We start from the raw sequence: 59,590 nt of genomic DNA, 5'->3' as shown, positions 1-59,590 counted from the left end.
AAATTTCAGATCCAGACCCATTTTAATGTACTAGCCTCGGACCCGACTCGTATACCAGATGGGTCTTGTACTTAAGATTCCAGAACCAGATTCGATGGGTCGGGGTCGGGTCCAGATCTATCCGGAAAGAAAATGTCTAACATGTATAATTCATTTTTTTTTATCCATGTTAGCAAAAAGGCCTAACATGATCTCAAAATATTTAGCAAAAAGCACTTATATGCAACTTGTGATAAATACATTTCTGGTCAAACAAGTTTGCCTCTACCAAATCCTAATTTCTTAGATGTTTCATCAAGGATACGGGTAATTTGGTTAATTTGGTAAAAGAATACTTTTGTTAATTTAGTAAAAGAATATATTTAGAAATATTTATATTTTATAATTATTAATGTATGGTTTGGGTCCGAGTCCGATAAGGGTCGGAATCCTATATTTCGTATTCGACCCATTTTTTTTAGAGTAAACGGGTACTAGTCCAGATCCGAGTACTGGAATTATTTCTCAACCCATACCCGGAAAAATTTACCAAAATCGGGCCGAATTCGGTTTTGACAACCCTAGTCCAGAGTCCTTGGCACAAATTCTGTGAATCAAAAATGTAAATTATCCTAAGATGCGTGCAAGTTAGATAGAAAGCATATTATATAGCAATGACAATGAAAGGGTAAATAGATAATATTAGTAGTCAATATTAACTACTACAGATCTCCATTTTGCAAACCTAGCTGTAATTTCAAAATGTTGGACTTCGGTTCTGTAACTAGTTTTCTTGTGGAAAACCTGTTTTGGAATCTTAACAAGAAGTCAGAAAAAAGACCAAATTGTCTCATTTTCTTCATGAATTCTATATATCTTTTATTATGGTCAATACTACCTTGTTACACTTGAAAGAGAGTTCTATGTATCAAGAGACTGAAGTATCAAGAGACTCTTCAGATCAATGGAAAATTAACATGCTTCCAACTCTAAATAAGCTAGAAACTGAAGCAAATCCTAAGCTAACCTAAAAATCATCAAAATGGTATAAACTCCAATCTAGCAACAAATTGCTAAAAGCTCTTATTACATCATCTGAGAAATCCCTAAAAAGAAACCCCTACTTATGATTTCCTTATACCATTCGAGTATAGGAAACTCCTAATTATTGGAAATGACCAACAAATAAATCAACCAAGTCATGATTCTCACGAATGACGTGTTTCTTTCACTTCTTAGTGTTGTTGTCACCAACTCCAAGTGTGTTCTTCACACCATCAATAGCTCCCTGAGCCATGCTCTTCACTTGCTCGCCAGTCTGAAATAAAAAAGAAGTAACAATAATAAGAAGAAGATAACAAATAATTGAGTGTCAAGAAAAAGAATTTTAACCCCGAATTCTTCTTGGACAAAAACTGTAAAAGTTGAAAACCTGCTGAAGGAATCCGGCACTCTGATCTGCAGCCTGGGCAGATCGGTCACTGGCTGCATTTGCTGCATCCTTGCATGAATCAACCAACTGCTCTGTCTTGGCCTGCGTATAAAAACTTGTTAGTAATAATCTTGGGATGGAGAGTCCTACTAACGAGTCTTCAAGAATTCGTCCCAAATCAAGAATTCTCGTTTTCTTATACTTGATGTTTGATAAGATATCTCGACAATAGAAACATATATCAGCTGTATATGACGATCTTAAATTAATGCAATAGCCGTCTTATACATGTAATTGAGAGGATAGAAAACTCATCTAGCATCTTATATATCATCAGCAAGACAAATTCTTTTTCCAACAGAGGAAGAATAGTATAGCAGTTTTATGCCATGAACAAAAAGTAGAATAATACTACAATGTCTATGAATAGCCAATCATTACAAACAGGACAAGGCCATGAAATTTGCTGCAACAACGAGAAAAGAATGATAATTGCTAACACTTAAATGGAAGAGGTTCAATCACCTGAGTTCTGCCATGGGTTTCGCCTGCATTAAACTGTGTGCTCGACATTTTTCTTAAAGATGAAATGAAGTGACTAAATTGTTTGATATCTTTGTAAATAAAACCGAAAGTCTGCATTTTTGCTTGAATTAAGCTCTTGAATTTATAGTAGAACATGATTGCCTTTTGATGTATGAGGTAATGGCTCGTAGGAATAGCAGGTTGTTAGGTGTTGCATATTATGCTGCATTTGACCTGGACAATAGGCTTGTTTCATGTGGCTGTGGAACTTGAAAAATTTTCTTTTTTCGCCTTCTTTTTTCATCAATGAAGGGGTTTTCACTTTTCAAGAATTTTGCTGTTAGAAGGCAATAGAATTTAGCTTGAGATTTGGTAGCAAGAAGGTAGAGTTTAGTGGCATATTATTGGATGGTGGCGGTATAAGTGGCAAACAAACACATTTAACTAAATTTACCCATACTCACCCATGAATAAATGGGTATGCGTATCTTAAATTTTTGTATATGAGTATAAATGAGTTATCCAATAATACCCATTTAATAAATGGGTATTATTGGGTAACCCATTAAACCTAATTAACGCATTTAAAATTGTCTTCCCCCAAACTTCTTTTCTTTCTCCACCCATTTTTTTCAAAATTTTCATTTTATCATGATGTTAATTACTTTTGTTTAATTATTATTTATTTTGATTTTATCTTATCATTTTATTTTCTTTTAGTTTGTTAATTTGTTTATTTTTCAGCATTACCAATTTATGATAAGTTTTAGTCTCTTTTCCTACCTTTCGAAAATGAAATTTTAAATTTATACACGAAAAAAATGCTAGGGTTTCAAAATTTTGGATTTAGTTTTTATGTTAATTTTTATAGTACTTAATTCAAATTTTTATATTCTTATTGTTCAATTATTAAATAGTATGTAATTTTGTGACATTGAGTACGGATGCGAAAAAAATTAGTAATTAGGCTTATTGAGCATTATAAATAAATATTTAAAACTAATGATGGGTGCAAAGGGTAGTATAAATTGATAACTTAGTTTGCAAAAATGAATTAAAATGCGTTTATAAAAAGTTAAAATAAATGGCTTATAAATGGATAATTGGGTTACCCAATTCATTTTGGACTTACTCATTTATACCCATCTAATTAAATGGGTATAAATGGGTTGCCTTACTTATATCTATTACCCATTTTAACTAAGCCAAACCCGTCCAAGTCACTCATTTGACACCTCTAGTGGCAGGAAAGTTAGGAGAAGCAGCGGGAGATGTGACAGCCTCATCTCACCCTAGGGCGAACCCTGGAGTATCAGCGGATTGCCTACCCAACTCTCGCCGGGGTTCAGTCGATCAAAGAACTAACAATTCAAAATAACTGGTGAAATAACTTCAAATCAAAGCGTACAAACCCTAATGGCATATAAACGTCAAGCCAACTTTCCAAACTTAAAATGGCAAGCTAAAAGTCACACTTACCACTCAATACTACAATTACATAACATAAGTCAAACTTATGAATTCAAGCTTACAAAAAGTCAAAAGTAAAGTCATCTTAACAAAAAGGGTTACAAGTTCAAGCAAAATAAAGCTAAGAAAGCGCTCGACCGTTAGTCCATCCCTGATCTGTTAAGGAAAACGAAGGGAGTGGGGTGAGCTAAAACTCAGTGAGGTTCCAAGTAAAACCAGTAAACACATAACCAAATAAAGGCATAAAATAACCAAATAAACACCGCATAGTACAATGACCAATTTAATCACAGTTCAATTCAAGGATACGGGTGGCTTCCAAAAGCCAAAACCCCTTGAGCTTGATCATACCAGGGTCCGTTGACTCTCCGTCAACGTTTGTATTTAAAGAATATACGGTCCATAGAACACCACTTTCCACAATCCCCGTCTACCAATCAACCCCCTACCGAGCCCGCATGCCACAAACAGTATTTTAGTAATACTCGAGTATACCGATTTCCAGTGTTCAGTAAACAATCCCCAAGGTTTGCCGGCTTTCTCGACCAAGCCCTTGCTGGCTCGATACGTCCGACTCACCAATGGGGTTGGGTACCCAAACAGTAGCAGTGGTTGATGGGATATCACCCAAACAACTCAAACACAGTCATACATAGAGATATCACATCTCATAATAACAGTATACAGAGTTTCAGTGGAAAACAAGGGAGATCGAGTGCGATAAAGTACACACTCGCCTCCATTTTATCAAAACAGTATTTAGCTCCAACAGTTATCAGTCAAGTATTTCAAATATTCAGATATTTCACATAACAGGTAGCAGGTAGTGAAACACTCACCTGTCAAGCCAAGCAGTAGTTAAACGTCAAGTGTCTCGGTTACGACCACCTTCGTTTCCCACTGCTAGGGCAACGAGTGAAAACCGTTAACAATTAGATTCATTTCTCACTCAATCGTAGGCTCATTAAGAGACCAAGTGAGTGGTTAAAGTCACACAATTCATCATGTAAATTTGGCCCAAAATGCAGTAAAAGTTCATGAGAAAACAAGTTCAATAAGTACATGAAAGTTGGGCAAAAGAAAAGTTTCATTCTAGGTTAAATCGTTCTTCGCGCGTAAAACAGTCGCGCCCGCGCAGTCTTGGTAAAACGGCTATATCTCACTGTATGAAGGTCGGAATTAGGTACCGTCAGCGGCGTTGGAAACTAGACTTGAAGAGCTTTCCAACGGTACCAACTACACACTCTATTTCATCTCCTTTAAGTACCAATAGCTCGGACAAATTGGCTATTTTTCCAACCCTCGATCAGTCCTAACCGCAAGCAAAACTACATTGGTTCTTGGTGTTATCTTCATTTGTTTTAGTCCAAATGCAACCAAATCAGTCCTCAAATGTTCATATACAGGGGGTCACATCACCTAGGACCATTGGAGTTCAAAATATAACACATCAACATGAAATAAATAACCATAGCAGCCTAGCCTTCAAGAAAACCAAACCAGTCCACTATATAGACCAAACCACTACTTTCCTTACTCAAATTTCATTCCAATTCACACATGAGTTTAACCATTCTTTAGCCAAGTTTCTTACGCATGATTAAGGTGTAAATAAACCACAAAAATCAAGATGAAACCCCTTCTTCTCATGCCGGTCAGCCAAGAGGATGAAAACAGTCCACAATTTTCTTTATTCATCTAACCTTCATCCTCAAATGATTTTCACTTAAACTGCATATCAAGTGTTAAATCTAACTCAAAAGTTAAAACATGTAAATACATCATAAACAACCATGAACAAAGGTTAGGCATTTCATCAAACACTTGGTAGGCATACTAGCAAGCTTAACTACTACTTGTTTAATTCAAGGAATTAACTCCAAATCTCAACCAAAACAACTTGTATTTCACCATGAAAACTTAAAGTAGATGATATAACATCAAAACCCCCAAATTTAAAGGTCATTTACCTCTCTTACAAGTTGCTTAGGTCACCAAACAATCCACCAAGAACCAAGATGGAAGCTTCAAGCTTGGATCAACCACTAGGAATGAAGGGAAGTTTCTCAACCCACTCAAGATCTTACTCTTTTGATTTTTGCTCTTGATTTACCAAGGTTAGAAAGTAAGGAAAATGGAGTTTCTCTCTCCCTCTCTAAGCTTCATGAATTTCGGCCAAGCTATGGGAAAGAAAGCTTCAAGATGGTTTAAATTATCTACTAACTCTTGGTCAAACAAGATCCATTGCTAGGGTTTTGCCACTTGTCCCCATACTTGTCCAATCCTCCCTTAATCTTTGACTAATGATATACTGACTTTTCCAAATGTACCAATAATTCTTTAATACCTCTAATCCTACATGTAAAGTCTCTACCACTAATATAAGGACACTTGGTAGAATATAAGTGGTAGAAAAATATAACTATCTCAAGAAAATTGTTTTAATTGAAATAAGAGGAATAAAATGTAATGTATGGAAATTGTTATAACACATAAGGAATATAAATGTAAGGGCATATAATAAATGGTCTAGATCTTAGAATAAAGCATGTAGTTAAGGAAAATTTTGGTTTTTAAAATGAGAGTTCTCACAGGAGACAGCCATCGCGCCAATCGATTGACGGTCATTCTAGATTTCTTATTTGGTTTTCTAATTTTTTTTATTTTTTGGTTTTGGACTTGAGAATTTTGGTTTAAATGTCTTTCATTAATTTTAACATTTCATAAGAGGTAGTTAAGATTTTTTTTTTGGTGGTTTATAAATACAACTAAGAAACATAACGATAGGTGCGTTTTTTGTTGGAAAACTTGAAAGTGACAATTATTGGATCGGAGATGAATTATGATGTCAAGAATGCGTTAGTCCAGTGGTTAAAATTGAGATTCCGTGAATCAGAAATGTTGGTTAAATTGCACCTCTCCCCAGTTGAAAGATGTTAAAAACAAAAGAGATGTATTATGAAATTTTCTATTGAGAGTTGTTTTTAGAATATTGGCATAAGATTATAAAGATCAGCATTGGGCCGGATCCTAGCAAGAATTCTAGGAGATTTTTGTGAAACATGTATTTAATTTTAATCGAGTGTTTTTTTTTGTAATAAAGTATTTAATCCAGTTAGGAGTCTATAAATGTTAAGTATATACAATGAAGAGAGATACATGGGACCTTATGGAATCGTCATAGGGGTGGGCATGAGTTGAATACCTACCCCGTGCACTATTTGACTGACCCACCCCACATCTTGCGAATCAGTAATTTTCTGAGTCTTATCTGCCCCGTATATCAACGAGTATCCAATTACATAGAATCGGGTCAACGGATACCCATCTCAACCCGCTTATCATTTAATTTTTTTTTAAAAAAATGATCTATACTAATTTAATTTTATATTTTACACATTCATTTAAGATTTAATAAAGATTTTTTCACAAAAAAATTATCCCACCAAGAAACGAACATGCGAAGAGAATACAAGAAAAAGGAAAAAAATTAAAAGAATTAAAAATCAATAAAAATTTGAAATAAGTAGTACCCTTTTTTTAGATACATATTTCATATTAACTAAACTCTTTTCTAAAAAATATAAGATCATGATGTCTACAAATGAATCTTATAAACAAACTATAATCTCCCATATTTGTAACACAATTTGCTTAATAAAATTGCTTATTTAGGTCTAAAAATATTATTTTATAGTACGTGTATAAAAATTAAAAATAAATAAATAATATATATATATATATGCAGCATAAGTCAAGTATTCGTGGATTTTCAATTATGTGATCCTAACCTGTCTGGAATCTAATCGGGTACTTGACCCTCTTTTAACGCGATCAAATAATACGAATCAAAAAATCCTAATTTTCAAATCGAATTGGATTGGATATGGAAAGTTTTCGAGTTAACAAATATTTTTGCCCACCCCTATCTTGTGGCCCGTGGGTATGATACTTCTTATGCTTTTTTTTTTTAATGCAATATTTCTTATATTTAGTTTGCAAATAAGCTCAATGGAGAAAATTTTGAGCCTAAAGTCGAAGTGTCCCTGCTTGGGTACAGGTATGGGATTCAAAATCCCTTGCCTACAATTTCCATCTAGGACTTCTAAAACATTTTCGAAGATAGTTTAGTTCTTTTTTGAATTTTCAATAACTTAGTTAGGTCCATTCCCATTCCCCAATATAGGACCAATTATAAAACATTGTATTTTAAAAAAAGAAAAAAGTGTCCCAACCAAACACATGATCAAGGTAGTATCGAATTTCTGTCCTAGCAAGTACATCGGGTAGTTCAACGAGAATGGATTTGGAAATTATTTCCCGAAATCTTCAGTCCCGAGTAGGCCTATCAACGAGTAGAGTTCGGATCAAAATTGAAAATTTCGGATCTAGACCCGTTTTAATGTACTAGCCTCGGACCCAACTCGTATACTAGACGGGTCTTGTGCTTAAGATTCCAGAACCAGATTCGACGGGTCTCGGGTCGAGTCCCCATCTATCTGGAAAGAAAATGTCCAACACGTATCATCCATTTTCTTTTATTCATGTTAGCAAAACGGCCTAACATGATTAGAGGTGGCAATCGGGTCCAAATCGGGTTGGTGGGTCGGGTTGAGACCCAGGTATAACAGAAAATCCGCTGGTCCGAACCTGACCCGCCAACCCGAAACGGGTCAGGATAATTGACTCAAACCCAAAAATTTCGGGTTGGTGGGTCGACTCGAATGACTTGAAACTTAATTTTAATTTATTAATTTACCAATGTAATTTCTAATAAAACTAATTTCGCACAAGACTAATTACATAATCAAGTAATAAAAATTTAAATAAATAATCCCAAACCAAATCTAAAATAAATTAAAACACCGTAAAAGTGTTTTATTCCAAACCAAATATAAATAAATTAAAATAGTATAAAAGTAAAAAAATAATATAATACATTATTTGTCCAAATATAATAATTTCAACTTCACACAAGTTAAATAAATTCATTTAGGATTAAGCGATTAATGCCTTTGGAAAAAAAAGAATAACATAGTTTAATTAAATAAAATAATTTTATGTTCATTAAATTATTTTTAATTCGTAAACGGGTTATCGGGTCACCCACGGGTTGAATCGAATTCGACCCGTTTTCTTTTCGGGTTCATCGGGTTCGACCCGAACCCGCGAAATCTCAACCCAAACCCATTAATTTCGTATTAGATTCGTATCGTGTTTTCAGTTGCCACCCCTAAACATGATCTAAAATATTTGACAAAAAGCACTTATATTCAACTTGTGATAAACACATTTCTGGTCAAGCAAGTTTGCCTTTACCAAATCCTAATTTCTTAGATGTTTCATCAAGGATACGGGTAATTTGGTTAATTTGGTAAAAGAATACTTTTGTTAATTTAGTAAAAGAATATATTTAGAAATATTTATATTTTATAATTATTAATGTATTGTTTGGATCCGAGTCGGATACGGGTTGGAATCCTATATTTTGTATTCAACCCGCTTTTTTTTAGAGTAAACGAGTACTGGTTTAGATCTGGGTACCGGAATTATTTGTCAACCCATACCCAGAAAAATTTACCAGAACCGGGCCAAATTCGGTTTTGACAGCCCTAGTCCCGAGTGCTTGACACAAATTCTGTGAATAAAAAAGGTGAATTAATCTAAGATGCGTGCAAGTTAGATAGAAAGCATATTATATAGCAATGACAATGAAAGGGTAAATAGATAATATTAGTAGTCAATATTAACTACTACAGATCTCCATTTTGCAAACCTAGCTGTAATTTCAAAATGTTGGACTTCGGTTCTGTAACTAGTTTTCTTGTGGAAAACCTGTTTTGGAATCTTACCAAGAAGTCAGAAAAAAGACCAAATTGTCTCATTTTCTTCATGAATTCTATATATCTTTTATTATGGTCAATACTACCTTGTTACACTTGAAAGAGAGTTCTATGTATCAAGAGACTGAAGTATCAAGAGACTCTTCAGATCAATGGAAAATTAACATGCTTCCAACTCTAAATAAGCTAGAAACTGAAGCAAATCCTAAGCTAACCTAAAAATCATCAAAATGGTATAAACTCCACACTAGCAACAAATTGCTAAAAGCTCTTATTACATCATCTGAGAAATCCCTAAAAAGAAACCCCTACTTATGATTTCCTTATACCATTCGAGTATAGGAAACTCCTAATTATTGGAAATGACCAACAAATAAATCAACCAAGTCATGATTCTCACGAATGACGTGTTTCTTTCACTTCTTAGTGTTGTTGTCACCAACTCCAAGTGTGTTCTTCACACCATCAATAGCTCCCTGAGCCATGCCCTTCACTTGCTCGCTAGTCTAAAATAAAAAAGAAGTAACAATAATAAGAAGAAGATAACAAATAATTGAGTGTCAAGAAAAAGAATTTTAACCCCAAATTCTTCTTGGACAAAACTGTAAAAGTTGAAAACCTGCTGAAGGAATCCGGCACTCTGATCTGCAGCCTGGGCAGATCGGTCACGAGCTGCATTTGCTGCATCCTTGCATGAATCAACCAACTGCTCTGTCTTGGCCTGCGTATAAAAACTTGTTAGTAATAATCTTGGGATGGAGAGTCCTACTAACGAGTCTTCAAGAATTCGTCCCAAATCAAGAATTCTCGTTTTCTTATACTTGATGATTGATAAGCTATCTCGAAAATAGAAACATATATCAGCTGTATATGATGATCTTAAATTAATGCAATAGCCGTCTTATACATGTAATTGAGAGGATAGAAAACTCATCTAGCATCTTATATATCATCAGCAAGACAAATTCTTTTTCCAACAGAGGAAGAATAGTACAGCAGTTTTATGCCATGAACAAAAAGTAGAATAATACTACAATGTCTATGGATAGCCAATCATTACAAACAGGACAAGGCCATGAAATTTGCTGCAACAACGAGAAAAGAATGATAATTGCTAACACTTAAATGGAAGAGGTTCAATCACCTGAGTTCTGCCATGGGTTTCGCCTGCATTAAACTGTGTGCTCGACATTTTTCTTAAAGATGAAATGAAGTGACTAAATCGTTTGATATCTTTGTAAATAAAACCGCAAGTTCTGCATTTTTGCTTGAATTAAGCTCTTGAATTTATAGTAGAACATGATTGCCTTTTGATGTATGAGGTAATGGCACGTAGGAATAGCAGGTTGTTAGGTTTTGCGTATTATGCTGCATTTGACCTGGACAATAGGCTTGTTTCACGTGGATGTGGAACTTGCAGAATTTTCTTTTTCCGCCTTCTTTTTTCTCAATCAAGGGGTTTTCACTTTTCAAGAATTTTGCTGTTAGAAGGCAATAGAATTTAACTTGAGATTTGGTAGCAAGAAAGTGGAGTTTAGTGGCATATTACTGGATGGTAGCAGGTATAGGTGGCAAACAAATCCATTTAATTAAATTTACCCATACTCATCCATGAATAAATGGGTATGGATATCTTAAATTTTTGCATATGGATATAAATGGGTTACCCAATGATACCCATTTATTAAATGGTATTTTTGGATAACCCATTAAACCCAATTAACCCATTTAAAATTGTCTTTTCCCAAGCTTCCTTTCTTTCCCCACCTTTTTTTTTTCAAATTTTTCATTTTATCTTGATGTTAACTACTTTTGTTTCATTATTATTATTATTTGTTGTTTTTATCTGATCATTTTATTTTCTTTTAGTTTGTTAACTTGTTTATTTTTCAGCATTGCCAATTTATGACAAGTTTTAGCACTCTTTTCCTACATTTTGAAAATGAAATTTTAAATTTACACATGAAAGAAATGCTAGGGTTTCAAAATTTTGGATTAAATTTTTATGTTAACTTTTATAGTACTTAATTCAAATTTTTCTATTCTTATTGTTCAACTATTAAATAGTATGTAATTTTGTGACATAGAGTGCGGATGTAAAAAAAATTAGTAATTAGGCTTGTTGAGTATTATAAATAAATATTTAAAACTAATGATAGATGCAAATGGTGGTATAAATTGATAACTTAGTTTGCGAAAATGAATTTGAATGAGTTTATAAAAAGTTAAAATAAATGGCTTATAAATGGGTAATTGGGTTACCCAATTCATTTTTGGACTTACTCATTTATACCCATCTAATTAAATGGGTTTTAATGGGTTGACTCACTTATACCTATTACCCATTTTAACGAACCCAAACCCGCCCAAGTCACCCATTTTGATACCTCTAGTGGCAGGGAAGTTAGGAGAAGCCGCGGGAGACAGCCGTCATGCCAATTGATTGACGGTTATTCTAGATTTCTTATTTGGTTTTCTAATTTTTTTATTTTTTATTTTTTGGTCTTGAGAATTTTGGTTCAAATGTCTTTCATTAATTTTAACATTACATAAGAGGAAAGTTAAGTTTTTTTTTTTTTTTGTGGTGTATAAATACAACTAAGAAACATAACTATAGGTGCATTTTTTGTTGGAAAACTTGAAAGTGACAATTATTGATGCGGAGATGAATTATGATGTCGAGAATGCGTTAGTCTAGAGGTTAAAATTGAGATTCCATGAATCAGAAATGTTCGTTAAATTTCTCCTCTCCCCAATTGAAAGATGTTAAAAACAAAAGAGATATATTATGAAATTTTCTATTGGGAGTTGTTTTTAGAAAATTGGCATAAGATTATAAAGATCAGCAGTGGGTCGGATCCTAGCAAGAATTCCAAGACATTTTTGTGAAACAAGTATTTAATTTTAATCTAGTGTTTTTTTTTTGTAACAAAGTATTTAATCCAACTAAGAGTCTATAAATGTTAAGTATATGCAATGAAGAGAGATATATGGGATCTTATGGGGTCGTCATAGGGGTGGTATGAGTCGAATACCTACCTCATGCACCATTTGACTGACCCGCCCCACATCTTACGGATCAGCCATTTTCTGAGTCTTATTTGCCTCGCATATCTGCGAGTATCTGATTACATAGGATCGGATTAACGGATACTCATCTCAACCTGCTTATCATTTAATTTTTTTTAAAAAATGATCTATACTAATTTAATTTTATATTTTATATATTCATTTAAGATTTAATAAAGATTTCTTCTCAAAAAAATTATCCCACCAAGAAACAAACATGCAAAGAGAATACAAGAAAAAGGAAAAAAATTAAAAGAATTCAAAATCAATAAAAATTTGAAATAAGTAGCCCTTTTTTTTAGATATATATTGCACATTAACTAAACTCTTTTCTAAAAAATATAAGATTATGACGTCTACAAATGAATCTTATAAACAAACTATAATCTCCTATATTTGTAACACAATTTGCTCAATAAAATTGCTTATTTAGCTCTAAAAATATTATTTTATAATATGTGTAGGTATAAAAATTAAAAATAAATAAATAAATATATATATGTGTGTGTGTGTGTGTGTGTGTGTGTGTGTGCGGGGTAAGTCAAGTATTTGAGAATTTTCAATTATGTGATCCTGACCTGCCTGGAATCTAATCGGGTACTTGACCCTATTTTAACGCGATCAAATAATACGAATCGGAATATTTTTGCCCACCCCTGTCTTTTGGCCCGTGGGTACAATATTTCTTATGCTTTTTTTTAATGCAATATTTCTTATATTTAGTTTGCAAATAAGCTCAATGGAGAAAATTTTGAGCCTAAAGTCGAAGTGTCCCTGCTTGGGTATAGGTATGGGATTCAAAACCCCTTGCCTACATTTTCCATCTAGGACTTCTAAAACATTTTCGGAGATAGTTTAGTTCTTTTTCGAATTTTCAATAACTTAGTTATGTTCATTCCCATTCCCCAATATAGGACCAATTATAAACTATTGTATTTTAAAAAAAGAAAAAAGTGTCCCAACCAAACACATGATCAAGGCAGTATTGGATTTCTATCCTAGCAAGTACATCGGGTAGTTCAACGAGAATGGATTTGGGAATTATTTCCTAAAATCTTCAGTCCCGAGTAGGCTTGTCAACGGGTCGTGTTTGGATTGAAATTGAAAATTTCGGATCTGGACCCGTTTTAATGTACTAGCCTTGAACCTGACTCGTATACTCGACGGGTCTTGTGCTTAAGATTTTAGAACCAGATTCGACGGGTCTCGGGTCGGATTCGGGTCTATTTGGAAAGAAATTGTCCAACATGTATCATTCATTTTCTTTTATCCATGTTAGCAAAAAGGCCTAACATGATTTCAAAATATTTAGCAAAAAGCACTTATATGCAACTTGTGATGAATACATTTCTGGTCAAACAAGTTTGCCTCTTCCAAATCCTAATTTCTTAGATGTTTCATCTAGGATACGGATAATTCGGTTAATTTGGTAAAAGAATACTTTTGTTAATTTATTAAAAGAATATATTTAGAAATATTTATATTTTATAATTATTAATGTATTTTTTTGGGTTCGAATCGGAATCCTATATTTCATATTCGACCCGCTTTTTTTTAGAGTAAACGGGTTCTGGTTCAGATCCGAGTACCGGAATTATTTCTCAACCCACATCGGAAAAATTTTACTAGATCTGGGCCGAGTTCGGTTTTGACAGCCCTAGTCCCGAATCCTTGACACAAATTCTGTAAATCAAAAAGGTGAATTAATCTAAGATGCGTGCAAGTAGATAGAAAGCATATTATATAGCAATGACAATAAAAGGCTAAATAGATAATATTAGTAGTCAATATTAACTACTACAAATCTCCATTTTGGAAACCTAGCTGTAATTTCAAAACGTTGGACTTCGGTTCTGTAACTAGTTTTCTTGTGGAAAACCTGTTTTGGAATCTTAACAAGAAGTCAGAAAAAAGATGAAATTGTCTCATTTTCTTCATGAATTCTATATATCTTTTATTATGGTCAATACTACCTTGTTACACTTGAAAGAGAGTTCTATGTATCAAGTGACTCTTCAGATCAATGGAAAATTAACATGCTTCCAACTCTAAATAAGCTAGAAACTGAAGCAAATCCTAAGCTAACCTAAAAATCATCAAAATGGTATAAACTCCACACTAGCAACAGATTGCTAAAAGCTCTTATTACATCATCTGAGAAATCCCTAAAAAGAAATCCCTACTTATGATTTCCGTATACCATTCGAGTATAGGAAACTCCTAATTATAGGAAATGACCAACAAATAAATCAACCAAGTCATGATTCTCACGAATGACGTGTTTCTTTCACTTCTTAGTGTTGTTGTCACCAACTCCAAGTGTGTTCTTCACACCATCAATAGCACCCTGAGCCATGCTCTTCACTTGCTCGCCAGTCTGAAATAAAAAAGAAGTAACAATAATAAGAAGAAGATAACAAATAATTGAGTGTCAAGAAAAAGAATTTTAATCCTGAATTCTTCTTGGACAAAACTGTAAAAGTTGAAAACCTGTTGAAGGAATCCGGCACTCTGATCTGCAGCCTGGGCAGATTGGTCACGGGCTGCATTTGCTGCATCCTTGCATGAATCAACCAACTGCTCTGTCTTGGCCTGCGTATAAAAACTTGTTAGTAATAATCTTGGGATGGAGGGTCCTACTAATGAGTCTTCAAGAATTCGTCCCAAATCAAGAATTCTCATTTTCTTATACTTGATGATTGATATGATATGTTGAAAATAGAAACATATATCAGCTATATATGGTGATCTGGCTATATATGCTGATTTGGCTATATATCAACTGCAATGTCTATGGACAGCCAAATCATTACAAACAGGACTAGGCCATGAAATTTGCTGCAACAGCATGAAAAGAATGGTAATTGCTAACACTTAAATAGAAGAGGTTTAATCACCTGAGTTTTGCCGTGGGTCTCGCCTGCATTAAACTGAGTGCTCGACATTTTTCTTAAAGATGAAATGAAGTGACTAAATAGTTTGATATCTTTGTAACTAAAACTGAAAGTTCTGCATTTTTGCTTGAATTAATGTCTTGAATTTATAGTAGAACATGATTGCCTTTTGAGCTATAAGGTAATGGCACGTAGGAATAGCAGGTTGTTTTTTTTTTTTTTTTTTTTTTTTTGTCAACACAGGGGTGTCCGGGTCAAGACCCGAAGGCGGCCCGACTAATCCCCTGCGCCTGAAGTACCCCGCCCCCCAAGAGCACCCAGGCGGTATGTGAGGCCAGACTCGAACCTGTGCCACCCCGAAGATTACCCCCGAGGCTCACCAGCCGAGCTGACCCCGAGGGGCTCGAATAGCAGGTTGTTAGGTGTTGCATATTATGCTGCATTTGACCTGGACAATGGGCTTGTTTCATGTGGCTGTGGAACTTGAACAAGTTTTGTGAAACTGCCATCCCAGTGTTTTTTTTGGTTAATTACTTGGTCAATTCAGGTTATTAGTGAAGTGAAGCTGTGGAAGCCAACGTAACAACGGAAGTTGAGCTGCTAATTAGGAGGAACACACACACACGCCAATATGCAATAAATAGAATAATTTTAGGATCCATTTAGGTGTATCCTCTAATAAATTGATTGATTAACAAAAAGAAAAGGTTGATTAATGTCATTTATTTTTTGCAAGACTAGCAAGAGATATGTTTAACTAGGTTATCGCTTGTTTAAATAGGCCCAAAAAGTATTTATTTGGATGGAAGATTATTTGAAAAATTATTTAAAGTAGTACTATAACATTTTTTATGATGTGATCTATGTAAAGTGGAAAGATACTAACAAATATTAAAAAAAAAAAGTGATTGAAAAATATATTTGTAATGCATTTTTTTTTTTTTTTGCAAAAAGAATGTGTATTCATATTCAAACAAATCCACCTGACATAACCATGAATCATGACAATAGGCCCAAAAGGCTAATCTTTAATACAAGCCAAAAATGGTGATGATTGACAAAAAAAAATACAGACCGAAAAATTGAAAAAAAAAACCAGTGATCATGATAATAGGCCCAAAAAGAAAACAAGAAATAACCTTTTAACCACGAGGATATATGTTGGGAAAATGCTCAACCTTTAACATTTACACCCTTTTTTTTCCTTGATTAATTACGCTTATGACTAGACTGGAATGTTAATAAATAAGAATATTGTTTCGACCCCCCTTTTTTTTTCTTTTCCTACTAGACTGCAATGTTAATAGATAAGAATGGTTCCACTGATTCTCTTTGTTCTCTACGCTATCTACATGAAAAATCACAATCTCATAGTTTTGTCGAAATCTTGCAAGTGCTCTACCTTCATTTACCAAATAGAATTGCTATTAATGGTTGTTGAGTCAAGTAACAAAGAGCTTAGTAGTCTTTAATCAAGGTCTCGATTTTGAGTCTTGTGAATGGAAAAAATAACATTGTCAAAATCTTCTCAAAAGGAGTCCGATAGTATTAGATTTTGAATTAGTCAAAATCTAAAAAGGAGTGTTTAGATTGCAATTTTCCAAAGAAAAATTGGATTGTAAATTATTTGAGATATTTTTACTGTAGTACTTTTTGTGATGCGATATATCTGAGATAAAAAGGTAATTGGAAAAATAAAAAGGTGTATTGGAAATTGTAATGGTGATGTAAGCAAATATATTTGGGCAATAATCTCCTGTCCAAACACAATGTTTTCCATGGACACATCTCTCGATCACATTTTTACCTCACATATATCAAATCATTACAATAATTTTTTTATAAAAAGTCCAGAAAAATGCAATCCAAACAAAGCCTTAGCAGTCACCGAAGGCCAGGATTTAGACCAACAAAAAAAAATATATAAAAGGACAGAATTGCCAATTACCCACCTTGAAAGCAACTTTTAGTCACATGATTCTTGATAGCATATAGTTGCTTGCAATTTACAAAGTGGTAAATGGTCGGCATTAACAAGCAGAAGTGGCCTATTAAGTTTATGTGATGGGGAATAAGGTGGCAGTAGTTTAAATCATACGGTACCCAGTTTTCAAGCAATCAGCAGATTCACGTGAGAGTGTGAGACACCATAAATCCATCGCTTTGCTATTGAAATGGGCGGCAGATAAAAATCTTACAAGTACGTCAAGTCCTTGATGCAAGACAGCAGGGACCATAGACGTCTTATAAGAGTTCTTATAGGTCACTAGTAATGAGTACAATTCTCAATTCTTGTTGATTACCAGAATCTAGGGGAATTCTTGTAGATAGTTTCATACCTGGATATTAATTTGCTTCTCTAAGAAGGCATTCAATTCATTATTCTTTTCTACCTTTTCTTTTGACATACGAATGAATGACCAAAACAGTTCAACATTCTGACAATTCATACATCATAATATATGCACGACAAATGAAAAGAAATACTACTTCTATTATTAATGCATCATTGATACTTGCATCATTTTGTCACTTTGTTACTAAACACCTTGGAGAATTTCTATATGGTTCTTGAAATAGGCCTAATGATATGCGTACAACAAAACAGACATCCATGGCCACAAAACCAGGCATCAGGCATTCTCTGCTTCTTGTTCATACATACAGAAACATGCATTAACCTGCTGCAGTACTAGTGCATCAGAGCTACAGCAGCTTCTTGCACAAATGGCTGAGTTACGTGTACGAAATGCTCAGCCTCGCGCTCCACTTGCTCCCAACACCGGTGGACGTCTTTTCCTTCCTTCATTTTCTTCACAAATGCCACAAACCTTCTCCAGTTATCAGCGTGGAACAAGTCTGGGTTCATCCTCAAGTATGTGAAAGCACACATTTCTCTATTGGTCGAGTTACCGTCAATATTTAATGCTGCCGTCTTTAGTATCTGCTCATGTGCATATTCATCATATCTTGGCAATGCATTTTCTCCAGCGAGAGGAACTTGAGCTTGCTAATGAGTCCCACTAATGAGTCTTCAAGAATTCGTCCCAAATCAAGAATTCTCATTTTCTTATACTTGATGATTGATATGATATCTTGAAAATAGAAACATATATCAGCTATATATGATGATCTGGCTATATATCAACTACAATGTCTATGGATAACCAAATTATTACAAACAGGACTCGGCCATGAAATTTGCTGCAACAGCAAGAAAAGAATGATAATTGCTAACACTTAAATGGAAGAGGTTCAATCACCTGAGTTCTGCCATGGGTCTCGCCCGCATTAAACTGAGTGCTCGACATTTTTCTTAAAGATGAAATGAAGTGTCTAAATCATTTGATATCTTTGTAACTAAAACCCAAAGTTCTGCATTTTTGCTTGAATTAAGCTCTTGAATATATAGTAGAACATGATTGCCTTTTGAGCTATGAGGTAATGGCACGTAGGAATAGCAGGTTGTTAGGTGTTGCATATTATGCTGCATCTGACCTGGACGATAGGCTTGTTTCATGTGGCTGTGGAACTTGAAAAATTTTCTTTTTCCGCCTTCTTTTTTTCTGAAAGAAGGGGTTTTCACTTTTCAAGAATTTTGCCGTTAGAAGGCAATAGAATTTAGGTTGAGATTTGGTAGCAAGAAGGTGGAGTTTAGTGGCGTATTATTGGATGGTGGGGGGGAAGCTAGGAGAAGCTGCGGGAGACAGCCGTCGCGCCAATTGATTAACGGTCATTCTAGATTTCTTATTTTGTTTTCTAATTTTTTTATTTTTTATTTTTTGGTTTTGGACTTGAGAATTTTGGTTCAGATGTCTTTCATTAATTTTAACATTTCATAAGAGAAAAGTTAAGATTTTTTTTTGTGGTGTATAAATACAACTAAGAAACATAACTATAGGTGTGTTTTTTGTTGGAAAACTTGAAAGTGACAATTTTTGGATCAGAGATGAATTATGATGTCGAGAATGCGTTAGTCTAGTGGTTAATATTGAGATTTCATGAATAAGAAATGTTTGTTAAATTTCACCTCTCCCCAGTTGAAAGATGTTAAAAACAAAAGAGATGAATAATGAAATTTTCTATTGAGTGCAATGGTTTTAAAAATCGGACCGGACCAGCCGGTTTGACCAGTTGAATCGCGAATCGGCCATGCCTCCGGTCTGATTCAATTAAAAATCCAAAGAAATAATCAAACCGGTTGAACTGGTAAAAACCGAGAGATTCAACCGGTTTTTATTAAGTATTTATTTTCTAAAATAAATATTTTAATTTTATTCAAAATTTTTAATACTAAAATGAATAAAAAATTATTAAATCTTTGAACCGGGGTCGAACTGGTTGAATCGTGAACCCGGAGGTTTTCCAGTTCACTCCCCGGTTCGGGTTTAAAAACATTGATTGAGAGTTGTTTTTAGAAGATTGGCATAAGATTATGAAGATCAGCAGTGGGCAGGATCCTAGCAAGAATTCCAGGAGATTTTTGTGAAACAAGTATTTAATTTTAATCTAGTGTTTTTTTTTTGTAATAAAGTATTTAATCTAGCTAGGAATCTATAAATGTTAAGTATATGCAATGAAGAGAGATATATGGGACCTTATGGAGTCGTCGTAGGGGTGGGTATGGGTCGAATACCTACCCTATGCACCATTTGACTAACCCGTCCCGCATTTTGCAGATCAGCCATTTTCTGAGTTTTATTCGCCCTACATATCAGCAAGTACCTAATTAGCTAGGATCGGATCAACGGATACCCGTCTCATCCCGCTTATCATTTAATTTTTAAAAAAAAATGATTTATACTAATTTAATTTTATATTTCACATATTCATCTAAAATTTAATAAAGATTTTTTCTCAAAAAAATTATCCCACCAAGAAACAAACATGCAAAGAGCATACAAGAAAAAGGGAAAAAATTAAAAGAATTCAAAATCAATAAAAATTTGAAATAAGTAGCACCTTTTTTTAGATATATATTCCATATTAACTAAATTCTTTTCTAAAAAACATAAAATCATGATCTCTACAAATGAATTTTGTAAACAAACTATAATCTCCCATATTTGCGTACAATTTGCTCAATGAAATTGTTTATTTAGCTCTAAAAATATTATTTTATAGTATGTGTATAACAATTAAAAATAAATATATAAATATATATAAATACATATATGCGGGGTGAGTCAAGTATTTGTAGATTTTCAATTATGTGATCCTAACCTGCCCGGAATCTAATCGGGTCCTTTACCCTCTTTTAACGCAATCAAATAATACGAATCGGATATCCTAATTTTCGGATCAAATTGGATCGGATATGGTAAGTTTTCGAGTTAACAAGTATTTTTGCCCACCCCTATCTTGTGGCCCGCGGGTACAATATTTCTTATGCTTTTTTTAAGGGTTATTATCAGTTTACCCCCTTAAACTATATCACTACTATCAGTTTACCCCCCTAAAGTTATCTTTTAATCACTTTGCCCCTATAAGTAATTCAACTCAACACGTTAATAAATTTTGGACAAAAATATCCTTTTATTTTATAGCATTACTACGTTGTTATTATCACTTTATTCATTTGAATTATAGTAATACAATCATTTTAGTTCCTAACATTATTTTTTAGGCATTTTACCTCATCATTAATCTAACTAGTATGGTCAAAAAATTTTAAATGTATTTACCCTTTTTTATATATAATTAAAAACAAAAAGTTAGAATAGTTATTCTTCCTTTTTTTTCACTTTAAGAGATCGAAAAACATAAAAATAAAAGAGTTTTCTAAAATTTCTTTTTTCACACTTATTAATACTAGGAAAAGAAAAAGAGATAGGAAAGAATGAGACAAAAAAATTAGATTTTGTAAAAAAATAAAATAAAGAAAAGTCTAACATTATCGCATTACTTTAAGGTTGTCGGGATTAGAATTGAAATTTGGTGGTAAACAAAAAAGTGAAATAATTTTAAAATAATAAAAATATTTAATTCTTTCTTATTTGTAATTTTTAAAAAAAGAATTGAGTTCTCTCTCTCCCCCTCCCCCTCTCCATCTTTCTATTTTTTTTTCAATATTAATAAGATTGTCAAGAAGAAAAAAAATTAATACTTTGACTTTTTTTCTTGATATTAAAAAGGAGAAGAGTCACTCTAAATTTTTTATTATTTTTATTATGCAAAGAGAAGAGTATTTTCTTCTAAAGTTTTTTAACTTGCTAAGTTGGTTTAATGGTAGGATAAATTGTCTAAAAAATAACTTTATGGGGTAAATTGATAATGAGACTATATTTTATGGGGGTAAAGTGATAATAATTTTAAGGGTTAAACATGTCTTTTTACTTTAATTAACAAACTCCGTTAAGTTTGACCATTAGTCTTGGGGGTAAAGTGGCTAAAAGATAACGTTAAGGGGGAAATTGATAGTAACACCAAACGTTAAGGGGCTAAAGTGATGATAACCCTTTTTTTAATGCAATATTTCTTATATTTAGTATGCAAATAAGCTCAATGGAGAAAATTTTGAGCCTAAAGTCGAAGTGTCCCTCCGTGGGTATAGGTATGGGAATCAAAATCCCTTGCCTACATTTTCCGTCCAAAACTTCTAAAATATTTTCAGAGATAGTTTAGTTCTCTTCGAATTTTCAATAATTTAATTAGGTACATTCACATTCCCTATTATAGGACCAGTTATAAAATGTTGTATTTTAAAAAAAAATGTCCAAACCAAACACATGATCAAGGTAGTATTGAATTTCTGTCCTAGCAAGTACATCGGGTACTTCAACGAGAATGGATTTGGGAATTATTTCCTGAAATCATCAGTCCCGAGTCCTTGAAACAAATTCTGTGAATCAAAAAGGTGAATTAATCTAAGATGCGTGCAAGTTAGATAGAAAGCATATTATATAGCAATGACAATAAAAGGGTAAACAGATAATATTAGTAGTCAATATTAACTACTACAAATCTCCATTTTGCAAACGTAGCTGTAATTTCAAAACGTTGGACTTCGGTTCTGTAACTAGTCTTCTTGTGGAAAACCTGTTTTGGAATCTTAACGAGAAGTCAGAAAAAAGACCAAGTTGTCTCATTTTCTTCATGAATTCAGTATATTTTATTATGGTCAATACTACCTTATCACACTTGAAAGAGAGTTCTCTGTATCAAGAGACTCTTCAAATCAATGGAAAATTAACATGCTCCCAACTCTAAATAAGCTTAGAAACTGAAGCAAATCCTAAGCTAACCTAAAAATCATCAAAATGGTATAAACTCCGCTTTAGCGACAAATTCCTAAAAGCTCTTATTACATCATCTGAGAAATCCTTAAAAAGAAACCCCTACTTATGATTTCCTTATACCATTCGAGTGTAGGAAACTCCTAATTATAGGAAATGACCAACAAATAAATCAACTAAGTCATGATTCACACGAATGATTGACGTGTTTCTTTCACTTCTTAGTGCTGTTGTTACCAACTCCAAGTGTGTTCTTCACACCATCAATAGCACCCTGAGCCATGCTCTTCACTTGCTCGCCAGTCTGAAATAAAAAAGAAGTAACAATAATAAGAAGAAGATAACAAATAATTGAGTGTCAAGAAAAAGAATTTTAATCCTGAATTCTTCTTGGACAAAACTGTAAAAGTTGAAAACCTGTTGAAGGAATCCGGCACTCTGATCTGCAGCCTGGGCAGATTGGTCACGGGCTGCATTTGCTGCATCCTTGCATGAATCAACCAACTGCTCTGTCTTGGCCTGCGTATAAAAACTTGTTAGTAATAATCTTGGGATGCAGAGTCCTACTAATGAGTTTTCAAGAATTCATCCCAAATCAAGAATTCTCATTTTCTTCTACTTGATGATTGATATGATATCTTGAAAATAGAAACGTATATCAGCTATATATGATGATCTAGCTGTATATGGTGATCTGGCTATATATCAACTACAATGTCTATGGATAGCCAAATTATTGCAAACAGGACTAGGCCATGAAATTTGCTGCAACAGCATGAAAAGAATGGTAATTGCTAACACTTAAATAGAAGAGGTTTAATCACCTGAGTTTTGCCGTGGGTTTCGCCTGCATTAAACTGAGTGCTCGACATTTTTCTTAAAGATGAAATGAAGTGACTAAATCGTTTGATATCTTTGTAACTAAAACTGAAAGTTCTGCATTTTTGCTTGAATTAAGGTCTTGAATTTATAGTAGAACATGATTGCCTTTTGAGGTATGAGGTAATGGCACGTAGGAATAGCAGGTTGTTAGGTGTTGCATATTATGCTGCATTTGACCTGGACAATGGGCTTGTTTCATGTGGCTGTGGAACTTGAACAAGTTTTGTGAAATTGCCATCCCAGTGTTTTTTTTGGTTAATTACTTGGTCAATTCAGGTTATTAGTGAAGTGAAGCTGTGGAAGCCAACGTAACAACGGAAGTTGAGCTGCTAATTAGGAGGAACACACACACACCAATATGCAATAAATAGAATAATTTTAGGATCCATTTAGGTGTATCCTCTAATAAATTGATTGATTAACAAAAAGAAAAAGCTGATTAATGTCATTTATTTTTTGCAAGACTAGCAAGAGAAATGTTTAACTATGTTATCACTCGTTTAAATAGGCCCAAAAAGTATGTGTTTGGATAGAAGATTATTTAAAATAGTAATGTAACATTTTTTATGATGATGTGATATATATAAAGTGGAAAGGTAATTACAAATACAAAAAAGTGATTGAAAAATATATTTATAATGCAAATTTTTTTTTTTTTTTTTGCAAAAAGAATATGTATTCATATTCAAACAAGTCCACCTATCATAACCATGAATCATGACAATAGGCCCAAAAGGCTAATCTTAAATACAGACCAAAAATGGTGACAATTGACAAAAAAAAAAAAAATACAGATCAAAAATTGAATAAAAAAAATGGTGATCATGATAATAGGCCCAAAAAGAAAACAAGAAATAACCGTTTAACCACGAGGATATATGTTGGGAAAATTCTCAACCTTTAACATGAAGGATGATTAATTACACCTATTGTTTTCCTTGATTAATTACGCTTATGACTAGACTGGAATGTTAATAAATAAGAATATTGTTTCGAACCCCCCCCCCCCCCCTTTTTTTTTTCTTTTCCTACAAGACTGCAATGTTAATATATAAGAATGATTCCACTGATTCTCTTTTTTCTCTACATGAAAAATCCCAATCCCATAGTTTTGTCGAACCCTTGCAATCTTCACCTGTGTTGTTTAGCCATGTTAGTGCTCTACCTTCACTAAACAAATAGAATTGCCATTAATGTTTGTTGGGTCGAGTAACAAAGAGCTTAGTAGTCTTTAATCAAGGCCTCGATTTTGAGTCTTGTGAATGACCCAAACAAAAGAAAAGGACAGAATTGCCAATTACCCACCTTGCAAGAGAAAGCAGAAGTGGCCTGTAAGTTTATGTGATGGGGAACAAGGTGGCAGTAGTTTAAATCATACGGTACCCAATTTTCAAGCAATCAGCAGATTCACGTGAGTGTGTGAGACCCCATAAATCCATCGCTTTGCTATTGAAACGGGCGGCAGATAAAAATCTTACAAGTACGTCAAGTCCTCGATACAAGTATGTCAAGACAGCAGGGACCATAGACGTCTTATAAGAGTTCTTCTTATAGATCACTAATGAATACAATACACGCACGACAAATGAAAAGAAATGCTACTACTATTATTAATGCATCATTGATACTTGCATCATTTTGGAATTTTGTTACTAAAACACCTTGGAGAATTCCTATATGGTTCTTGAAATAGGCCTAATGATATGCGTACAACAAAACAGAGATCCATGGCCACAAAACCAGCCATCAGGGGGCATTCTCTGCTTCTTGTTCATACATACAGAAACATGCATTAACCTGCTGCAGTACTAGTGCCTCAGAGCTACAGCAGCTTCTTGCACAAATGGCTGAGTTACGTGTACGAAATGCTCAGCCTCGCGCTCCACTTGCTCCCAACACCGGTGGACGTCTTTTCCTTCCTTCATTTTCTTCACAAATGCCACAAACCTTCTCCAATTATCAGGGTGGAACAAGTCTGGGCTCATCCTCAAGTATGTGAAAGCACACATTTCTCTGTTGGTCGAGTTACCGTCAATATTTAATGCTGCTGTCTTTAGTATCTGCTCATGTGCATATTCATCATACCTTGGCAATGCATTTTCTCCAGCGAGAGGAACTTGAGCTTGCTGTGTAGCTAAAGCCACTTGCCTAACAAGCTTCTCAGGTGCGCAAAGTGCATCTTGTGGCTGCTCATGGTCTCGCATCTCAATGCAAGTAAAGTTGAATATTGCACCGTGGCGCGCCAGCATCTGAGCAATGGGAAGGTATCCATCACGCAATCTAGTATTGTAATATCCAGCTGTAAGCTCAGGGGCATGGGACCTTGTTCCGTAATGCCAGTGGATTCCAGCAATTTTCACTGATATTTTGACCCCTCCATTCTCAAAAATAGCTTTAGCAGATTGCAGTATCCTCTCACCATGATCTAAAAGCATCTTGGAATACCAGCTGAGGAAGAACTCTCCATATTCACTGTCCCAGCCACCACCTTCCTTTCTGAAGAAGTTTGTGTCATCTGGCCAGTTGTTATAATGGCCAGCATCTGTTGGGCCAGTGCTTCCCCATTCAGGCTTTCCATATGCTTCTGCTGCAGCTTTTAAGCTACTTAGCATGTACTGCAAGAGATACATAAAGTTAAGTAATCAATAAGCACAAGTAAGATGTAAACTGAAGAACAAAACTGAATGAGAACATACCTTGTCATAGCACTGAAAAGCTCCAATCCCAGGGAACTTCCACGTTCCGTTCTGTTCAGGATATGAAGGATAGCGGAGCTCACCAGCAGGACCCATTCCAACCTGTATTTCCTGATGTCATGACAAGATAAAAGGGTAAGACAATAATGACTACTTATTCAAAGACAACACTCCAGATTAATCTATTCTAATGTAAAAAATGCTGAATTTATTTGCTTACCACAATGGTATCTCCCAGCAGGTGCTCAAATTTGTCTCTGAAAGCCAGCATAAAGTCAGAATAACACTGGACAGGTGTCCTTCCTTTGAGTACTGGAAGGGTGTCACATCCAAGAGAGATGTATTCATAATTTCTCCTCCCCCATTGATCTGTGTATGCAAGGCCAGGATCTTTGTCAATCTCTTCTGTCGCCCATCTTGGGAGAGGGATACTGAGAACCCAAATGGAACAATCAGCAAAAAGAATATGCAGCAGAAAATTAAAGACACATTATGACACCATGAAAAGAAGGTAGAAGCTACACACCCATTAATCACTGACCAAATGCATGGAACTAACATTTGCAAGCTTTACCCTCTGATAAACCATACAATAGGTTTAATTTCAGAAAAGCAGCAATTTTTTCAAGAGTATGGACAACACTTGTGCTAAAACTAATATGCCCATTCATAAGTTCAAAGCACTCAAAGGTTATTCATCCAAATTACCCACATGAATATTAGAATGACCTTTCCTTCTACAAAATGCAAAAATTGTTAATTTGAGTTTCACATAAAGGCAATAAAGCATTCATGGCCATGTTCATTTTTTTCCTGCTTCAATTCTAATATCTTCAAGAAAAGGCAAGTCTTACACGAAACAGGGAAGAATTTTCCGAGGATGAGATATTATCCATACTGAGGAGTTTTTATTACAGTACTAACTTATGCAATCTTCAAACAAATAGGTACCTGGGCCTTATTTTTGGTATTAAATTATCAATTTGGTTTCCTAGTCCCTAGACAGACAAGAAACTACACAGTACCTACTCGCCTTGACTTCAATAGGAAAATAAGTACGACAAAATTTTACATCTTCTTATCAATTGATATATCCCTCAAAAACAAAAAATGAAAAAAAACCAACTCCAAGTTACAATCTTTAATTAGATACTACTTTGTTGTCTTTTGAACCCCACAAAAAAGAAAAAAAAAAAAAACTACTTTGTTGTCGATTACAATTAAAACTCTAGCACGTCTCTTTCACCCATTGCCAATTTTCCATTTTACATTAGCTTCTTGTGACCACTAAAAAAGTGAATAGGAAAAGCTAAATTCGACTTTTCCAGCTCTGAAGCCGCTACCACCACATGTTAAAAGCTCAGATAAAAGCAACATCTTTTTCAATCCATATTAAAACAACCAACAAAGAAAATACAAAATTTTGCCAGAATATTCCAAATCCAGACAATATTTACTACTTATTATTCAACCAAAATGAAAAAATTAAAACTTTTTCCAATAATTAAAAAAAATGATGCAGTGAAGTTGAAAGTAACATACGTGCAGGAATCACCAACGTTTCCTCCACATTGATGGAAAGACATGACCGCCTGAACTTTCAACCCATGTTTTTTCGCCATTTCCAAGAGCTCAACATAGCCACCGAAATTATACTTCCCTGGTTCATCCCTCTCTACTAATCCCCACCAAACATCCATCATTATCCCTTCTACCCCAGCACTCTTCAGCGCCTGCAAACTTGCATTCATCGCCTTTCTCCTATTCACCGTGTTATCCATTTTCACACTATCCAACGGCATCATCACGAAAACCGGCAACCCTTTTTCCTTCTTCTGGGTAGAACTTTCAGGAAAGCTATGAACTTTTTCGACCGCCGTCTCTGTCTCCACGGCGGTCGCAAATGCTTGGCATGCAACCGAGAGATCTGGTCGCATGCCGGCCCTTACCGGGCTCAACGGCGGCGACGAAAGGGGTGAAACCCTTTCTACATCTCCCGGTTTCTGCACTGAAACCCGGAGATTCGTCACCGGTGATCTCCACACTGCCGACGTGCTAACTGTTGCTGCCGATTGAGCTCCCTCTCCTGTTAGTCCTCCGGACTCCGCTGCTATCGGCGTTCCGGCCAATGCTCCGATCTGATGCGGCATACTCATTGCCATAATAGAAAGAATCAATCACAGAAATATTTCAAAAAATGGAAAATGAAAAAAAGTGGAATATCAAGAATTAATATCCTTTGGATTTCTGGGGTTTTCTCCCTTTTCTTCTTGTTTTTTGCTTTGCTTTGCAGCGAAAATCACAGCTGGTGAAGTGTTGGAAACGGCGGAGGGACAGGGATATATATAGGCTTAGATGGGAGATGGGATAAGATTTTTTTTTTTTTGTCCCGGAAAAGGATAAGCCGTTAATTTGGGGCCAAGTGGCGAGTTGTGTGCGAAAGCGGAGGCGACGGCTGGGATGGCTATAGAGACAAGTGAGAAGGACGGTGGAGATGGGTTGGAGAATCCGCGTGAAGGTTCAGGTTGGAAGCGCGTGATCAAGTTGAACCAGCTAAATATTTTTATTTACTAATGAAGGTTCGGATTACTAATGAAGGTTCGGGTTGGAAGCGCGTGATCAAGTTGAACCAGCTAAATATTTTTACTAATTACTAGTGTGCTAGTATAACAGTTGAATTGAGCTGATCCTGAATGTTTTTTTTTTATGTTTGATTTCGTCATTCTTTGAGCTGAGCCAGGCAGATTTTATTGCATTTGAAAACTTTATTTTAAGAGTAGATTGATTTTTGGTCACAAAATTTTTGTTTTTTTTTCAATGCTATGATATTTATCAAAATCATACACATTGAATGAGATTTTATCGAATCAAACTTAAATTCAATTTGGAGAATAAGACTTTAGGGTGCGCGTTGGATAAAACTGAATTCTAAAAAATGAAACATGAAATTTGAATTTATTAAATTTTTAAATATTAAATTTGATACATTTAAGTATAAATTATATTAAGTGATAAATGAATAAACTATCACATTTATTTTTTGAAGCAAATTTTATTTAAAAAATTCAGTGTCACCTAATTAATTCAAATATTACCCTTTTTTTTTAATTAATTTGAGATTTCTCACTAACGTTTTTTCCACCGAATCACCCAATTCATCTATACCCCTACCCTTTCCTATATTTCTCTTCAAATTTTGAATGCTTTCTTATTCCTTTTTTATCCCATAAAAAAAAAAAGCTTTTGAATTCAAATAACAAAGTATGTATAGTAGATAAAATATCTAATAGTTACGTCCATGAGAGTTTTGGCGAGAACTGTTGGTAAGGCAACTATTTATGAACGGTTTTACAAATATTTCAATAAGTTATAATTAATCACAAATAATTTACATAATTTCGTAATACTAATGTTAAAAATCAAACACTATTCATTCATAAAGATACATTGCTGAAAAGGCTCTAGTCCAGTGATTGAGGTTAAAATTTCAATTCTAAAATTTAGAAAGGCCCTGAATTTTAATTATTCTTTTCCTTCCTCGCTTCTTAAATCTCAATTTTTCCCTGCTAAAAAGATACATATAATTTGAGTCAAGGTTTTGTGCCGTAAACATCGTTGTACATTTTGAATTGTACTTGATGAGCCAAATCTTGATCATTAAACACTCGTATTTGGATAGTTGATTATTTAAAATAATTTTTTAAGAAAAATATTATATTATATTTTTAATATGATATATTTGAGATAAACAATAATTTAAAAATATTTGTATGATACAATCAAATAAATTTATGCAAATATCAGTTTGGGAGGCAAGTTTTTTACCTAGTTTTTCTTTTACAAAATTTTTAACAACTTTAACTATAATAATCTTAAAAAACTCCCCAAAAATTTTAAAATATATACCTTATATGCCAAAAAACACATTAAAAAATTTTTCCCTTGCACGTGAGTCTATCAACACTTCCAGACCAGATCTAGTCCAGATCAGGGTAGGGGAGGGATCTGGTCCACATCAAAGGTGAGTCTATCAACACTCCAGACCAGATCTAGTCCAGATCAGGGTAGGGGAGGGATCTGGTCCACATCAAAGTAGGGGAGGGAGGGTCGTGAGAAGTGAAGGGAGAGCGTGGAAGGCAGGAGAAAGGGGGGAGAGGGAGGAGGAGAGGGAGGGAGAAAAGGGGAGAAAACATTGTCTACCAATTGTTCTTTAAATTTAGACCAATTTTTATTTGTTCTTTCTGAAAATTAATAACGGAAATGGAATTTACACGAAAAATGGAGTGAAGAAGTGTGAAATTTAGTCAATGAAGAAGGCAGCGGCGGACGGCCAACCAATGTCGGCAATGGCATCACCGCCGAACACTCCATAGCTGTTGTTGCTATGTGAGCAAAGAAAGAGAAGAAGAAGAAAGGAAAGGGAGGAGGGAAAAAAAAATGAAAAAGTGAAGGAAAAGAAAAAAAATGAAAAAGAAATCTTTTAAAATTTTTCCAAACCCTTAAATACACAAAGGCTTTTTCTGCTGATTTTATGGTAAGTTGTAATAAAATTTTATACAAACAACTAAAAAAACACACCTTCCATGCGGACGCAAATCCGAGCATGCTATCGCAATCTGCAACTTGCAAGTTGCAACCAGTCTTGGAACCATCCCTTGTAAACGAAAGTTAGAAAGAGCGTACGAATATTACCGTCATAAAATCAAAAAATTAGTGTACAGTTGGTTCCATGGAGTGAGCTAATGGGACCGGGACATGTGGAAATGGCGCGTCACACGTCGGGTTAAAGTCACCTTGGGGGACAGTTCGCCAATTTGGGTGGCTGTGTCCTTTATCTTTCAACGGCGGTTTTAACGTCCACGAAATAGAGAGAGAGGAAGGTGGAAGTGACACGTGTCTGGTAGGAAGGTGCAAGGGTAACAGGCTCACAGGCTCACAGTCAGTAAGTTTAAGACACGTATGTAATGACTAATGAGGCAATCTTGTGTGGATGACGTCCAGTGGATTTTGTGTGGACGTTTCTTTGAAGATTCTGATGGGTGGAATGAAGTATCCGTGAATGGCGTCCGATTCAGGTCTGATTCACTTGTGGGCCATCGCTCTGTTAATGGTGAGCTTGATTGAGGTCTTGTGTACTTGTGGGCCCGTGTGATTATCAAGATTTTGGAAAATGGCCGGGAACTTCTGTACATCTTGGAGAAGAAGTTTGATCATCTTTCTGTGATGGTTCTCAGTCACTGGTCTTGTGGCATGTGTACACGTAAATGGAGGTTGGAAATTTGGGGGAGTTGGGGAGATTTGCAGACCACATCATTTGCTTGCTTATGGATTTATTTATTTATTTATTTTTTGCTTGCTTATGGATTTAGTTCTGCATTTTTCTTTTCTTGGACATTTTTAAAAAAAGCTAAGAAGGGGTGGTGAACATTGAGCCTTGAATGTTAGAACTTATTTGGATCGCTTTTTTTTTTGAGTTTTTATAAAAAAAATTTACTATAATGATTTGATGTATGTGAGATAAAAAATAATTAAAAAATATGTTCATGAAAAATATTTTAAAAAATTTTGAGAAGAAACTAATAATCCAAAAATTTAAACAACTTCGAGAACATTTAGGTCTAGTAGTCGATCATAATTGTCATGTGGATACGTGGATAATAGAAGTGAACTATTGTTAAGATTTAGCTCTTGGACAAGAACATTGATTAAATAATTGTGTGGTCGAATGATGGACCCGAAAAACACGAGGAAAGAGCAATTTTCCTTTTGATTGGTTTTGGAGCAACAAAATAATGATATGATTGTGAAATAAATTCTAATTACAGTTAAATGAAAAGATGACAGAAAGCTAATTATATATGCCTAAATAAATCAATTTCTTTGTCATATGTGTCTTGTAACTACTCTTCGATTCCTTTTTCTTGACAATCAATTGGACGAGATAATGATTTGTCGTGCCTTTTCTTTTCTTTTTTTCGCTAGTAATTTTTCAACTCCCACATGACCGTGGACCATCGAGCAGGGAGAACCCCCTTTAAAATTCTTTCATACACTTGTCGTTTAATCTTTGATAACTTCAAACTCTGTCGGTGCATCATACAAAATGCACTAATTTCACCTGGTAAAAATAGAGAGGGTGCAGTAACACTTATTTGATTTCGTAATTTACCCCCTATCTCTACACAAGCCTCTTTAGTTTCCTCCCATTGAAGCAGGAGTAGATTAGTTATCGTTATCCACCAAAACAAAACAAAAAAAAAAATTCTACATGATCGTGGTCAGAAATAATAGACAAATACCTACCTATTGTGTGAGAAAACCCAATATTCAAGCTTTACATCATCAATTGGCTGAACAGTGGTTCTTTGTGGGTCCCTTTTAGATTGCTTTCGGGCCGATTTCTCGATTAACTCCTGCGTTTGTCTAAATTAGTTGGGTGTATGTGTTTTTTTCGTTTCGGGAAAAAAAAAAAAAAAGATTTACATTCACTTAAAATGAGAAGAAGAAAATAATTAAACTTCCAGCGGCAGCTGGCAACGTGATCCACTGAAATAACTTTGCGAGCCAAAAGCTAGTTGAATTGTTGCTGCATAACCATTACCAGAGAGGCACCTCTTTGTTTTGGTCACAAACGTATTTGGATATTTGAGAAAAAAAAAATAAATCGCATGCTTATAAATTACGTGATGCCATTTTCAGCATTTAGTCGTCCATAAACATCATATTCTTCATTACAAAATAAAAAAAAAAAAAGAAAAAGAAAAATTTGTTTGGTGTACAAAACTCCAAAAGAATGTAAAAAGAACAACCAAATGTTTCTTTTGCATCTGATGCTGAGTTATCATCAGTTTGCACTTTTGTGTTGGTATAAGATACTGAATTTGCAACAATAAGGGCAAGTCTCAATATCCCAAAAAAAAAAAAAGAAGAAGAAGAGGAAAAATTCATATATTGTTGGATGTGATGGTTAAGTTGTTTGATTTACACTTGGAAGTTAGATTAATAAAATAATTAATGTCGTGACATCTGTTTCGAATGTGATTCCAGAAAAAGATTAACCAAATCCAAGTAATCTAAGATACAATATATATTCTTTAGAGATTATAAAAAAAAAAAATCATACATAAAAACTATTGTTAAAATCATACATAAAAACCTAGGATAATCCACGTATACAGTATACTTATGAATCGATGATATTTTTTAGCCACTCAAACCTCCAAGCTATATCCCCTCTTTTCTTTTTCTTTTTCTTTTTTTTTCCCTTAAATTGTATTAGTTCTGTGGTTAGTGTTATAATTTTCTTGATTTGGAAAACTTGAACTTGATTAACTTCGAATTAATGGAACACGAAAACATATACATATTCATAACTCTTGGTCATTATAAATTTTAAGAATTTTGAATGATTATCATCACTTAATTGTTGATCCCACAAAATTGTTACAAAACCTAGGGTTTGGCCTCGTACAGTCTATAGCTTATTAGGTTTGGTATATGTTGATATTGGTACTTGATTGGAAATAGGAGAAAAATTATAACACGTTCCTTTTCCTCGAAACGACAATGATATACAAACACAAGTCGATGGGTGTGAAAATCTACTTGAGTTGGTTTTTATAAAAAAATATATTATATCGATTTGATGTATGTGAAATGAAAAATAGTCGTGAAAAACATAAAAAAAAGTTTGCGCAAAACTACGATCCAAATAAGGCCAATTGAAGACTTTTGAGTTAACAATTTTATTACATCTAGTTGCTTGTTCCACATCCTAACAAACCTCATAATCAAGAATTCAAGAGAAGTCATGCGACAAAACTTTATCCTAATCTCACAGTTTTTTTGCTTTCTTTGTGGAAGCATATAATTGTTCTTACATTTCACATCCGTAAAACAGTTCCTAGACACCAGCATATTCGAGTTTAATCACGTTGAATCTCAAAGGATTGAGACTTGATGACTTTTGTGTTTCTTTGCATGGCAAGAGAGGGAGAAATTAGAATGAACTGTCGGACTGGAATTACCGAAAACTGATTCAGTGGTTGTGAGATTCTACAGATTCGAGGCAATTGATTTCTATTTTTAATTGGAAGTTGGCTACTTCAAGGAATCTGCTGCTCAAATCCCCAACAATTCAGTAGATTCGAGAAGAAAGATAGCATATTCCGTAATACTTGATGAAGACTCTGTGAGAAGAAAAATTTACGAACGAAAATAACCATTCAATGTGTTGTCGCGTTGCAAGATGTGATGGTGTAATGATGTCCCCTTCAAAGTAGTGGAGATTCTACCCTTTGGGCTTTTCTGGCCTGATCTTATAGAGATGAAAAAGAAGCAAGCAGACAAATGAATATCTACATCAAGGGATCAATAATTTAGATATGGTTTCATCTAGAAGTGACTATTGGAATTGAAAAGCATGGCTACACGAGTTCTTGTTTATCGAATTTGGTGTTCATGGAAGATGTAGGACATATGGTTGAAGCATATTACTTCGATTCAGAAGGATTTGATTTTGCTGCCACTTATAAGAAATCAACTCTGAGTTTAGCAGTAATAATCATAGTTTTGAAATTGAAAACTAGATGTAGGGTAACAATCAGGTCGAATTGTGGGTTGGTGGGTCGAATTGATGCTCAAGTATACTGAATAACACGTTAACTTGAACGTGGTCCACAAAATTAAATGGATCAACTTCCTTGATCCAAACACGATCCGTTAATTTCGCGAGTTACCTGATCTAAATAACCTATTTGCTTAACTTTGTTTTTTTTTTTTTTTTTTTTTGAGCTTCTCACCTTAGTGGTAGTAGGTGGGCTTTTCTATAAGAGCAAATTATCTAGATGCCCACCAAACTTTTGGAATTATCGAGTTTTGATCATTGAACTATTAAAAGTTTGATTTTGCCCACTAAACTATCTAAAGTTTAGATTTTGGTTATTTCGTTTGATTTAATCGTTAAACATGACAGAGTGCTTGCACGATTCACTAGACAAAAGAAAAGGGTATAGTTAACGATTAAATATAATGAAATGACTTGAAATCTAAACTTTAAATAATTTAGTGGTCAAAATCAAAATTTTAATAGTTTAGTGGTCAAAATTCGATGATTCCAAAAGTTCAGTGATCATCCAGATAATTTGCTCTTTCTATAATAAAGTTTCCATAAAATTATAGAAAATTTCACCCTATTCCTAGATTTCATGTATGTTGCTTATAGTACTTTTTTTTGGCTTTTTATGAAAAAAAAACATAAATAAAAACACAACTTTGACACTTTCACAAATAAAATCTATCGTTTTCACATACAATTCATGATTGCATTCTCGTAATACTAGTTGATAGTCTAGATTAGTTTTTTTATTTACTTTATGTCCCCAAGTTATTTATTAAATTATAAAATTACACATTAAATGGTTCAAATAGATCAAACAGGTTGACCCGTGATTGAACTGATTTGAATTTGTTTGCTTGGCGAGTTATTTGGGTTAGACCTGATTTTGACCCAAACTCGTGAAGGGTAAACCTACAGGCTGTACCTGCAAATTTCGTGTTAGGTTCGAATTATATTTTTTGATCATGTCGAGAATTGCCGTCCCTAAATAAAAATCATAAGTGAAGAATAAGGATCCACAATAAAAATGGGTTTAAGAACGAGGATGAAGATTAAGACGACTTTATGAGACGCAATATTCTCTCATTTTCCTTTTATTCGTTGTGTCTTCCAGAGGAGGGTTGTTAAAACAGAAGTAATGAGGTGGAAATGATAGTTACGTTCTAGGACATGAAGTAAGAAAATTATTCACCTTTGTCATATTCCTGTACATTAAATTGGTATCGTTTTCAACAAATTTTATAAGAACTCTTTGACAAAATTAGTAACTTTTAATTAGTCTTTGAGCTAGTTTTTCTATACAAGATCTGCATGATTTCAAAGTACTAATGTAGAGTTGGTGCGGAACATCAAGAGAGGAGAATATGATAGTTGTCAAGTTCCGAGCCCCATCTGGCACTTGTACTGGGCAGCGGGGAATAATAAAGACCGGCAATTGCGAACTAAAGCATGTCAATTATCTTGAATAGGACCAAGGGCATAAATGGTTATCAGTAAAAATCATTCCGAATGATGTAACATTTTTTGAATAAGGTGTAATTCTACGTAAACTACTTGTAAAATATATCAACAGAGATACAATTATTATATACAGGACCCACATGAACAGTAATAAAAAAATCACACTTCTGTTATAAAAGTGTACAAGAAATTTACATAGACTTACAAAACGTTCAAAAAATATTATATTGTTCAGGGACGGTTGCCCCACTTCCTCCTGGATAAGGCCCCGTTGGGATTTTTAGTTTCTGTGGAAAAAATTTGAAATATTCTCCTCGCGTGTTTTTAAATGATTTTTTTTATCTCACATATATTACATCATTATAATATAATTTTCTACAAAAATTTCAAAAAATGATCATCCAAACGAGACCTAAGATTATTCAAGCTTTAAAATGCAGAAGGGGAAAGGGGAGGATTTGAGCACCAAACATCCAAGAAGTTGAGCTGAATTTTAGATATTTAAGTTTTAGGTGTAATATAAACGTGTTGATAAGAGCTTGTATATTGCCCTATTTGAACTCAGCTCAAATAATTTTGTATTCGAATTTGAACTCGAATTTGATCAGATACTAAATTAAATGCTGGATATGAACATGGTAGTATCTATTTAAACTCAAACTCTCGCGCAAACTCGCTCAAGCTCAACTACTCCAGTCCTCGATCAAATTGAGCTTCTTCAGTCAAAGATCGCGCCATCTATTGTATAGTGCGATTTGTATAGTCAAAGATTATTGCAAAGTGTCCTCATGCTTGATTTTGATTTGTTAGTCTCAACAAGTGGGTTTAAACTTGTTCGAAAGAAACTTCAATTCTTTGACAAGCTAAAAATTGCAAAATTAGGTATTGTACAAATCTTCTCCCCCTCTTACTTCGTGGGAGTAACCCTCTTTCAAATCTCCGGCAACATCATCAAGTATATTTTATTCATCAGATAATACAATAAACCAACTAGACTACTACTTTAGTAGGTTTATAATTTAATTTTTCTTAATAAATGGTTAAAGTACTTCTAATGAAGAAGAAAAATCATAAACAAATCAAGCTAACAAATATATACTCAAAACCTAGTTGTCATAATTTGATCATAATCAATCATCACATTAATCTTAGGTACCGTCCACTTTTTTTTTTTTTTTTGGAAGGAAAACCCGTCCACGTTCAAATCCAGTAAAAGGACGTTTATAGCCATTTAACAATTATGTATCCCAAGATCAGCCGATACAAACCCATCCCATCCCTCAATAACTTTTTAACTCAATTCCCAAACACCCCCTAATTTTCCTCACGCTCCGGAGTCCGGACTCATTTAGCTCCATCTCCATCTTCTTCCTCTCCACCCTGTTTTATTTTCTCCCCCAAAATTTTCTTCCCATTCTACCCTTCTCTTCAGTTCCTCAACCCTCAGCATCCTTCGCCGTGAAATTGAATCAAAATTCTGAGGTCACTTCAGGCAATTCACCAAAGCCCAGCTCTCTATTTAAATTAATCCGCTGAAATTTTTCAGAGCATGCAAAATTTCTTCTGGAGAGGAGAATAAATAATGAGGTCGACGTCGTCGGCGTTATGGCCGGAGAATTCGAATTCCTATCCAAATACTGCTCCATCGACGTCGTCGTCGATGAATCTGCAACAGCCGCTGCTGCAGGCGGCGGCTTGCGCCACCCCTACAGCAAATCCGAAAAGCAGGTTCAGTTCTGAACCCTAATTTCATCTGAATTCTGGTTATTGAGTTAGGTTTTACTGCGTAGATCTGAGTTTTGATCCCTTCTGGAAGTTATTTTCGTGTTTTAAGCTGAAATTTGAGTTTTTGATGGGTATTATATTGCAATTCAGGGAAATTTTGATGTTTGATCTGAGCTATCGGATTGAATTGTTAGATATTTATGTATTTGTTGCGTGTTTGTTCAAATTGTGGTCCTGATTATTGGAATGCCAATTCAATATCTATCCCAGATGTCAGACTGCATTTTTTTTTTGGTTTGGTTTTGATGAATTTTAGTTTTGTTTGATAATTCAGATAAATCATATTCTTTGATATTTAACGGAAATGAAGTACGGCACTCGGCAGTGATTTTTTGTGGAAGAAATTTATGACCACGACCTTGTGAATTGAGTTTTATTATATATTTTTTGCTCTTATTTGTTCATGAAAATGTTGATTGTCTGATAGTAATGAATTTTTAGGTTAATCCCTTCACTGCTTATGGTTTTGTATTGGCCTGAGAAGTTTAATTGGAGTACCTTGAAAACAAAAAAAGGAGTAATTTTGATTTCTTGGCTAAAATTCTGTGTGATAGGATATCTGGAATGCTGATATTGTAGTCATGCTGGGAACAAGACATAGAAAATGTTAGACCATTTAGCGTTTAGTGGATTGCTCATGGGCTAACAGTTGTACCATTTTGGTTATTTTGATACATTTGGCATACGTTTCTGCATGTTTTACTAATATAGGAGAGAACCTAAACTTGTATTAATTTTTTTATAAAAGCTATACATTTGTCCTAATGGGATTGGGTTCATTTTTTAGTTTGGATTTTGCATTAGTTTTTTTCCCCTGTGATTTAGATTTGTTTTGGATGCACAAATGTGATGCACTGTGTGTCACTGTGTTGGTCTTTTGTGATGAGACATAATGCTGTTTGACGCCAATATCTAAGATGTCTCTTATCGCTTGTGTTTGTTCTGATTTGGTTCAGTTGCTAAATTTATATGGCTCTAGGTTTGTAGACTGATCAGGGCTTGTTTTTGCATATGAGGGACTGCATTTTTAAATTTCGTTGGGGTTCTGAATTTACATCTTCTAAGCTAACAGATTCTTGTAATCTTCTACATATAGATTTCTTTCACAAAACATTACAAGTAGACTCATTTTGTGGTTATCATAAATCACATTGTTTTGCATTGGCCGTACTGAACTGTTTCTGATTTGGTTATGTTGAACATCATGTACCAGTTGTTATAATGTATTTCGGTTATTAGCTCGGAGAGAGATTGCCCCTCGAATGAAACATTCTTCAAAGAAGTTTTGGGGAGAGGCTTCTGCACGTCATGTGGATGCTTGTGGTACAAAAAGTGATGCAGAAATTGACGCAAGGCGAGGTCTCATCTCATGGTAAATATCTTACTTCTCTTTTTAATGGTGTCTAATTGAACATGCTTCTTTTGCAGTTACTCTATAACTATATTACAAGTTTTGAAAGCTGCCACTGTTAGGTTTTTGAAATTTATGTCCTTTTCTTACTGTTTCTAGGGTGGAGGCGGAGTCTTTGCAACATTTAACAGCTGACTATTGTCCTCTTCTGCCTCCCCCAAGGTCAACTATTGCAGCAGCCTTCAGTCCTGATGGGAAAACACTTGCTTCTACGCAGTTAAATCTCCCTTCCTCTTTTGCTCTGTGTGTGGTTGGGTGTGTGCATGTATGTGTGTCTTTGCATGTTCCTGTTTCTGTATGTCTCTTGTATACAGATTCACAATGTGCGTGCCCCTCGCTGCTGTACTCTTGTGAATGTGATGATATGTAGAAGAACAGTCTAAATGCTAATATAGGTTTGTTTTACTTTTTCTGTTCTAGAAAGCTATAATTTGATGGACTTCTTGTTGATTTCTTGCTGGTAGTGGTGACCATACTGTAAAGATAATTGATTGCCAGACTGGGAAATGCTTAAAGGTGCTGAGTGGTCATCGGAGGACACCATGGGTGGTAAGGCTTTCTTTTGGGACAGCTTACATCTCAGTTAGTGACTGTAGTTGGTAAAGACTACCTGACGAACTTCTAACTATCCTGAGAAAAATATATAGAAGAAATGTTAATTTGAATGAAGTGAAACACTAATATGTGCATCATTTGAAGAGTGGCCCTTGAATCTTGTGTATGATTTATCTGGATGCATTTTATAGATGATTACCTCTGATTTTGTTGAGTATTCTGCTTTTCTATTTTTACCTGATTATCTGACATGCTGGTGGAACATTTGTAGGTTAGATTCCATCCACTGTATCCTGATCTTCTAGCCAGTGGAAGTTTGGACCATGAAGTTCGATTATGGGATGCAAAAACTGCAGAATGTATAGGATCGCGTGATTTTTGTATGTCTCTTTAATACTACTCTAAGTTTAGGAATTTTTTGCCTGCTTCATATACATATTGCTGGCGTGTGCAATTGCTGAAAATTTTTTCCTTGCAGACCGCCCTATAGCTTCCATTGCTTTCCATGCTCGGGGGGAATTTCTGGCTGTGGCTTCAGGCCACAAGGTTTGTATTCTAAATCAACATATGATTGAGTTAGGTGTTGGATCCTTAGATTGACCTTAATCATCTGGCAGCTTTACATATGGCACTACAATAGGAGGGCAGAGACATCCCCACCAACAATTGTACTTAAGACACGCCGTTCCTTACGGGCTGTGCATTTCCACCCTTATGCTGCTCCATTTCTTCTCACTGCTGAGGTAACATCTTGGAGATTTAGATGCTCTTAATTTAGTTATCTTTTTACTGGAATCAACCCTGGTCTTACTCTTTTCTAGGTTAATGACCTTGATTCAACTGATTCTTCAATGACACTTGCAACTTCCCCTGGTTACTTGCGCTACCCTCCTCCTACCGTTTATTTGGCAGATGCTCATTCAAATTCGCGGTCTAATCTGCCTAATGAGTTGCCTCTTTTATCTTTACCATTCTTGATATGGCCTTTGGTTGGTAGAAGTGATAGCAGATTACCTTTGCAGCAGACTGATACAGATGTGGGTCTTGATAGTGCACAACAAAGAGTGGATCCATCTAACTCTGTGCGACTTCTCACGTATTCAACTCCAACGGGTCAGTACGAAGTTTTGCTGTCTCCTATGGAACCGAATAGTTCGACAGAAGAGCAACAACCTAATTCTTTGATGGGGGAGACAGATAATGCTGTATCCCAGCCCGTGGTGGATGCGATGGAGACTGATATTCAGCCTGAGGAAAGAAACAATCATTTTTTCCCTTTCAGTGATCCAGCATACTGGGAACTTCCATTTCTGCAAGGATGGTTGATTGGACAAAGCCAAGCTGGCCTCCGTGCCATGCGTTCACAAAATGGTGGTGGTAATGAGCATATTTCTTCTTTTAATAATATAGAGAATCCTGCTCCATTAAGTTCCTCTATGTCAAATGATGCTGCTCATTCAAGAGTTACTGGAAGATCTGGCTCACGGCACCGCTCCTCACGGCCACGGGTACCTGGAGCTGGATCTGGTGATGGTGCTACTTATAACAGTATTGTACATGATGATGGCAACACTAATCCTATCATAAGCCAGGTTCAGCCTGAGGTAGCCACTTCAATGGCAGCAGCAGCAACTGCTGAGTTACCATGCACCGTGAAACTTCGGCTATGGTCTCATGATGTTAAAGATCCTTGTGCACCTCTTGATGCAGAAAGATGTCGCTTAACCATACCCCATGCAGTTCTTTGTAGGTATGTATATCTTCATTCATGTTAACACATTAGAGAGTTTACTGTTATATCCTAATGCTGCCTAGTTTTACCAAAACAAGAAAATGAAAAAACTGCCTAGTTTCTTTGACAACTGTTTAGCAGAAAGATACATATGGAAGTTGCTTCTTGCTGATCTTTAAACTTAGTTATGATGATAAGATCATGTCTGCATATCCTAGATCTTGACTTTTTTACTAAAATGTGAAATTATGAGCTATATTTCTCTTGATGCTTAAGCGTCCTTTACATTCTCTTTCCAGTGAAATGGGAGCCCATTTTTCGCCGTGTGGTAGATTTTTAGCAGCCTGTGTCGCTTGTGTCCTACCAAACATGGAAGCTGATCCTGGTTTTCCTGGGCAAGTTCATCATGATGCCACTGGGGTTGCGACATCCCCAACCAGACATCCAATTTCAGCCCACAAAGTAATGTATGAGCTACGAGTATATTCTCTTGAGGAGGCAACGTAAGTCCTGTACATGGCTCAAAAACCATTCTGTAATTACCCCTATCACATTGGCAAGTATATTGTCTTACTCGAGCCCTTTTTTTTTGGTAGATTTGGGATGGTGCTTGCATCACGGGCCATCAGAGCTGCTCATTGTTTAACTTCCATTCAGGTCAGTATTATTGCTGAAATTGTTGGCACGATATCTCCATGGCTTTATGTGATCGTGCAAATACTATTGAATTTTACCTATCTGAAGTTATTCATTTTGGTATAGTACAACACTGTTAGTTAGAGCAGAATTATCCCCTGAATGAACTAATGTCATGTACGCCAATGTTTGAAATTTTTAGTGTGTGATCTTACCATCCTATTGTAGTGTGCATCTTCATGGAGTTTAGGAAGAAACAGAAATGGATTAGTAAAACAGTAATTGTTTCGCAGGCTGATTTCTCCATAATTGGATTTTATTGTTGGCACAATTAGTTTTGAATATTACTTACAATAAGTTATCAGTATAACATGGTTTCTTTCTTCCTAAATGAAATAGATCACTGTGTAAATTGAATGCCAAGAAGACTTAGTCTTCCTAGCCCTACCTTTTCCTTCTCCTAAATGGGGGAGGGGGAAGAGGGCGTGGGGTGGGCTTCAAAGGAGAAAAAGAAAAAAAGAAGGAAAGTTGAATCCTACTATCCATTTGCATTGCAGTTCATTGTACTCAGCATTGAGCAGATGGATTGTTCATATGAGCTCAAAGCTGAGTTACAGTTGAATTTGGGTAACATATTAATTTTGAAGCTGATAAAGTTAAAAGAGAGAGTGATTTATTTTCTGTTTTCCCTTTTAAGAACGTAGAGAAGGCAATTGATTAGAGAGCCCAAATGAAAAGAAGAAAAAAATGGCAAAGTTCATTGCTTTCCTACATTCTGCTTTGCCTTGAGTTGAATGTATTCTTAACTGCTTAATTACCAGATTTAAGCCTCTTAACTCTAAGCTGTTGGAAAGGAGATTACGTTGGTTTCCTTTGCACTCTGATAAAACTCACTCAGAAATTTTCTATTAGCACAACTCCTGGGCACATTTTATACTAGGTGGTGAGGAGAATTGAACGCAAGGCCTTTGCCTATGTTTGTGATATGTGGAGTTGCCATCTCGTTCAATGACTTAAACTATCAGATGATAAGAGGTGATCTGTTATGATAAGTCAGCATCATCATTAATCAGTAGTCTGTGATGATTGAGAAGCTATATGTGTCATGGTGGTTAAGTAGTTTATCTAACAAGTTGCTGTTTCATTTATGTGCAAGATACTTTAGTTTGTAAGATTTTACAAGATATGTTTCTTTGTCTGGTTAAATGCAGGAAGAAATGGAATTGCAAGAATTTCCTATTTTAAGATATTCTATATTTTGTAATTGCAGTTCTCCCCTACGTCTGAGCATCTATTACTTGCTTATGGCCGTCGTCACAGTTCACTTCTCAAAAGTGTTGTGATTGATGGAGAGCTGACTGTACCAATTTATACAATTCTGGAGGTATATTTGATAATTAGACTTATTATACTTGCTTGCTGGCATTGTTTTTTTCAAATTCCATTAAGTTCTACTTTGAATGATTCTCTGTTTTTCTGTCATCCCATTTGCTTCTTACCTGACCCGTTCTACATGATTGGTTTTTTTTTTTTTTTTTTTTTTTATGAATTTGTTATTAGTTACCGTCAGTTCCCAACTTAACAGGAAAAGTAAATATGTTGAAAGAAAAGGAAAAAGGATTTGAGATGTTAGTTTTAAAGAGCAAATTATGCAAACCTTTGGTATCTTCTTTGCATATCATTATTTGCATGATCTCCATGCACAGAATTTGGGTCACAGAACATGTAATGGTTTGAATCCTGCATCAGCTTCATTTTCTCCTAATGAAATGTTAGAGTTGTAAATTGAAGTGAAATGGTTTGCTTGTTGCTTTCTTTGCATCCTAAACTGGAAAGATTCGGATGCAGCTATGTTTCATTGTGGCAATCACCCCCCAGCACCATGAGTCTTGAGAAAATTATAAAGCAAGCTAGAATAAGACTATTAGAAGATACATTATTTCTTGAAAATTTGGAATCAGCGACATGAGACGCTTGCAGAAACATAGATTTCCGCATGCATATATAACAATGGTCATAGTAATAATATGAAAATGGAGTCATGTGGGCTCTGATAGGAAAAGTTATGGCATGCAAACTGGCTTGCATTCTTTTACAGTGGCCCAGTGCTGGAGGATGTCAAATTGTATACCATTTTTCACATGCGTTATGTGTTGTTGGCCATCAAATGAAGTTATTATCCTTTGCTTTAATGAAGTTATTATACTTCCCATTTGGAGATCTCTTAAGCATTTTATATACAAGCTAATTGTAGTCTTTAATAATTTTATGAGATGATGGTTTTTTAGTTTCCATGAGTAGAGGTATGTCCAGGAGCCTTCTAATTCACTGATGCTGTTCATTTGCATCCAAAATTCTGCTTTGTGCTGCCCAGATATACAGAGTTTCTGACATGGAACTTGTAAGAGTTCTTCCCAGTGCTGAGGATGAGGTCAATGTGGCTTGTTTTCATCCTTCAGTTGGTGGCGGTCTTGTGTATGGAACCAAGGTTCACAGAAACTTGTCATGATTACTTGTATGTTTCAGGTTTCCCATTAAGTTGTCCATGTATTGACTTTCTCCTCAAAATCGCAGGAAGGCAAGCTAAGGATCCTTCAATTCAATAACCCTAATGGTTTAAATCCTGCATCAGCATCTTTTTCTCATGAAAACATGTTAGAGGTATGCATTGGTGTCGTTTCTTTGCTTGATGTGTTTCTTTACTTGCTACAAGTCTGTTAGAGGTAGTCATTGATGTCAGTTCTTTGCTTGATGTGTTTCTTTCAAACACCGTCTTATTTAGTCCTTCTGTACTTTATGTGGAGAGGCTTAAAATTTAATGGGAGAAGTGTTTCAGCACACAATAAAACATTCATCAGATGTATTGCATGTGCTTCAAATTGAAAGATCTTATGTTTTCAGTTCATGCATTTTAGTTTTGCGAAGAAAACCATCGCTACATTCAATCTTGGTGGTCAAATCTTCTTTGAAGACAAATGTCTAAAAGAATTTCTTGTATGTAGGTTGAAAGTAATTATACATATATTGGGAGGAAGTCATTTGTCATAGTATGGGAGGCATAGGAGTTGTGATTTATTTGATTAGAATTAAGTAAACAGCTGATGGTGTATTTTGGATTTCTACAAAACTAAATAATGAATCACCCCGACACAGTAATGTTAAAGGATTGAATTTGAAGATTCTCTTTTGTGCTCTAATGTTCCATTTATGTGAAGTTTATTGCACAAAAGTTACCACAAAAGTTACCCGGAAGCAGGCTCCAGATGAGGTAAGCAAAGATGAATGTAAGATGCAAAGCTCGACGACTTATTAGGATCATATTGTCACACTGCTGGGGGGAAAAGAAAGGGAACAGACCACCTTAACCTCTGTTTACCTGAGATTGAATTGTTACAATGCTGTCATTAAAATGCAGTAACTGGAGTTAAGATGACGCTATATCAAGTGTCTAATCCCCTTTCTCCTGACCCTAGTCATTTCTGCTTCAGATTCTACAAAATTAGGCATTTATGGTTTGGATAGATGAGGTGGTTAATTTGTCAAAAGGAAACATTATTTAGCCTTCAAGTGAGGATGGAACAGAGTTGATTTGGATTGTTCTTCTGTCAGTTAATCAACTTACAAGTGTAAAATTGAGGCAATCTGATTAGGTGTTAGTAGCTTCTAATCAGTATAGGTTTCAGGTTAAATGGAATGCTAATGCTTACTTGTCATTATCTTGCTAATTAATTGCAGGTCCCCACATATGCTTTAGAAGGCTAATTGCAACCCACAAATTAGAGGTACAGGATTGCTAAATCATTTATTGCTTTCACTGTATGTTCTCTATATATAATTTTTTTCCCATTTGATAAGCCTTTTTTAATTGTTTTTTTTTATACCTTTTAGGTAGGATGATTGCTTGTGAAAAACAGGTTAACATGATGTTTCATATTTAGCTATCTGTATTAGCTTATTAGAGTGTATTGTCTTGTAGTATTAGATTATCAAGCATTAAAATCCAGATTTTAAGCTGTCTGATTAAAGCCATCATTTGTGTCTAGGAGACTAAGAGTTATTTATATGTTCTCAATTAAATAATTGGTATGCAGTCCTTTTACCTTTTTGGTTATTATGAAAAGTGAAGGTATTAAAGGACAAAGAAATAAGAACTTGTATCTTTTGGAAATACCTCTCACTTTTTTGTGCTATGCTTTCTTGAAGTTTTCCTAATTGGTCCGGAGATTTTTTACAGTATCTTCATGTTGTGGCAGGGTTTGACAGTGCCATACAGATTGGAAGTTCATCTTAGATATGGCAACTCTAAGTTTGATTGTTGACGTCAACATGAGCATTAGGTCGTGTTTGGGTGTTGATTGAAGGCTTCTTTACATGTAGAGTTAGGAATGCAAAAGAAGTTTGTATACTCTCTATCTTCTGTTGTATACATCACTTCGGCTAGAAACACCATTGTGAAAGGAGATTCAACTCCCTCATAGCTAAAATGGGTGCAAGAAATTTCGACAACTGGACTGCTAATGAAGCTTTCAGCGATGTTACCGTGTTCTCTGTTTCGAGAGCAAGAAGATGGAGGTACTGGATCGAGTTTAGCTCCTTGAACGTTTTAGATGATGGATAGGAAAATTCATGTATCCGGCCCCTCTTGTTGTAGATGGCCTTGGTGTAAATTAGAAAATGAATCATATTGCTCAAGTTTTTATGAAAAAGTAATATGTTTTCTGTTTTTTCCTTAAAAACATCATAGTGTTTATTTTGGTCTTTCCTTCGGAGTCTCCAGTGTGCCAAATATAAGTTGCCGTTGCCTGTTATAATTCAGAGCAATAGAGCAAAACGATGAGAACTAGATATGTTGGACAGTGATGTTACCCGTCCGCCATTCAACAGCGAAATTGAACTACTGGAGCTTCTAACCAAAAGGCAAGATAGTAGAATCTCTGAGACCTGAGCAGATGAGTTGTTGAAATCATTTGGCGTCTGATTTAATTTAAGGTTCTGTCTAATAGGTGTTCATTAAGCACTCGTTGAAGGTATATTTTAGGAATTATATTTTTGAAAATGTAAGATTAATTAAGGAAAGACATGCAATCAAATTTGAGAAAGTTTAAATGGTCACCCCTTGCGTGTCATATTAAAGAAATTGAGCAGTCAAGAGGTGCAACTAAATTCGAGAAGTGCAAATGCTGAAGACCCTCAACAAGTTGACGGTCGACGAGATGTTGGTTCAAGAGGCTGAGATGGTGACACAAAGAAGCGTAATCTTTAACGAGGCATGTTGAGTGGTGGAACTTGGAAGTGAGAAATGTAGAAACTGTCAAGTATGAACCCAGTGATTCAAATGATAAATTCAAGTTGGAGCTCATAGAGGTTCCAAAGGAAATTAACAATCTCCAAAAAATAAGTACACGCGTTAAGACTATAAAAGGAAGGTAAACACTTGAATAGACTCGGTCCACAAACAAGGCTGTGGACCATGTGGTCATATATATGACCACGCCATTTCTTTATTGAAGATTGTAAAGCAAAAGAGCGACGTGACTTATTTATGTCTATAGGATCTATTTTCAGATAGTGGATCGAGTTTATGCAATAATTGATGACCGGGTGATTGGGTGGTACTTGATTCAAATCCCTGATTAGTTTCCATGGCTATGGTGTATAGAGTTTGTGTTGGTCTCTATTTTCACATGGGTATAGGTCCATCGTCAATATGAAAAGGAGGAATGTTGAGGGAAATGAAGGACTTGAGCTAGCACTTCATTTTCAGGATTGCTTATGTATTTACATGACTTTGGGAGCTAAAATTTGTTGATTTTGACAACTATGGAGGTTGGAAGATGACTTAAGATGGAAATGGGACTTGAATATCGAATTTGGAACTTGTTTTTGTTTTGAAAACGTGTTGAAAATTCATGGCTAGATTGCTCAAAAATGCTGGCGGATTCAACTTTCTGTGCAGACATACTTCAGTGTTTTGGCATAACTTGACGTAGAAACCTCAAGTTTTCATATTAAATGTTGGCGGTTAACAAGTTTATCAAGCTCACTTATCAAGCACAAACAGGTTTAACCAGTTTTCAAATAAGTGAGGTTACCTTTCAAAAGGTGTACCAGTCTGAAAACTTAGGCCGTTGAACTCTTTGGTGCCCTTCCTTTTCAGAAACCTCAAGTTTTACATCCTTAAGATCCTGTTGCCAAAACTATTTGCTGCAAATTGCTATGCTTGTGATCTCTTCTAAGCGTTAGCATCTCAAATAGCACATTCACCACGTCATTGTACTCAAAGGTCAAAAACCCACATCAAGCCCAAAAGAATTCGTCCAGAACTATGGTTTTTGGAGGACAAGTCCAAAAGATACCACAAAAACATGCATCATTTAGACAATCCCTATCACCAAATCCTATAGACAATTTTTGAACTTGAGGCAGCGGAAATGAGGCGATGTTTCTCATGTCATTGAAACCCTCGACAGTTGGGGGAAAGAAAATCTCTGGAATGAAACTTGAGATTGATTTAGCATTGTCAAAAGTTCTTCAATCTGGGAAAGAAAGAGGTGTCCAAAACATTTAACTTCATAAATATAACTCAATGTCATAAACCTTAGGGTAGGAGCAAGCCGTGTAAAAGAGAGTGGGGGAATGAAGTATCCTCTCAATTCAAAATCGAACAATGCTTAACGACCTCTTTCAGTTCTCTCTTTGAATCCAAATGTATGCGTTTAATCGAGTGACTCGAAATCTTGATAATTTGCAAATGGAGTCAATCTTGGATTGTCAGCGCTGCAAGGTGTGGGAAACTTTCTGCAACGCCTAAGAAAAACTCATCAGTGATGGCAATGTCATCCAAGGTTAACCTCAGATTTTCACATATATGCATGTGAGGCCTGCAAGGGAATGATTGTGAATCTAATTCAAAAGAAACTTCTGTTATACAATTATGAATTATTACAGTAAAAGGGTTCAAGACCTGGTGCTTCCACTTCAACATAACCATTTCCCTGTATAACAATACTACATTGCTTAAGTTTTAGAAGCTTGCTCACCTTTACGTTCACAAGATCTCTACTGGAATAAATATTCAAGATTTCAATCAATGGGCAGCTCGACATTATGTTTTGAAGCATCTCTTTGCTTAAATCCACGCTAAGATACGGCTTTTGGAGATGATGACACCTTATTATCCTTGATTACTTGGGGCTTTAACTGGAATTGGCCCATAAGACACAATTTGACAAGTAATTTCGCTTCAAAAATTGTTTTTGAGGCAACGTAGAATTACAAGAGTGTACAAAAATTCAAGGTTTCTCCCGCCATTGTCCACAGCATTTTGGAGCCATGTATTGACATGATCAGGCGTAAGCGTGGGGAACTCAAAAAAGTTTAACTGCAATCTTCAAAGAATCAATACAGCTTAATTGGGCCGTCAGCCATGTGCTCAACCATGCCTTAGACAATACACTCATTTTTGCTGGTTCTTTGGGTTTGAGGAAAGAAGGTACGTGATGCCAGTGATGTGTTCTGGCAGTTTGGACATGCCCATCATCTCCAAGACTTCCACTGTCGGCCATGGAGACAAACCCCCCAAGCTTCTAAAGTTAAGACTACTTGTAGACATTGAAACTCGCCAACCTTTTGCTTTCTTATTAATAGTGATTTTCTTCTAAACCAGCACGTATATAAAATATAGTTAGCTTTAATTATTACACATACGCATAAGAATATAATAATTAGAGATAATTTTAACACATTTAATAATTGGAGATGGAGAAAATGATTGATGAACATAGTTGTAAATGGGCATTTTTAAATTTTAATTACCAACATTTTTGAGATATAATTTCTTGAAACTTTTCATTTTTCTTATTAGTGTCATGACTGAAATCCAACGATTCTAATTAAAAGACCAGAGGGTAATTTAGACACAGTAAAAATTGAGATCAAAATGGTTGAGTATTCAGTCAGTACAAAAAGTGCATGCGGCATTCAATGTTTGATATATTAAGAACATGATAGTCATTTTTTTTATTACACTGAACTTCTTATACAATAATTTCAAATGTCTTCTAAAAATATTTTGCTTTTCCTAAGAAGTAGGAAGAAATTTTCTAATATTCCAATCACTCATAATATAGGTAACTAATTAGAGGAAGCTATTAAGAAAACCAAGCAAAACTGGAAACTAACACTTAGATATCGATAGGAATTATAATAATCTAGTCCCAAAAACTTTTTTCGACCCTTAAAGCATTTCATGATATTCTTCCAGAAACAACCAAAAAAATCAAATTTGAAGATCATTAACATCCATCTCAATCATGCCCACATCACAAAAAAGTTTAAACTGAAATCCCACTATCAATCATTAACACCAATTGAAAGAGCACTATCAATCATTTACACCAAACATTAATAGCCAAAAAATCACTTGGACCAATCCTTAATAGTAAAAAAAAAAATCCACTAAAATTGAAAATACAATCTTAAAATCACATGAAGGTAAACAACAAATCAATCACAAAAAGTGAAAATTTAATTCATAATATACAACATAAAATGATTGGTGAATATAGTTGTAATTGGGCATTTTTCAATTTTAATTGTCAATATTTTTGAGATATAATTTATTGAAACTTTTCATTTTTCTTATTAGTATCATGATTGAAATACAATAACTCTAATTAAAAGACACGAGGATAATTGAGACATAACAAAAACTAAGATCAAAATATGCTTACACTTATAATCCCTATTATCAAGACTCATCATACTTTTTATATAGTAATAATAATAATAATAATGACTAGTTGTAATTTGTAACAGTGACTTACAATTGTCATAGCAGCCAGATTTTGTGTAATAGTAGAAATGGACTCATGATGAAAACAGACGTGTCACCAAAAATGTGTCATAAAAGGGAGAAGGGCAGGAACGGTTACACTGGCAATGGTTCTTGAACAGTGTAATTATAATTCATTGTTAACTGCTTGTACATCTTTGTAATAAAGAGCTAGTATTCAAGTTGGCTCATATATGTTAATTGATTTAGAGTTATATGTGGAATGTTTTTTGGACCTTACAATTTTAATTTTTACATTATTAGCGAAATTTGATCCGTGAATTTTTCTAAACGGTTGTCACAACAGTCCGTGCCCCTTGTCCATCCTCAAAACCCTTTGACTAACTCTCTCCCCCCCCCTATAAATATTCCTCCTCCACCGACCATCACCAATTTTCTTCCTCACCTTGGTTCATATTTTTTTCTCTCACGATTCATCGTCAACTTACAAGTAGTAATTAAGCAGTAAACCTCTTTCCCCCGCCTAAACCACATTTCTTTAAACATGGACAGCATTTTGAGTCCCATAGATTCATGCAAACCAGCTGAAAACAAAAACGTGGGCTGTCCCGCCACCAATGGCAATGTTTCCGCCGTCGAAGGCTCCTCCAGTTCTCATCCTCCTTCCATGATAGTCGGGCCTGAAGCCACCCTGGGCCGCCACATCGCTCACAGGTTGGTTGAGATTGGCGTGAACGACGTATTCTCCGTGCCTGGCGACTTTAACCTCACCCTTCTCGACCACTTAATTGCTGAACCAGGGCTCAACAATATCGGATGCTGTAATGAGCTGAATGCGGGCTATGCTGCTGATGGCTATGCCAGGGCTCGCGGGGTAGGTGCATGCGTCGTAACCTTCACTGTGGGTGGACTCAGTGTGCTTAATGCTATTGCCGGGGCTTACAGTGAGAATCTTCCAGTGATTTGTATCGTTGGAGGGCCTAACACGAATGATTATGGGACTAATAGGATTCTTCATCATACTATTGGCCTTCCTGATTTTAGCCAGGAATTGAGATGTTTCCAGACCGTCACTTGCTATCAGGTAATTAAGGATTCTTACACTTGCTCTTTGATGTGTAGTTCTATTCATACACAATTTTTTTTTTTCTGAATTTGGATTCTAGATTCGTTTTCCATCAATTTTTTATTTGCCAATTTATTTGTTTTTTCTGAATTTGGATTTTTTCGTCAAGTTTTTATTTATCAATATGCAGTGGAAGGTAATATTTAAAAAATCTTCCTTGCTTTGCATATAACTAATTTGGTATCTTATGCCATTGCACTGCAGACGAATTCTATACTTGAAAATGTATATTGCAGATTAAAAAAGAATCTGAGAAATCCTCAAATGTAATTTCCACACTTTTGCGTTCATCCATAGCCATTGTGGTACCTACTATTTTGAGAAAAATGTCTACAAAGTAGGAACTTCTATTTTTTAAGTCCCCAGTTACAAGCAATTTAATCTCAGAACTTCCTACTTTCTAAATCTGCATGAACTATTGTTTATCCAAGGACTTAATCGTTTGAAGTGCTCAAATTACAAATTTCGTGCAAACTCTCACTCCCATCCATAGGAACTTTTCATTGTTTATAGTGGCTGGTATTTCAATTATTTTTTTCCTGCAAATGGCTGACAATACCTTTTTGCGTTTCAAGCTCCATTCCTTAGTCTTTGCACTTGTCCATTTATGATTAGTATTCTTGTTAATGGACTACTATTACTGAATTTTACTGGATGATGCTTAAAAACTAAACATCATTTAGCTCAACATACACAATTTGATCAGATCTGCACTATACAAATAACCCCTACCATTGACCCGACTAAGACAGACATATTGATTTAAATCAGGTGGATGTCAAATCCTCCACAATTGTCACCATTGCATGTTTTGGAGTTTTTGATTGCTGCTCTTTGTCCTGAAGGCTTGAGAATGGCCGTGATTTTTTTCCTTTTTGTTGGGGGTGAATTTTCTGTGCTAGGCCGTGGTTAATAACTTAGAAGATGCACATGAACAAATTGATAGAGCCATCTCCACCGCTCTGAAAGAAAGCAAGCCAGTCTACATTAGCATCAGTTGCAACTTGGCAGGCATCCCTCATCCAACTTTCGACAGAGAGCCCATTCCATTTTCAATCTCACCAAGGTACATTAAATTGATTATAAGCTTAAATGCTTGTTAGATTCATTCTTGGATTATAGGAAATCAACTGATGCCTGAGACTATTACATGGATTCAGATTGAGTAATGAGAGGGGACTACAGGCTGCAGTAGAAGCAGCAGCAGCCTTCTTGAACAAAGCAGTGAAGCCAGTCATGGTTGGAGGCCCAAAGCTGAGAGTTGCAAAAGCTTGTGATGCATTCGTTGAATTGGCTGACGCCTGTGGTTACGCAGTTTCCGTGATGCCATCAGCGAAGGGCCTAGTGCCAGAGCACCACCCTCACTTTATTGGCACTTATTGGGGTGCAGTTAGCACGGCCTTTTGCTCTGAGATTGTGGAATCTGCTGATGCTTATATATTCGTCGGTCCAATCTTCAATGACTACAGTTCAGTTGGATATTCACTCTTGCTCAAGAAGGAAAAAGCCATCATTGTGCAGCCCGATCGCGTTGTCATTGGCAACGGACCTGCTTTTGGATGCGTGCTCATGAAAGATTTCCTTCACGAATTGGCCAAAAAGATCAAGAAGAATAACACTGCCCATGAAAATTATCGACGGATCTTTGTCCCTGAAGGGCTTCCCCTGAAAAGTGAGCCTACTGAGCCATTAAGGGTCAATGTACTATTCCAGCACATCCAGAAGATGCTTTCTAGCCAAACAGCTGTGATTGCTGAGACAGGTGATTCCTGGTTCAACTGCCAGAAGCTCAAATTACCAGAAGGATGTGGGTAGGTATCAATGTCATTTAGTGCTTTTCATCCCTTTTCTTTCTATAAAAATTAACGAGCAAAAATTGGTGCTGCAGATATGAGTTTCAAATGCAATATGGCTCCATTGGGTGGTCCGTTGGTGCGACGCTAGGCTATGCTCAATCCGTACCTGAAAAGCGGGTGATTGCTTGCATTGGTGATGGGAGCTTTCAGGTGAGAAACAATGACATTTAATCGGGGAAATCTCATTGATCTTTAAGAGCATGAGGTTTCGGGGCTAATAAAATTTTTGGGTTGCAGGTGACTGCCCAAGATGTGAGTACAATGATTCGTTCCAACCAAAAGACTATCATCTTCTTGATTAACAACGGAGGATACACCATAGAGGTTGAAATTCATGATGGTCCATACAATGTGATTAAGAACTGGAACTACACTGGATTAGTGGATGCACTTTGCAATGGTGAAGGCAATTGCTGGACCACAAAGGTAATTCCTGCTTTTGTGCTAACCCCCCCCCCCCCCACCACCAAAAGGAGAGGGGAGTAATATATTAATGACTGCAATATATTAATATTCTGTTGCGACGGATTATTATTATGGTGATACAAATTTTCAGGTACGCTGTGAAGAGGAATTAATTAACGCAATTGAAACAGCAACCGGGGAGAAGAAAGACTGTTTGTGCTTCATAGAAGTGATCGTTCACAAAGATGACACAAGCAAAGAGTTGCTCGAATGGGGATCCAGAGTTTCATCTGCCAATAGCCGCCCACCAAATCCTCAGTGAAGAGTGGAAACTACTTCCAATCCAAGTTAAATGGATGGCTTTATATCACTAATTTCTTGAATTTGGATATGACTTGCGCTGGAATAAATGGTGCTTTTACCAAATATATGTAATGGAGTTCAACTTTGCTTAATTATCTTTATTGGAGTGTTGGCTGCAAGTCACTAATTCAAATGTGAATTTGAGAACTGCGTGCTCTTCTCAGACTACTGCTGCTTCTTCTTTTTCTGTTCCAGACTTCATTATGCATAATCTTGTATATCTTATCAGTGCAAGTGCCCATGTTTGCTTACATAAAACAAATCAAACCCTGAAATGGGTAAGATATGCATGGTGAAAGTTATTTTACCATATGGTTTACCCATAGAAAGGCATTAGCTCGCTAAAGACTCCAAAAATAGTCTGGACAAATATGAGAAAAAAAATTATATATATATATATAATTCATTGGGCCATTGTGTGTGTGTGTGTGAAATTGGAGAGATGGGCACAGAAACAATTGAATGGTGCATCAATATGAAGCCGAACTCTTGTTTCGAAAAGTAAAACGACAAATACGAGACCTACACGCATATAATCGGCCACATTTAATTTTTCATGTTTAAATTAAATGTCACTCATTAATCTTCTCTCTTGGCTTTTCTTTTGATAGTCTTGTTTTAGTTGTAAATTGAAATTTAATTGACCAATGGAACAGCTAAGAGTTCAAAATTTTTTCACAGGATGAATCTGAAGTGAGTCAGGTGGTGACTGAAAGTGATGAAGGACCTTATCAGGAAGCAGCGTGAGTGGAGAGAAATGGGGAGTGTCTGATTTTGCATATCAAGTGTCCCTCTGGCAAAGGCTACAAATTGTTACTACAAATTTGACTGCTTTCTGAGCCAGGGATTCACTGCCTTACAAGGATCAAGACACCAATTCGGTGAAAGATATCAGTGATTTCCACTTCTTAACGTCTATCAAGGATTAATTTGCCTGGATTGGTCCATTAATTTGTCCTCCATCTATTGTAGAACTGTCATTCGCTGGTATCCAATTAGGATCCAGTTCCTCCATGGTGATCCAACCATTAGGATCGTCTTCAACTGGTAAAACATTGAAATTAGAAGGGTCATACACAATATCTCCAAGGGCTGCATCAACAATAACTCCACTGCTGCCGGCAATATCTGGCTCCTCGTTGTTCATGTTTGATGCTGCAGGTGGAGTACTGGTACTTAGTACCATACTACTACTCCAATCAGAGCAATCGTTAGCACTAGAGTCTGATATCATCAATTCTTGGACGTCAGGCGAATCAGTAGGGTTAGTTCTCAAATTCTTACTGCATCCAAATTGATCAATGTCCGATTTTCTTTTTGCTGATTTAGTCAACCCCTGATCATTGGATTCGATAATGCCATATCTTGATCTTGATACTAGTTTTCCTCCTTTAGAGCTTTTGGAGTCATCTCTATTTATCCGACAAAGTACTAAAGAAGTATCTAATTCGTTGTTTAGCCCTTCCAAACAATCACCATCAATATAGTACTCATACATAGTCCATTGGCCCTGAGTCTCCTCTTTTGACTTAAACGTAAACGTCCTCTTCTTGCCAATTAGCTCCCCAGTGCCCGCCTTCTTGATAGGTTCTGCGGCTGTATTGCCATGCCATTGCCCACAACCAGCTGTCCTGTTCTTATTCTTGTCTTCCTTCTTCTTACCAACGCTGGATAGCCTCGTAAACACGTAAAGTACTTTCTGATCACGAAAGACTTTGCCCAAAAGATCCACTACTGTCTGCCAAGGATCATTGTTGCAGAACAGATCCCATGGCGTCCCTTTCACACCGTAGATATTTCTTTCGATCATGACCCTTTTCCATTCCAAACGCAATAGCTGATTCTTTACCATAGGTAGTACGTGATCAACTCTTCATCGGTAAGACAGAACCGAATTCCTAACCCGAAACTGGCCATCCTATTGCTTTCTTAATGTTTCTCGGAATCGAAAGTTATGAAATTGGAGGCATGGCGCAATGTATATATAGAGGAGTAGGGAGGGGCATAAAAGTTTAGAAGTTGCCTAATATTGGTTATCCTACTAGATTTGGAATTTGCTTTCACTCAAATTCCTAAACATCGTCGCGCCTTGCATAACCAAGTTGACTATATTATTATTACTACTAGACATAATATTTAAAAAAAAAAGATCCAATCACTTAAGAATTCCACATGCCCTTGAAATCTATTGTAGAATTTAAAATAAAATTATTTCATGTGAAAAAAATCATAAAACAATTACATAAAATGTAATTTTAACAAAAAATTTTTTATTTAAATATTTAAAATTTCACAACATGAGAGATATCTTACAACATTTGCATTTTATCTCCATTTATTAATGTTCATAATTTGAGAAGGAACAGTTTTAACAATAGAAAAGTTTTCAAATTTAGTTGTTGTAATATTTTTTAATAGAAGTGAAATATTTTGGAAACCTCGTTCTTGATTTTTCCCCAAAAAAAAAAAAAGTATCGCAAGACATGGGTGATATGAAAAGCTTAGGCAAGGAGAAAAAAGAATAGAGAAAAATGGAGATAAGTGTATACTTATTGAAAATTTTGACACGTTTTAATGCAAAGGCTGATGTGGCTTAACAGAGGGAGTAAAATGCAACAAAAATAACGTTAAAAAGAAAAGTATAAATAATATCAAGCTTTAGGAGGGTTTGTTGTCTTTAACCCTATCTTTAAGAAAATATTGTAAGATATCGTACTAGCATCAATTTAGCAGAGTTAAACTTAAAGAGAAGGTGGTGAGATTGACTTTGTGTTTGATATCGTCAGTAGAACATTGATGTGTCAGAGTTTAGCAAGATAAATTGTAAAACTTGTCTGGTAATTTCTCATTTGCCAGGATAAATTTGCTAAGTTTGGTCATATGAATTTTTAATCAAATTGACCCGCAATGTATCTTCTATCTCACTGTTTCATTTTCTATCTCACTTTTTATTATATTACTATTTTTTTTTATAAAAATCATATTTTAATTATTTTTCATTTCCTTGAGATCCAAAAACTATTAATCGAAGAATACACAAAATTTAACAACTCAAAAAATCAAATTGCATAAAAAGTGAAATTTTTTAATGAATTTTTTTCTTTATTTTTTAATTTTTTATTATACATTATTTTTTTAAGACGGTTGTATTTATATATTACTCAATTAATAGTTATTAAATTTTAAAGAAATAAAAAAGGACTAAAATATAATATTTATGAAGAAGAAATAATAATATAATAAAAAGTGGAATAGAAGGTAATATGACAAAAGATCTGCTGCATGATTGACCCTACTTGAATTTTAGTTTAAGGGATCGTTCAAAACAAAATTGATGATTTCAGGGCGCTTATAAATGTTGAAGGGCCGAATGAGAAGACGGGCAAAATTGCAAAGACTATTGCACTATGCGACTGCACCTTAGGTAAATGGGTTAAAAAGTACAATAAAAGCCATTATTTATGAAACTTGATTAAATTATCACAGACAATAGTGATAGAAATGAGATACGGAAGAGAGGAGGGTGGGGGCCTACGGATTTTTTTCTTTGATACAGAAAATAGTGTCTATATTAGCATATTTTCTTTGACACAGAAATTTCATGTCATAGAAACTCTCCTACGGATTTTTTTCTTTTCTTTAACACTACTGATTTTCTTAGGACGAGGATAATTTTATCTAAAGTTCTAATTGGTAGAAACAGGCGATCAAATATAGCTTCTGATTGACCTATGTGTATGTCTATAAAATTATGAGTCCACCATCAGCAGAACCATCACAATTGGCTTACAATTTTTTGGAGCTTCCTTCTTCTTGTGGAATCCATTGACAACACACTTCTACCTTGTGCTAGAATTGGACAATCAGAAACTTGATTATGCTGTGACAAATTCTGGGATGTGTTATGATTCATGCACTGATGGTTATGAAGTGGTAATAGGGCATAGAGCAATTGATACTCAGGATTCCCATGAATATGTCCTGCCTAATAAGGTCAAGTGAATGAGGTTTCATTGCAGCAAAACTGCAGAAACAAGGAAGGAATTGTCATATACTTTGGTTTGGGGGTTTTAGAGGGCTGCATTTGTATGGCTTGTCAGGACAACCAAGTTGAAGTGTACCTTAATTTGGTGTAGAAAAAAAAAAACCAAGAATTCTAGTAATCTGTTAACAAGAAACAACGACTTCATCAGTTGTATTTGAGAGTACATCAAACAAAAGTAATTTATGATGAAGGAAAGTGCTGCAAGGATTATTTGACAGGGTTTAAACAAACAAAAAAAAATTTTTTGGAGGCAAAGATATATTCACTAGACAGTCACCAAAATCAGCAGCTTTTGAATCCAACTCAGAACAGAATTAAGATGGTGGCAACTAGTTAATATAATCCTCTTTGCCCAACTTCCATAACAGTATTGAGTTACACAGGATGAATCTGAAGCGAGTCAAGTGGTGAGTGAAAGTAAAGGAGGACCTTGTGAGGGAGCAGTGTATGGGGGAACAGAAATGGGAAGTGTCTTATCATTTTGAATTTCAAGTGTCCCTGTGGCAAAATCTATCAAGTTCTTCTCAGAAGAAAGAATTTACTGCTGCTTTTTAATCCTGGAATTCGCTATCTTACAAGCATCAAGCCACTAATTCTGTGAAGCCATCAGAGGATTTCTAGTTCAGAAAGTGTTCAAGGACTTGCCATTTCTGCATGTAATCTTCTCAAGATGTGTTCCAGTATTTCTAAAATTGGTAAAATAGGGGCAAATCACGAGAATAGATACCCAAAATTTGCCACTTTCAACTGCCATTAGTTTTTCCAAAACTCTATCAAGA

At 35.3% G+C, this 59,590-nt stretch overlaps 4 protein-coding genes and 1 long non-coding RNA gene across 5 annotated transcripts; 2 read left to right on the top strand and 3 right to left on the bottom strand.

The window, feature by feature from the left end:
* Nucleotides 1–908: 908 nt before the first annotated feature.
* LOC113737231 (uncharacterized) lies at nucleotides 909–2,058 on the bottom strand. The gene is made up of 3 exons (XM_027264490.2): nucleotides 1,937–2,058; nucleotides 1,412–1,513; nucleotides 909–1,297 (listed from the first exon to the last, which is right to left on the bottom strand). Exons 1-3 carry the CDS (start codon nucleotides 2,051–2,053, stop codon nucleotides 1,208–1,210), a joined length of 309 nt encoding a protein of 102 aa, XP_027120291.2. The 5' UTR covers nucleotides 2,054–2,058; the 3' UTR covers nucleotides 909–1,207.
* A 1,246-nt stretch (nucleotides 2,059–3,304) lies between these two features.
* On the bottom strand, nucleotides 3,305–5,699 carry LOC113737045 (uncharacterized). Its single transcript, XR_003459906.2, has 3 exons — nucleotides 5,377–5,699; nucleotides 4,246–4,306; nucleotides 3,305–3,562 (listed from the first exon to the last, which is right to left on the bottom strand). It is a non-coding gene; the product is annotated as an uncharacterized lncRNA (long non-coding RNA).
* A 19,161-nt stretch (nucleotides 5,700–24,860) lies between these two features.
* On the bottom strand, nucleotides 24,861–28,350 carry LOC113736251 (beta-amylase 1, chloroplastic). The gene is made up of 4 exons (XM_027263139.2): nucleotides 27,568–28,350; nucleotides 26,246–26,456; nucleotides 26,026–26,136; nucleotides 24,861–25,944 (listed from the first exon to the last, which is right to left on the bottom strand). The coding sequence occupies exons 1-4, from the start codon at nucleotides 28,185–28,187 to the stop codon at nucleotides 25,138–25,140; spliced, it is 1,749 nt and encodes a 582-aa protein (XP_027118940.2). The 5' UTR covers nucleotides 28,188–28,350; the 3' UTR covers nucleotides 24,861–25,137.
* A 9,190-nt stretch (nucleotides 28,351–37,540) lies between these two features.
* On the top strand, nucleotides 37,541–46,897 carry LOC113736249 (uncharacterized). The gene is made up of 15 exons (XM_072084582.1): nucleotides 37,541–37,831; nucleotides 39,102–39,260; nucleotides 39,399–39,515; nucleotides 39,764–39,848; nucleotides 40,126–40,234; nucleotides 40,333–40,400; nucleotides 40,472–40,597; nucleotides 40,676–41,604; nucleotides 41,886–42,089; nucleotides 42,183–42,243; nucleotides 43,493–43,606; nucleotides 44,597–44,710; nucleotides 44,797–44,883; nucleotides 45,958–46,004; nucleotides 46,476–46,897. The coding sequence occupies exons 1-14, from the start codon at nucleotides 37,686–37,688 to the stop codon at nucleotides 45,982–45,984; spliced, it is 2,346 nt and encodes a 781-aa protein (XP_071940683.1). The 5' UTR covers nucleotides 37,541–37,685; the 3' UTR covers nucleotides 45,985–46,004; nucleotides 46,476–46,897.
* Nucleotides 46,898–51,447: 4,550 nt separating this feature from the next.
* On the top strand, nucleotides 51,448–54,913 carry LOC113733692 (pyruvate decarboxylase 2-like). The gene is made up of 6 exons (XM_072084581.1): nucleotides 51,448–52,100; nucleotides 53,045–53,208; nucleotides 53,303–53,953; nucleotides 54,031–54,148; nucleotides 54,236–54,424; nucleotides 54,555–54,913. Exons 1-6 carry the CDS (start codon nucleotides 51,561–51,563, stop codon nucleotides 54,723–54,725), a joined length of 1,833 nt encoding a protein of 610 aa, XP_071940682.1. The 5' UTR covers nucleotides 51,448–51,560; the 3' UTR covers nucleotides 54,726–54,913.
* Nucleotides 54,914–59,590: the final 4,677 nt, after the last annotated feature.

The sequence above is a fragment of the Coffea arabica genome, chromosome 3e (genome assembly GCF_036785885.1).
Source record: "Coffea arabica cultivar ET-39 chromosome 3e, Coffea Arabica ET-39 HiFi, whole genome shotgun sequence".
NCBI classification, from domain to species: Eukaryota; Viridiplantae; Streptophyta; class Magnoliopsida; order Gentianales; family Rubiaceae; genus Coffea; species Coffea arabica.
The sequence above is the reverse complement of the archived record's forward strand: the minus strand, read 5'-3'. Positions and strand labels throughout refer to the sequence as shown.

Bases quoted from the DNA above. Each gene is read 5' to 3' on its own strand.
- LOC113733692 (XM_072084581.1), top strand. From the start codon at position 51,561: ATGGACAGCATTTTGAGTCCCATAGATTCATGCAAACCAGCTGAAAAC. The intron at 52,101-53,044 runs GTAATTAAGGAT...TTTCTGTGCTAG, and splicing joins AGACCGTCACTTGCTATCAG to GCCGTGGTTAATAACTTAGA. The intron at 53,954-54,030 runs GTAGGTATCAAT...TTGGTGCTGCAG, and splicing joins AAATTACCAGAAGGATGTGG to ATATGAGTTTCAAATGCAAT.
- LOC113737231 (XM_027264490.2), bottom strand. From the start codon at position 2,053: ATGCAGACTTTCGGTTTTATTTACAAAGATATCAAACAATTTAGTCAC. The intron at 1,514-1,936 runs GTGATTGAACCT...TTTTATACGCAG, and splicing joins AAACCCATGGCAGAACTCAG to GCCAAGACAGAGCAGTTGGT. The intron at 1,298-1,411 runs GTTTTCAACTTT...TTTTTATTTCAG, and splicing joins GTGCCGGATTCCTTCAGCAG to ACTGGCGAGCAAGTGAAGAG.
- LOC113736251 (XM_027263139.2), bottom strand. From the start codon at position 28,187: ATGGCAATGAGTATGCCGCATCAGATCGGAGCATTGGCCGGAACGCCG. The intron at 26,457-27,567 runs GTATGTTACTTT...TTGGGTTCTCAG, and splicing joins AACGTTGGTGATTCCTGCAC to TATCCCTCTCCCAAGATGGG. The intron at 26,137-26,245 runs GTAAGCAAATAA...TCATGACATCAG, and splicing joins TGCTGGGAGATACCATTGTG to GAAATACAGGTTGGAATGGG.
- LOC113736249 (XM_072084582.1), top strand. From the start codon at position 37,686: ATGAGGTCGACGTCGTCGGCGTTATGGCCGGAGAATTCGAATTCCTAT. The intron at 37,832-39,101 runs GTTCAGTTCTGA...ATCATGTACCAG, and splicing joins ACAGCAAATCCGAAAAGCAG to TTGTTATAATGTATTTCGGT. The intron at 42,244-43,492 runs GTCAGTATTATT...TTGTAATTGCAG, and splicing joins ATTGTTTAACTTCCATTCAG to TTCTCCCCTACGTCTGAGCA.